At 32.2% G+C, this 59,041-nt stretch overlaps 3 protein-coding genes across 4 annotated transcripts in view; 2 read left to right on the forward strand and 1 right to left on the reverse strand.

The window, feature by feature from the left end:
- LOC111707593 (uncharacterized) overlaps window positions 1-9,526 on the reverse strand; it is a 10,483-nt gene extending 957 nt beyond the window's left edge. The window contains exons 1-8 of the mRNA XM_023480725.1: window positions 9,430-9,526; window positions 7,714-7,774; window positions 7,133-7,200; window positions 6,120-6,207; window positions 4,306-4,379; window positions 3,149-3,237; window positions 2,042-2,241; window positions 330-427 (exon numbers count right to left, since the gene is read on the reverse strand). Coding sequence (XP_023336493.1) covers window positions 330-427; window positions 2,042-2,241; window positions 3,149-3,237; window positions 4,306-4,379; window positions 6,120-6,207; window positions 7,133-7,200; window positions 7,714-7,770 — 674 coding nt within the window. The 5' untranslated portion in view covers window positions 7,771-7,774; window positions 9,430-9,526. The remainder of the gene's footprint in view (window positions 1-329; window positions 428-2,041; window positions 2,242-3,148; window positions 3,238-4,305; window positions 4,380-6,119; window positions 6,208-7,132; window positions 7,201-7,713; window positions 7,775-9,429) is intronic.
- Window positions 9,527-19,001: 9,475 nt separating this feature from the next.
- LOC111707587 (uncharacterized) lies at window positions 19,002-36,048 on the forward strand. 2 transcript variants are annotated; one of them, XM_023480713.1, is made up of 15 exons: window positions 19,002-19,069; window positions 21,956-22,071; window positions 23,249-23,385; window positions 24,918-24,962; window positions 25,647-25,751; window positions 26,635-26,713; window positions 27,535-28,079; window positions 28,530-28,607; window positions 28,950-29,049; window positions 29,648-29,760; window positions 30,872-31,154; window positions 32,154-32,267; window positions 33,754-33,800; window positions 34,644-34,725; window positions 35,198-36,048. In XM_023480713.1, exons 1-15 carry the CDS (start codon window positions 19,024-19,026, stop codon window positions 35,357-35,359), a joined length of 2,052 nt encoding a protein of 683 aa, XP_023336481.1. In that variant the 5' UTR covers window positions 19,002-19,023; the 3' UTR covers window positions 35,360-36,048. The 2 variants fall into 2 exon arrangements, with proteins under 2 accessions (XP_023336481.1, XP_023336482.1); XM_023480714.1 differs by lacking the exons at window positions 19,002-19,069; window positions 21,956-22,071; window positions 24,918-24,962 and adding an exon at window positions 23,789-23,852 and having other exon boundaries at window positions 23,292-23,655.
- Window positions 36,049-37,603: 1,555 nt separating this feature from the next.
- LOC111707588 (axoneme-associated protein mst101(2)) lies at window positions 37,604-50,276 on the forward strand. Its single transcript, XM_023480716.1, has 15 exons — window positions 37,604-38,338; window positions 39,719-40,005; window positions 40,127-40,180; window positions 40,503-40,554; window positions 40,737-40,803; window positions 42,877-42,923; window positions 44,140-44,195; window positions 46,251-46,368; window positions 46,860-46,945; window positions 47,317-47,404; window positions 47,820-48,339; window positions 48,422-48,707; window positions 48,870-49,418; window positions 49,645-49,744; window positions 50,011-50,276. Exons 1-15 carry the CDS (start codon window positions 38,324-38,326, stop codon window positions 50,251-50,253), a joined length of 2,568 nt encoding a protein of 855 aa, XP_023336484.1. The 5' UTR covers window positions 37,604-38,323; the 3' UTR covers window positions 50,254-50,276.
- Window positions 50,277-59,041: the final 8,765 nt, after the last annotated feature.

Consider the following 59,041-nt stretch of genomic DNA (forward strand, 5'->3'; position numbering starts at 1 on the left):
ATTATTAATCTTTATTTGTTAAACCTGATGCTGTCACCTAATATTTCAAAATTTTACAATTTTATCTCACAAAATTTATAGTTGAAAAAAAGAATTCTACGACATCATGGATATAAACTAAAAAAGGATATGAAGATTAGAGGCAAATAGTAAGTCGAGAAAATAAAAAAGAGTTTGATTTCACACACATATTAATTATTTTGAATTGACAAGAATCCCTGTTTTGAAGTTTTGTTTTTATTTGTTTAATTTAAGCGGTCAGCCGGTCATATTCGGTCATATTCTAGCTGCGGTCAGCCGGTCATATTCTAGCTGCGGTCCCATTTTACCTGAAAAGTGTATCAAGCTCAGGTCCGAAAGGAAACTGCTCGCTTTCATGAGGATACACGTAGAAATCACTGTTTAGGGTCATCTCAACCTCAACAATCTAAAATATTCAAGGTTTGATGAAGAAAGGTATAACGGTATATAGGGTTACCCATAATGGATGAGATTGTAAAGACGACCGGATACTATTAAAGTGTGAAGATCTCAAGGTTAAACTATGTATTTTGCTTTAGATTATAGTAATCTACTAGATGAAGTGCCCGGCGTTGCCCGTAAAAAAATCGATTTTTTAAAGCCTTTGTCACTCCCAGGCTACCCATGAGTGTCCACAAAAAATTTCAACCCATTCGGTCCTGCTGTTTGGCTGGCCATAGGGAACGTACATATACACAAATTTCTTGTTTAATTATATGGCGTATTTAATAATTTGGCAAAGAAACAAACAATTGTTTAAAGTTGAAGAGAATCGTGATTATACAGAAAGAGACAGTATAGGTTTCGTACAATCGTCTCTGAAGTCTTATCCTGCGTAAGTAACCCTGTATGTTAAGGTTGTATCACTGAAAACTCCTGTTCAATGTACCGCGCGTCAGAGCAAAAGGCAATTGATCTTGTTTGAGAACTATAGTTACAATTAAATATTGTCGTTATTATTTTGACATTCAAGATTACCCACAACGGATGAGACTTCAGAGACGATTCAGAATTTATACTTTGAGCTTATTTATGATTCCATGCAACTGTAAACATTTTTATTTGCCTAATATGTCGCGAAAAGATTAAATTCAAGGCAGAATTTTTTACCAAGACCTCTAGTTTACCGTGCCTTGTAGTTATACAACAGGGTTACTCCAAATAGATTCTAGTACAATAGATGGCAACGTAGAATTTGTACACTCTCAGTACAGTTGTATTCTGTCGTCACAAGTGTCAATTCAGTTTTTGTGTCCGACAAAATTATCAATAATAGTGATAATTTTAGAATAAAGCGCTTTTCTTACAGTAAAATAAGTGAAATTTTATGTGTTCTTTAGTTTCTGTTTTTACAATTTTTTATTTAATCTTGGAAAACATTTCAACTAATGTGATAAAATTTCGTTTTCCTTGTTATATTTGACACTTGTGACGTCGAGTATAATTGGTTAATTTCTCTGTTGCCATTGTACTTGATAATCTATTTGGGGTTACTCAAAGAAAATTAGACTGTAAGGACACTCTTCTATTACATGATTACAAGGTTGCAGAATGAAGTCGTCTTCCTTGGCTAATTTAATGATTTAATGAACGAATTTAGTTTACAGTTACAGGAATCCACGAATCTAGGAAAACAGACAGTACAAATTCCGTACAGTCGCTATATGACGTCTCATGTCTTGTGGGTAACCTGTATCTCATGAGATGCTGTAATGCAAAGAAAGTTATTTCAGAAGTGTCTCTGGGCGGTAAGGTAAACACTAGACGGATGTTACCGCCTGACATTGGATCCATTTTTCACATAAAAAAATCAATGAAATATTCTGGTCGTTGGAAACTATTATGTTTATTATCAATATTATCAAATTTAATGCTTTTAACCTCCTCGGATACTAAAAGAACACTGATGCATGTATTCTTGTTTACAAATTCCGCCCAAAGAGAACTGGTTTCAACATGTACGCAGAGTATACACGACCGCAATTAACTTTCCCTGCACTACACCCTTGACAATATGTACCTTACTAGGATCTTGACTAAGATTTCCATCTTGATCAAAACATTGAACACCATTGCCTGTATAGCCGGGGTTGCAAACGCATTTATGAATTCGAAAACTTGCGAATTTCTTAGAAAATTTGCATGTTGCGTTGGGGTCACAGGCGTTGGTAATGTGTCTACAATCTCCTATTACAGCATCACAGTATTTCTTGTTGCGACCTTAAAGGATATTTAAATTAAAGATTACAATGATCGATTCACAACGGTACCCTTAGAAGCTTTGCCTGATCAAATATCAAGTTAGAAATTCAAGTTTTTATTTTGGAAAATAGATTATTTTTAATTGTGGTTTCTTAACTTAAGTGACTTTCGCATTTATAATGCGGAAAACATAAAGGAATTATTAGAATTAAACACTTCTAAGCCTAGTAAAATAGCCATTTATTCCACTTTATTGATCAGATAAAGGTTTAAGGGTACAGTTGTGAGCCGAGCATTGTCATGGATTATTACTTTAAATTACGTAATTAAAAACATGTAAATTCATAAATAACCATTTAAGAATATTTTCAAAATCTATTTACAAGTTTAGTACTGTACTGCAACTTTTAACTTGTGAATTTTTATCATACAGTGATAACCAGAAAACTCCGGAATAGGAAGTTGACTTTTAGACGGTGTAAACAGACCCATTTCAATTAATAAAAGATTTAACTACTTACTAGTTAAGCTATTTGCTTTGTTCAAACATTAAATGCATTTGAGCATTGGTTTAATGTCGTCTTCCTATTCTACAGTTTTCTAGATTTTTGAAAAAGAAATAAAGACCATTCTTTAAAAAGTTAATATTTACAAATTATGTTAATTACATATCAAAATCTGAGTTCGTTTCACTTATTTTTATTTGACAACTCATTTTTGTCTTTTAACAAGTTTTTTTGTTTGTTTATTATTCTTAGGATTTTTACCATTTTTTTAATATTAATTTTGTTAGTTATGATATCGTTAAAAGGGTCAATACAGACCAAAAATATTTTCAAAAAATGTGGAACTAACATATCTGTTTATTTTTCTCTGTGAGGTTTGGACGGTTAGGACCATCATCATCACCAAGTTTTAGACTTACCATTGTAGCAGTGGTTTCTAGGCGGAGAACTCCTTTTACCAGTTCCACACTGGTATCCCCCAGTAGCACACCAAGCACACTCATCAGTTCTACAATTTGATTTCAGATTCAGAATGTTTTTTTAAATTAAAAAAATTTCTGGGAACAATTATAGAAGGTAGCTTTATTTTTTCTAAATTGAAATATACTTATAATTAAAAATGATTAAGTTATCCCAGCTTTTCTTTCGACAAACTGATTATTTTTATTGACCAGCGCCATATTAAAGCTACAATAAAGCTAGAAAAATGATGCTAGTTTAAAAATTGAAGTTAACTTGAAATTAAAACTATGCCATTGTAGTCCAAACACACATACAATGCAGTTTAGCCTAAGAATCGTTTAAAAGTTTGAACATTAATTCTGAATACGCCATTTTATATTTTCACTTCATTTATCTTGCATATTATGAAAAAAACTCCAATAAAAAACAACGACTTTTGTTTCAAAAACTACCTTTAAGAAAATCATAGAGAATAGAATATATAGAGAGGAATTAAAAGACTCTCTCGGTATGAATTTTTTCAGTCCCTTTCAGCCTGAAAGGGAGTTCAAAGTGTACAAATCATGTAAATGTTCACAAATTATATGCAGTAGAGTACATTAATACAGTATGTTCCCTAGACTATCCATTTCAATTTCGAATTTTTTAAACTGTTAAATAAACTTCATAATTAATTAGGTGAATAAAAACATCATTTGATTTATAGTTATAACGGAAAATCATCGTTTGTAAAGTGGAAGGCATAGAGTCTATGTAAAATGATCATTGGTCAATTATGAAACCAGCCTATTTCATAATTTAGTTTTCTTTTAACAATTTTAGATTTTCTATAAAATGATATTCCAGGGCCCAACAGGTTATATAGTATAAATATGTGAAGTACACCTGCGGAATGGAAACAGTACAACAAAATGGCCGTTTTACACTTTTTTCCATTAAATTCCTCTCTATATATTCTATTCTCTATGAAGAAAATGTATGAAAAACAATGAGTGGAGTCAAATGTTTTGAAAATCTAACATTAAATAAACGCGTATTAATAAAATTAATTTAGGAATGTTTGAAAAAAAACTTACAAAATAAAAAAAATAATTATAAGTAAGCTGAAGAATACCTGTCCTGTTTCCAGTAGCAGGGATGCCCCCTGGTGGATAGAGTCCATCTTGATGCGGGTATACCAGGACAACCCTTAGTTAGGTTATTATAGAGATAAAATCGACATAGAGATCAAATTGTAATTATAGAGATATTATCGACATAGAGATCAACTTGTAATTATAGAGATATTATCGACATAGAGATCAAATTGTAATTATAGAGATTATTATCGACATAGAGATCAAATTGTAATTATAGAGATATTATCGACATATAGAGATCAAATTGTAATTATAGAGATATTATCGACAAAGAGATCAACTTGTAATTATAGAGATTATTATCGACATATAGAGATCAAATTGTAATTATAGAGATTATTATCGATATAGAGATCAAATTGTAATTATAGAGATATTATCGTCATAGAGATCAACTTGTAATTATAGATATTATTATCGGCATAGAGATCAAATTGTAAATATAGAGATTATTATCGACATAGAGATCAAATTGTAAATATAGAGATTATTATCGGCATAGAGATCAAATTGTAATTATAGAGATTATTGTCGGCATAGAGATCAAATTGTAAATATAGAGATTATTATCGACATAGAGATAATTATAGAGATTATTATTGGCATAGAGATCAAATTGTAATTATAGAGATATTATCGACATAGAGATCAAATTGTAATTATAGATATTATTATGGGCATAGAGATTACTGTAATCAATTCAGCATAGATATAATTTTGGTCCCTATTAAATTTTAATTTTTCACTATTAAAACAATAAACTTCATGGAGATCCTTGTCAACATAGAGTTCATGTTTTATAGAGATCATTTAATTTATGAAGATCATTGGATTTATAAAGATATCATAAATATCATTGTATTTATATGAATAATTTTATTTATAGAAATCATTGTATTCTTATAAATCATTGTATTCATATGAATCATTGTATTCATATGAATCATTGTATTCATAGAGATTATTGTATACATAGAGATTATTGTATACATAAAGATTATTGTATTCATAGAGATCATTGTATTTATATGAATAATTTTATTTATAGAAATCATTGTATTCATATGAATCATTGTATTCATATGAATCATTGTATACATAGAGATTATTGTATACATAGAGATTATTGTATACATAAAGATTATTGTATTCATAGAGATCATTGTATTTATATGAATAATTTTATTTATAGAAATCATTGTATTCTTATAAATCATTTTATTCATATGAATCATTTTATTCATTTGAATCATTGTATTAATATGAATCATTGTATTCATATGAATCATTCTATTCATATGAATCATTGTATTCATATGAATCATTGTATATTCAAATACATAGAGATTATTGTATACATAGAGATTATTGTATTCATAGAGATCATTGTATTTATTTGAATAATTTTATTTATGGAAATCATTGTATTCTTATAAATCATTGTATTCATATGAATCATTGTATTCATATGATTCATTGTATTCATATGAATCATTGTATTCATATGAATCATTGTATTGATATGATTCATTGTATTCATATGAATCATTGTATTCATATGAATCATTGTATTCATATGATTCATTGTATACATAGAGATTATTGTATTCATAGAGACCATTTTATTCATTGAGATTATTGTATTCATAGAGATCATTGACAATCTTTAAAATCATTGTATTTATAGAAATAATTTTTACAATGTAATTATTGAAAGATTCAAATTATATTAAAATACAATTGTCAAAAATCATTTAAACGAAAAAATAATTGATTTTAAAAAACTTACTCTGTTTGATGGTTTATAACAATATTTATGCATAGGGAACCCGCATTGCACAGCAGGTTCAGATGTTGTACAGCAGGCACAATCATCCCTAAACATTTTTTGTTTTGCAATCATCACTTAACATTTTTTTAAATTTTTCAATCTTCATTAAACATTTTTTAAATACAGAATCATCTCTAAACATTTTTTATAATGTCGAATGTAATACGACACACATTTAAGCTATTTAAATGAGCTCTTTCTGTTAAAGGAATGAGTGTTTGCCACAAACCAAAAGTTTCTAAATTCTATATCGTTTGCAACCTGATGGTTTTAAACTGTTGATTTTTCAAACTTAGACTTTATGATCTAACAGGATTCATAGTTTGAAATATATATGGTTTCCGACATTGAATTACAAAGATATAGGGATTTCAAAAGCAGAGTTTGTGGCAAAGACTCAATTCCTTTTGTGTTAATACTGTATCTGTAATTAATAAATAGTACCTTATTCAACGTCAAACAAAAGGTTATTGAGAGCTATTGAGAAAAAGCAAAAAGGTTTGTATTTTGTATCATATACCGGATAAATTTACTCTCAAAAAGGTTTTGATTTTGTATCATATACCGGATAAATTTACTCTCAAAAAGGTTTTGATTTTGTATCATATAACCGGATAAATTTACTCTCAAAAAGGTTTTGATTTTGTATCATATAACCGGATAAATTTACTCTCAAAAAGGTTTTGATTTTGTATCATATACCGGATAAATTTACTCTTAAAACGTGTGCGAGAGAAGCTATGAGGAAACAAAGTTGTACCAGTAATGTCACATGAAATTGACCATCTGTCTAGTATTCAATACATAAATATCAATTGTAACGTATTTAAATGTGTATTTACCAACGAAGGATAAACCTTTAATAATCTAACATGAAATCTGAAGGTTTAAAGTCTGGTAAAGGTCCTTTCAATTCTTTTTTTTGGGTAACTGTTTGTGCAATTTTTTTATTTCCACCCTGTATGACTTACCTGGTAAGGTCCCACCAACAGGGACACCCTGTATCGGTCTCTGTATACTTGGTAAAAATGCCTAGGTCCTAAACAAGTTATTTTGATCACGGAGGGTTCGAATATAGATAGAATATAGAATTGAATTGCAGAAGGTGGTCAATTACAATTTGAATTAAATTGAAATATGTAGATCGCAGTTTACAAAGCTATTAAAGTCCATAAGTGTTAATTCAATTACAATTCCCTCGTGACCGGTTTTTAAAACTTAATCTTTAAAACTAAATCTTTAAAACTAGAATAATTGTATAAAAGATGAATATTCGAATGAGAAAACCAAGAATATGTGTCATATATAGAGTCTATTACGCAGAATTTTTGTATATTTTATTTTGACCTCTCATTCAAAATCGGTTTGAAATACCGCAAAACATGTTATATTCTTAAACATCCGAATTATATGTTTAGCCCACCTAAAACGTATTTAATAGCTATTATAAAAATTTACATTTAATGGATAAATATTAAAGGACTTGTTTACCGTGGAGAGAGCAGGGGGAGATTTATGCAAATTTTTAACAATTTAATAAAATTAAACTTACAAGTTTACCAGCTTGACCAAGGACAGCTAGTGTCAGTAGTAACACAGGACCTCTCATTCTCCTGTTGTATATTAATACTATCAAGGCTGGGGGGTCTAAATCTATGCATAGCCTGCAGGGGGGTGGTGCCCCCCCCCAGAAAAAGGCCTTAGAGAATAGGTATAGAGTTGAAACGCATGTTCAAAGCCCAATTTTTCAAGGCCAGACCCTTTTTCAAAAAATCAGACCGATAACTATAATAGTTTGGGTGCTAGGGTGGGTTAAATAAATGCCAAAAAAAAACGGTCAAAAAATGTAAAAAATATTTTTGTTTTAAACAAATATTAAAGTGTGACACATGTTTCTACATCCATTTTTCAATGGCTTTTCAAAAATAAAGTGTTTAGATCTGTAGCTTTAGTGACAAAATAAGTTGTGGTTTATTTTAGATTTTATTTTACATTGACTGTTTTTTTTACCGCCCTTCACAATGCATTAAAAAATCCTCTAAATTTCTATTTATTAAAAGTCAACAAATTTCACTATGATACTGTCAAAAATAATAGTACTAGGACAACAAAAAACTAGAGTGGGGGGCGCACCCCCCCCCCCCCCCCTTCAGCCTTCTTAGGGTTAAAGAGACTGTTCACAAAGTTTGCTATGACCCTCCATATAAAGTATGCCATCAATGATTCACAATGAATGTGCATCTAACAGTTCGATCCTTAAACCATTTAGCAGTCACAATTTGACCTACGTAACATGATATTTTCAAGATTTGAAAATTTTTGAATTATATCATAGACCAAAACGCGATTGAACTTTTATATTAAGAGAAAAAACGCGTCTCGCCCTGGTTAGTTCAGTATATCAACATTTTTCTTATATTTTATGAAAATTTAATCTATTATAGGTCAATACAACTGTGAAATAAATGTGAAAACAGCTATAAGAGGCTCAAGGTGTGATTTTAAGTTATTTTATAAAACAAATTCAATTTTGAAAAAAAATATTTTTAGTTCATGTTACCCCAAGGGTACACAATACACATGAGTTTCTTCAAAAAATGTTAGCACATTAGTCCAGCCGTTCGGCCAGCTTTAGCTAACATATATACAATTTAATATAAATATAGATATATAAATATATATGAGGGAAGAGCTTTATTATATGTATAGGAGATGAAACACAGCAATTGTGCAATGTGTACAAAGAACCATTTATCTTAATAATTTGATATACAAGCTGGTGGTCAAATTTTTATAAATATATAACATCAAATAGACATTAGATTGCTTAAAAGTCGTCTTCATATCCCCATGCATCTTCAAAGTGGATGTATGTTTTTTTATATTAAAAAATGCAGTTATGTTATCTTTGTAATTATTTCTTAAATTTTCTTATTCTTCTTTTAAATCAGTGATGGCAAACTTAACATGAATTACTTTAGCCCCGTATCTACTGGATTCTAATCTTTTTATAAATAATTGTTTAATTTTCATGATTGATTGTTTATTTTATGTATATGAATGTTTATTTTTTGTGTTTTTTTCAGAAGTAATTGTTTATTTATTTTAAGAACATTTTGTTATTAAAAAATTCATTCATACTTGTTTGTTTTACAACAAAACATTCTGATAATTGTTTATTTTTCAATAAGAATTTGTTTAGTTTTCATAAATAGTTAAAAATTTTGTCAATTAATATAAAAAATGTTATTTTTCCTGGTTCTGTTACCTGTGTCTGATTACTCTCCTGGAGAGAGGGTTCTGTTACCTCTGACTGGAGTAACCGAACCCGTCCTATATATATCCGTCCACAGATGTACCCATCCTTTCATCCTCCTTTCATATATTCATCCTATTCATCTATTCATCCTATTTAACTATTTTAATGATTGAATTCCAGCACGAAATTTAAATATTTCTTTTTTATCCTATATCCTGTTCTTTCACTCCTCAAACATATGTCAAATGTGTTTTTAATATTTTAACATTTAAAGGGAGTGTTCGCGAAAAATGAAATGGGGTATAGGCTTAATGCGTTAAAAAACACTTTTGATTGCTACTAATCTTACTTCTATCTGTTGCGTCTATAAGAAGAAACTTGTTAAAGACGTCTCATACCGAATAACTTAGCGCCCATACAAATTCAGAAAATTGAAACATACGACTTTGACCGTAAAAAATCCATTTAATTTTAAACAAATCATTTAGACAGTACAACCTATAGTCATCGATTATCTTTCGCCACATTTGTATATAGTTTATATTTTATAATATTTTATTTTTTTAGAAAACGTTTTAACTGATTTCGAAAAATGTGAGTGGTCCGCGGCATTCTTAGATAGTTGCGCAAACCGCAAGAGAAATAATCAAATTCAAAACAAATTAATTAAGAAATACTATAAAATATAAACTATATGCAAATGTGGCGAAAGAAAATCGATGACTTATGTTGTAATATCTGAATGATTTGTTTGAAATTAAATTGATTATTTTATGTTGCAATTTTCTCAATTTGTATGGCCGCTAAGTTATTCGGTATAGGTTTATGAAAAATCAAAATTTCAAATATTTGTCTCCATCAAAATTCAATCGTCATTAATTTTTTAAAAATTTTGAAAATCCGCGAAATTTTTTGTGAAAATCCGCGAATTATTTTTGTTTTGTTTTACGATGTACACAAAGAGAACATGTTCACAATTAATTTAGAAGATGGGCGCGAAGCGCCCTCTAAGGCTATAAGTTATAAAAGATAAACGTTACAAAAGATATATTAGCTATGACACACAAAAATAGGTCATAAGAAATAGTTAATATTAAATTAAAACATTTTTTGGTCGTTTTAAGGTTGAAAAATGGGACCTTCTCTCTTTAAAGAAATATGAAAGCATAACTTCAAGTGATCCTCCATGCAAAGATGGCAATGTTTGATTCACAACAGCACCCTTTAAAGCTTTGTCTGATTAAGTAATAATGATATATTCATGTTTTTGTTTATTTTAACTGTTTATTTTCATTTTTGGGTTCGCTTCAAATGTTTAATGAGGTTCAAAGGTCTTCTCTTTTTAACTTTGAAAATAACCTGATGAATCGCATTTATTTCCTACTGCGCTATTTAATAGGTTTTGTTTAGTGCTGATCATCATTGTATAATCATTTTCTAGTATTAATATATTCACACAAGTACAAAAATATACATACATATATTACTGGTGTTGTTTAAATTTGTTTAGATATTTCGAATATATATAGTTTTATTAAAGAAAAAAAATATGCAAAATTATACAAAAATAGGCAATTATATATATATTTATAAATACTAGCCTTAGAGGGCGCTTCGCGCCCATCTTCTAAATTAATTGTGAACATGTTCTCTTTGTGTACATCGTAAAACAAAACAAAAATAATTTGCGGATTTTCACAAAAAATTTCGTGGATTTTCGAAATTTTAAAAAATTTAATGAAGATCGAATTTTGATGGAGACAAATATTTAAAATTTTGATCATTCATAAACCTTCCCTGTGGTCACGTGATGTCCCACAAAAAATTTGGGCCCGATCGGTTCAGCCGTTTTGACGTTTATTGGACACAAACAAACAGACAAGACAAATTTATATATAGATAGGGATTAGAAAATTTTTGTAGTTTGTGGGAAAAAACTTAATTCCTTTGTATTTCAGGGATTTAAAAGGGTTAAAGGGATTGTAATCAAAAATTCAAGTGTCCCTTGATAGGGGTAACCTTGATAAGTTTATCTGTTCAAGTATAAATTATTTATCTTATTCTTGTTTTATTAAAATCAATTGTATATCTACAAAAGTGGCTTGCGCATTTCTTGCTTCAGAAGTAACGAATGAATTATCAGAATTAAACACTTGTCTTCCATATTATTAATCAGAAGAAGGTCTCAAGGGTACCGTTGTGAATCGAGCATGCCCTAATTTATTTTTTAATGGAGGGTCAGCTAAAATAACAATTTTTTAAAGTTTTACATAGAACACGATAGCGATTCTTTTCCGATATAATACTAATATTTTGTTCGTTCCTTTGTCAATATAAATAAAATGTTAAATCATATTTAGCTGTTGACATCTTTTTTTCCCCCCTCAACAATACATGTCAATCTTTTTGCGTTCACATTTTGTTCAATAACACTGTAGGTTACAAAAAAGTTCTAGTAATTTTAAGTCTTTGCAATTTAAATATAAATCAATCAATACATTACATTTATACCGACGAAATTGAGTTTATTATTATTTTTATCATCTCTATATCTGTTCAACCTAATGATATAGATCATTATTAGTAGTTTGACATAATAACGGTTGCCAAGGAATAGGAAATAGAAAATCAGAGTTTGAGGCAAGTACACAAGTATGAAAAAACAATCTGGAACGAAATTGAGTCTTTGACACAAACTCAAATTTTCTAATTCCTATTTCTTTGCAACCTTATGAAGTAAACCTTTTATATTTCAAACTTAGAATATTTGATCCAACAGAATTAATAGTTTAAAATATTTAAGATTAGAGCACATTCGGTTCGGAAGATAAAGAGATTAGAAAATCAGAACTTGTAACAAAAACTCAATTCCTTTCAATTACTCTGCTTTATCAGATTTACTTTATTGATAAATAATAAAATAAATAGAAATTTATGTTTTACTTTATTGTAGATAAATAATACAATAAATAGAAATTTGTGTTTTACTTTAAAGTAGATAAATAATACAGTAAATAGAAATTTGTGTTTTACTTTATTGTAGATAAATAAAACAATAAATAGAAATTTGTGTTTTACTTTATTGTAGATAAATAATACAGTAAATAGAAATTTGTGTTTTACTTTATTGTAGATAGATAATAGAATAAATAGAAATTTGTGTTTTATTTCATTGTAGATAAATAATACAATAAATAGAAATTTGTGTTTTACTTTATTGTAGATAAATAATACAATAAATAGAAATTTGTGTTTTGTAGATAAATAATACAATAAATAGAAATGTGTGTTTTACTTTATTGTAGATAAATAATACAATAAATAGAAATTTGTGCTTTACTTTATTGTAGATAAATAATACAGTAAATAGAAATTTGTGTTTTACTGTTCAGATTTCCCTATAACAGTAAGCATGATCCATCCATCCTCTATTATAAACTGGTAGACTTCTCTGATAGAGACATCTAGTGTTGAAATTATGAACTACTAAATATCCTTCTGTGACTAGAACCATATCTGGTAATATTCCAATATATTTACTGCTCTCCATGGTATAGGCTGCAGTATGTTCTAATAAAGATGAGCTGCTATTAACAGCTGCCTTCTGTCCATAAGCTACAGCAGCTTCTGTTAGAACCCAAGCTGCTCCATCCTGAAGCTTCTCTTTACAAATTGGGGAAGGAGCAGCGTATATAAACAAGGATTTAGAACAAACCTGGCTGATTACTCCTGTATATATATCCTCTTGGTATATTCTAGAGGATATAGAGGATGAATTATCTGCAACATGAACCAAGAAAACAAGATCAGGAAACTCATTCATCAGGGTTGAATGAATAAGATACATTAGTTCAGGGTTAGTCAGGTTTCCATTCTCACAAAGTTCATCTCTTCCCACCAGCTCCCAGGGGTACATGGAGCAGGAACTCAGGGTTAGGGATAAAACAAGGATTAGAATTGTTGGCATATTCTCCATTGTAGTTATTATCTGTTAGGTTAGATGGTTCTAGGATATAAGATTGGCCTTGTATAGGTGTTGGCTTGGTTTACTTTGAAAAGAGTTGGTTTTCTGAAGTGATGAGATAAAAACTTGTTGGTGACCAGCTTTATAAATAGATTGGTTTTTGTTTATCAAGGATGTAGGTGAACCTGGATAGAGAAGACAATTAGAGGCTTTGAATACAGTAATGAAGAAACTGTGAATATTGAATATATTTCTGACTTTATATACTCCGATATCATTCTCTGCACGCCTGATAATGTATGGCTATAGTATCAGGTGGATAAACAATGCTTTAATCATGTTACTATATATTATTGAATAAAGTACGTTTATCCTCTTGTACTTTAATCTATAATTAGTAATAGTAGTATACTTATTATTCAGCTGGGTTATATCATGAGATAGGGACGTGCACTTCGGTTTTACATTAAAAATGGAATTCTATTCAAAAGGATATTAACTGTGGGGCTTATTGAATCTCGCCGAAAAAAATTTATTTAGGTGATGGTTTTAAATTACTTTTGCTAAATTCTGATTACTAAAATTACATTTAAAAATAGAAAATGTGCAACATAATTTTTCCTTCAACTTAAATCAGAAAATAAGTTGAAAACAAGAATTTTTAAGATTAAATAATTTTCTACAATAATACATTTTAGATTGTAGTTAAAGACAATTTGCCATTAAAATCTCATTATTATGTCAGAGTACCTCATCGGAGACCTTTTTTTATAGGAAACCCTCTACATTTCACTGGAGAGATTCCATTTATATCGGAAACCGGCTCTACATTTCATTAGAGACCCACTTTTTATTGGAAACCCTCTACATTTCAATAGAGACCCACTTTTTATCGAAAACCCTCTACATTTCATTGGAGACCCACTTTTTATTGGAAACCCTCTACATTTCATTAGAGACCCACTTTTTATTGGAAACCCTCTACATTTCATTAGAGACCCACTTTTTATTGGAAACCCTCTACATTTCATTAGAGACCCACTTTTTATCGAAAACCCTCTACATTTCATTGGAGACCCTTTTTTAATGGGAAACTAGCATTTTTTTAAGTTCCCGTACCATGGATAAAAGTGGAACAATATATTTTGCACTGTTTTCTTAAATACACTTAAATACACTTCTTTTAAAATCATCAAATTCAATTAGCTTATTCGTTTTTGTGAATAATAATTCATCAGGATGCAAACCAAAAATATTTCTTCAAAATATACCAAAAAATCCGTCAATAATCCTTTAAAAATAAACAATTTACACACAAATAACTGAGATATTGACAGAAAAAAAGTTTTTTTTTTGGCCCTAAATCCAACAATTTCCAAAATATTAAAATAATCAACTAACGAACTATAATAACAATACGATGACTGCTTTAAAAATCTTAATGTTGACAAAGTCGATTAAAAAGTAGAATTACTATTTCTAGTAAAATGTAATTTCAAGAAAAGGCGGCCAGGGTAAAATTTATTCCTCAGTTCATCTTCTGATTCGGCAGAAATATAAATTAAAATTCAGACCTTACTTCAGTTTAAATGCACTTTTTATTCACAATTACTCGAATTTATTAGTTTCATTTAAACGATTTTAAGATTAAGAATAAATAGACTTATTCGGAATTCTTAAACTCAGCAATCTTTCCAATTATCTTTTCAGTAATATTTCCAGTATCTTTCCAGCAATCTTTCCAGTAATCTTTCCAGTAATCTTTCCAGCAATCTTTCCAGTAATCTTTCCAGTAATCTTTCCAGTAATCTTTCCAGTAATCTTTCCAGTAATCTTTCCAGCAATCTTTCCGGTAATCTTTCCAGTAATCTTTCCGGTAATCTTTCCAGTAATCTTTCAGTAATCTTTCCAGTAATCTTTCCGGTAATCTTTCCAGTAATCTTTCCAGTCAGCTTTCCAGTAATCTTTCCAGTAATCTTTCCAGTAATCTTTCCAGCAATCTTTCCAGTAATCTTTACAGTAATATTTCCGGTAATCTTTCCAATAATCTTTCCAGTAATCTTTCCAGTAATCTTTAGGAGTAATGAAACTTCATGGAAGAGGGCAAATTTCAAAACACTAGAAAAATGTATGGTTTAGTTAAACCTTTAAACCGTTCAGGTCCTGCACTTTTCAACTATCTTTCATTTCCCCCGTACTTCACTTCCACTTTTTTCCCCCGTACACTGCTTCCTCCCTTTTCTCCCGTACTCTGCTTCCCCCTTTCCCCCGTATTCCATTTCCACTGTATTCCCCCTGAATTATTTATACTTCCAGTTCATTAACTCCGTATTCCACTTCCACTTTATATCCCTCGTATTCCACTTCCGCTTTATTTCCCTCATATTTCACTTCCACTTTATGTACCCCCGTGTTCCACTTCCACGGTATTTCCAACGTATTTCACTTCAACTTTATTCACCCCGTATTCCACTTTCACTTTACTTCCCCCGTTTTCACCTTTCACTTGATTTCCCCTTTTTTCACTTCCACTTTATTTACCCCGTTTTCCAATTCCACTTTATTTCCCCTGAAGTAGTTGTTTAACGTAATCCTAGCTTCCTTCTTAATTTGAAAACGACAATAGGGGTCCAGCTTTAGAGTTCAGTTTTTTGGTGGGACATAGCTTAGTTCCAGAACAAAGGTAGGTTTTCCCCAGCCAACTATTTAATTCAAACAAATATAAAAAGAAAAGAAAAATCTGCGAAATTTTTATTGTTATTTGTTAAGAAACTAGCAATGTAATGTATATCTGAAAACTGATGAGTTCTATATAACCCTAAAATCTTACGAGTACTATATACCCCTGAAAACTGTTGAGTCCTATATACCCCTGAAAACTGATGAGTCCTATATATCCCTGAAAACTGATGAGTCCTATGTAATAAATATCCCTGAAATCAAATGAGTCCTATGTATCCCTGAAAACTTATGAGTACTATATATCCCCCTGAATTCCCCCTCTAGTTGCATATATTCCTGCAGTATTGCGTGAGCTAGTGAATACAGCTGCTGCGCCGGTCAGAGTTAATCCTATCCCTCCCCCCCCCCTTCCCCCACACTGAACAACTAGTAACCCTGATCGAAATATTAATTTTCAAATATACTAACCCTAGTGTCCCCCCTCATTTCGAGATAAATGGAAACCAAACAAATTCTATTAATGAATTCAAAGAAGATATCTCTTTTAAGCTTTTAAAGGCATTGGCCAATGCCTCTTTGTCACAAACTCTGATTTGTAATAAGTCAGAGCTTTAGTGCTGTGTGGGTGATGTCCATACCCTGCAGAGATCACTTTATTTGAGAGATCAAGAATATCAACATCGCATATCGAGATTAAAAGTTCTGATCTCTATACTTCTAAAATAAAAAGTTCTGATCTCTATACTTCTAGAATAAAAAGTTCCGACCTCTATACTTCTAAAATAAAAAGTTCTGATCTCTATACTTCTAAAATAAAAAGTTCCGACCTCTATACTTCTAAAATAAAATGTTCCAACCTCTATACATCTAAAATAAGAAGTTCCGACCTCTATACTTCTAAAATAAAAAGTTCCGACCTCTCTACTTCTAAAATAAAAAGTTCTGACCTCTATACTTCTAAAATAAGAAGTTCCGACCTCTATACTGCTAAAATAAGAAGTTCCGACCTCTATACTTCTAAAATAAAAAGTTCCGACCTCTATACTTCTAAAATAAAAAGTTCCAGCCTCTATACTTCTAAAATAAAAAGTTCCAACCTCTATGTTTCTAAAATAAAAAGTTCCGATCTCTATATTTCTAAAATAAAAAGTTCCAGCCTCTATATTTCTAAAATAAAAAGTTCCGATCTCTATACTTCTAAATGAAAAGTTCCGATCTGTATATTTCTAAAATAAAAAGTTCCAGCCTCTATATTTCTAAAATAAAAAGTTCCGATCTCTATATTTCTAAAATAAAAAGTTCCAATCTCTATACTTCTTAAATAAAAATTTAATTTTCCTTCCTAGCACTTTGACACCCAATGTCGTGGACCTTTATTATTTCAAACTATCAATTTAAATAATCTTAGTTTAAAAATATCAAAGGTTTAAATATATGGTTGCAAAGATATTGGGTTCGTGGTAAAAACTCAGTCCCTCTGCAGATATTGGTTTAGATATATTACCTACCATTTCCCCACCATGAACTTTTTACATAAACTTTTCAACCATCTTGAAATGTCTAGAATTTTGTAAAATTCAGGAATGTCCCCCCCCCTCTCACTTAGGTGTCTAAAGCATTAGTTGAAAATTATTAAATTTTTTTTTTTAATTTGACTTGTCTTGGACAAGTAATTTTTTATCAAACTTCAAGTATTTTAGTTTTTTGAATTTAAAAATCTTTTCAAAATATGATTCAAAGAAAGAAAGATTACGTCAAACTAAAGTAAATTACAGTTAACGTTGAAATCTTAAATGTTTTCAATCTGAACTGGGAACTTTAGAATGGGATATCTTTAATCCTGACTCCTTAATCCGAATATTCAATAAGGACACTTTTAATTTCTTGTTTAATACACTCTTTTTATGGATATAGTACAGAAAATCAAAAACCGGTTTTTCAAATAAGGAAGTCCCTCCCGTTTCTGTATATTTATCCTCAATGGCGCGCAAAATTTCAAATTTCCCGGCTTCGGATACGCAGTTCTGATTGGTTGAATTTTATACACTTTTCAGGATACAAGTTCAAGATTAATTTAGTCTCGAGATTAAGAAAAGGAGAGGATCAAGCATTAATCTCGATATCCACCATTCTAAAGTTTCCAGCTCAGAACTCCTCTTACTGAATTGAGAGAAACAAAAATGTTTAGAATTTCTATTATGTAACCAAATAAATTTCTGATAATAATTTCTAATAAATTTTCTAATTCTTTTATCTTAGCAACGTAATGGTTGTAGACCTATAATTTTTCAAACTATGAATTATTAAGATAGATATTAGCTGTAGTTTGAAATAACAAAGAACTACATTATTAGCTAACAATGATTAGAAAATTGAAGATTGTTTTCAACACTTTTGTTGTTCACATCCTTGTACATAGAATTAAAACTAGAGGAGCTACGAGATCACAAAGTCGTTCCAATAACGTCACATAAATTTGACCTTCTTCTGCTCCAGTCTAGTTGCATTAAAGGGACTATAAGCGGAAATCTAAGTGACCTTCCACTCAAAGATGGCGATCCCAAATTATTTCTGTGCATTTCTCCATTGTTTTCTCGAAGCACAAAATGCGCATATCACATAAGAAAATCAAATCTAATTCATACTTGATCACTCAAAGTTTTAAAGAATACTGTTGAACTCTGGCATTGCCATCTTTGCATGAAGAGCAAGTTAAAATTACGCTTACAGTCCCTTTAACATAAACCTTGAATCTGAAATGTGGAGGATTATTACGTATCAAATGATAAGTTCAGGGTTAATAGTTGAGAAAGGAATTTAGCAATTCATCTCAGGAAACAAAGTAAAGAAATTTTAAGCATAATATCTTAACAATAATTTATAGTTTTAGACTTTTTAGTTTTCCAAATATCTGTTGTTTTTATCTTTTTCAGATAAACATAGGTTCAAAACATAGAATGGTTAAACTTCCAAACGATGAACGACTTGTTCTTCTTGCACTGGGTAAGGATGTTTATAATCATCATCAGGTTCATCATCAGATATAGGGGTTAACAAATCAGAGTTTTTTCAGTTTCTTTGTAATGCAGGCAGCTTAATAAAAACCAAGAAAGAAATTGAGCCTTTGCCACAAACTCTGATTTTCAAATCCCGATATCTTTGCAACCTAATGTCGTAGGTACCTTAGGTATTTCAAACTATAAATTCTGTTAGATTAAATAACTAATGTTTGAAATATCAAAGGTTTACAACATCAGGTTGCAGAGATATAAGAATTAGAAAATTTGAGTTTGTGGCACATACTCAATTCCTTTTCCAACAATTCTGTCAAAATTCAATGTTTTCAACGAAAACCAAAAAAGAATATTAATGAAAAATTAACACATTTAAAGATTTGAAATATTCCATTTCCTTCTTTGTCCTATCCTAATATAATAAATATATTAAATTAATGTACTATAGTTCGTCGAATAGAAGTGAATCTTATATATCATCTTAGTATTCTCACAACACGCTTTTTGTTTTCCTCTATTTCTTTGGAAACTGTTATGAAGCTTTGCCAAGGTTAAATCAACTGTTTCAATCTTTTACTTAACATCTATCTTTCTATCTTTCTATTTTTCTATTTTCTATCTTTCTACGTTTCTATCTTTCTATGTTTAAATCTTTCTATCTTTCTATCTTTCTATCTTTCTATCTTTCTATCTTTCTATCTTTCTATCTTTCTATCTTTCTATCTTTCTATCTTTCTATCTTTCTATCATTCTATCATTCTATCTTTCTATCTTTCTATCTTTCTACATTTCTATCTTTCTATCGTTCTATCTTTCTATCTTTCTATCTTTCTATCTTTCTATTTTTCTTTCTTTCTATCTTTCTATCTTTCTATCTTTTTATCATTCTATCTTTCTATCTTTCTATCTTTCTATCTTTCTATCTTTATATCGTTCTATCTTTCTACATTTCTATCTTTCTATCTTTCTATCTTTCTATCTTTCTATCTTTCTACATTTCTATCTTTCTGTGTTTCTATCTTTCTATCTTTCTATCTTTCTATCTTTCTATCTTTCTACATCTATATCTTTCTATCTTTCTATCTTTCTATCTTTCTACATTTCTATCTTTCTATCTTTCTATCTTTTTATCTTTCTATCTTTCTATCTTTCTATCTTTCTATCTCTCTATCTTTCTTTCTTTCTATCTATCTATCTTTTTTTCTTTCTATCTTTCTATCTTTCTATCTTTCTATCTTTCTATATTTCTACATTTCTATCTTTCTATCTTTCTATCTTTCTATCTTTCTATCTTTCTATCTTTCTATCTTTCTATTTTTCTATCTTTCTATCTTTCTGTTTAATTCTATCAATCTATCTATTTTTTCTCTCTTTCTATCTTTCTCACCCTCAACTAAGCCTACGGGCTCAGTTTCATTTTTTATTGTTCAACTACAATTATAACTTGTAACTACAATTAACAAATCTAAATGAGGGACATGAGTAGTATATAAGGTTAAGTTAATGCTCTATTGGAAATGTATTGTATTGTCATTGATTCTTCACCAAGCTCTATCTTCAAGTATTAGTGTTCATATCTCTCCCGGCAGCATTGTAAGAAAACTAAAGTTGGGAATTTTCATGAAAAAATTTAACGCATTTACAGAAAAAATAGTTAGATGTTTAACTTTAGAGAAGAAAATTATGGCAAAAATAACTATGTCAAGTGTAACTTATTGAAAGTGTTAATGGAAAGTGTTACTTATGGCAAAAACTTATGGCAAGTGTAATTATGTCAAGTGTAATTATGGCAAGTGTAATTACGTCAAGTGTAATTATGGTAAAAGTACTATGGCAAATGTGACTGAGCCGGCTTACTGTGCGTTCTGCAGTATATTGCAGTACATTTACCGAAGATATAGTAGCGGTTAGTGGAGAGTGTTCTTACAATCTTTCTTTCTATCTTTTTTTCTATCTATCTCTGATCTCTAATAGTTCTCCTTAAATCTATTTAATTAAAATGTGTTGTTATCATAATTGAAATTAGGTGGAAAAAATAATCAAAACAGCCAAGAGCTATTTTCCACCTAATTGCTTTATACTTGTACTGTTAATATAATCATCAATTTGTAATTGTGAACTCGCTCTGTACACAGATACATGTATTTTAGCAATAAACTTTATCTTTTCTTATCTTAGTTTTGTATACTCTTAAGTAGAAAAAGGCAACTTGGTTTATGTATTCCATTTTTTCTTCATAAAATATTTGAATAATTTCAGCTTCTTGCTAAAATGTACAGGTGGGAAAAAAGATCTGAATCTTTTCGTAAAATCATGATTTAGATTTAATATTAATATAAATAGTCTTTGCCATAAATTTTGATTTTCTAATATGTATATCTTTGCAACCCAATGTTGTAGACCCCTGAGACATTTCAAACTATGAATTTTGTAAAGTCAAATATTCCAAGTTTGAAATATCAAAGACTTACACCATCAGATTGTATATATATATATTAAAATGAGAAAAGGAATTGAGTCTTTGCCACAAATCCCAATTTTCTAATACCTACATCTCTAAAACCAGATGGCGTAAACCATTGATATTTCAAACTTTAATTATTTGATTCATCAGAATTCATAGCTTGAAATATCATAGGGTTTACAACATTGGCTTGTTGAGATAAAGGGATTAAAAAATAAAAGTTTGTGGCAATGACTTAATTCCTTTGGGTTTGTGGCAACTCAATTTTGTTTGTGAGGACTTTAAATTTTTATCGTTACAACCTTTAAACTACCGAAAGAAGTTAAATACTCTTTAAACATTTTCCAAGCTAATAGAATAATAAAAAATAAAAAAACAGAATAAAATAAAGAAATATTTCCGTCTATTCAGGAGAATCAGGAAGCGGAAAATCAAATCTCCTGAACCTACTTTTAAACATACCTGGAGAAAAGCAGGTTTTCTTCCCAGAAGGAGAAGGACCTGAACCTTGTACAGTAAAATCACAGGTATGTACACCTAAACCCTGTATAGTAATTACAGGTATATATAGGTACCTTAACCCTGTACAGTACAATCACAGGTACATATACACCTGAACCCTATACAGTACAATCACAGTTATAAGTACATCTGAACCATAGGCACAGTACAATTACAGTACAAGCACAGGTTCATATACATATGAACCCTGTACGGTACAATCATAGATACTGGTACACCTGAACACTGTACAGTTCAATCACAGTTATATACACCTGAACCCTGTACAGTAACATCACAGGTACAAGTACACCTGCACCCTGTACAGTAAAATCACGGGTATAAGTACACCTGATCCATAGGTACAGTACGTTCAGAAGTACACATACACCTGAACCATCGGTACAGTACAATTACAGGTATATATACACCTGAACCCTGTACAGTACAATCACAGGTACATGCACACCTGAACCCTGTACAGTACAATCACAGGTACACGAATAAATACTCCTTGATATTGTTAAAGAGTCTAGTGGATACTAGGGATAGATAGATAATACCCCTTGATATTGTTAAGGAGTCTAGTGGATACTAGGGATAGATAAATAATACTCCTTGATATTGTTAAGGAGTCTAGTGGATACTATGGATAGATAGATAATACTCCTTGATATTTATAAGGAGTCTAGTAGATTCAAGGGATAGATAGATAATACTCCTGAATATTGTTAAGGAGTCTAGTGGATACTAGGGATAGATAGATATTACTCCTTGATATTTATAAGGAGTCTAGTGGATACTAGGGATAGATAGATAATACTCCTTGATATTGTTAAGGAGTCTAGTGGATACTAGGGATAGATAGATAATACTCCTTGATGTTGTTAAGGAGTCTAGTTGATACTAGGGATAGATAAATAATACTCCTTGATATTGTTAAGGAGTCTAGTGGATACTAGGGATAGATAGATAATACTCCTTGATGTTGTTAAGGAGTCTAGTGGAGTTTAGGAATAGATAGATAATACTCCTTGATATTTTTAAGGAGTGTAATTTATACTAGGGATAGATAGATATGCTCCTGGATATTGTTAAGGAGTCTAGTGGATACTAGGGATAGATAGATAATACTCCTTGATATTGTTAAGGAGTCTAGTGGAGTTTAGGGATAGATAGATAATACTCCTGGATATTCTTTAGGAGTCCAGTGGTTGCTGGAGAGGGGATCCAGGTCGTGAGATAATACTCCTGGATACTCCAGGTCTCTGCTCTCAAGGAACCAAGGAGTCAGATCTCAGGATTCTCCAGGATATTCTCAACCTTGTTAAACAAATCAGGAACATACAACAATAGTCTTAGCAAATAAGACATACAGTTTTAGACATGTGTGTGAAACAATGAAAAATTTGTTCTTTTTAAATTCATACCAACCTAGTAAATATGACACAATGGCAAGCAAACCTGTTTTATTTGACACCTAGATAGTATACTGTCATCTATATATTGGTTCAGGAACCCAGCTTTGCCTAGAAATCTGATCTAAACCATGATAAAGGTCAACTCACTAAAGTTATTTTAAAACCCGGCCCGGGCCGAAAAAAATTGAGGTAAATCATTTAAAACTTCACCTTTTATATATTTTATATCATAAACATAAATATATATAAATATAAATATATATATATATTAGAAAACAAGTATTAAAAATATGATTTGGATATATATAAATATTATTTTTAGTGTAAAGTTTCATAAAATTGACAAAGCCTGCAGACCCCATTCTTGGTACAACTCCTAAATCTATGTACGTAGCCCATGTTCCACGAGTATGTAGGCATGTGTATTGATTTGTACCCTTTGTCAGAATTTATGCAACAAAATAAATAAACAAATAAAAAAACCCAAAGAATATCAGAGAGAAACAACAGTTCGGTCTAAACTAGAGAAACGTCAATCTATGCCTTTCTCCTTGTGTTAGAAATTTCAGTAGAAAAACAACTAAAATATTACGAGAAATGAAATTTTACACTTAAACATTTTTTTCAAATTTCGAAAAAATGAAAAGAAAAATTTTGATGTGAGTTTATTTCTAAATTTAGTAAAGCAGTTTTATGACGTCATGGCTCACTGACGTGAGAAAGGGCAGTGGGTGTCAAACACGTAAATCTGAGCTAAAACGAGATATGATATAATAACTGCAGTTTATGAGCTGAAACTAAATGATCGCCTAACTCACATTCTTAAATCTAAGTCAAGCAAGAAATTCCCCCCACCCCCTTGCATGAATACTCCCCCCCCACACTTCTAGATCACTAAAACAACAGAATTGCACACATATTTTCTCCTTTAAATATTTTATTACACACTCATTGTCTTGTCGAGTCAATTTAAAACAACGCAAACATCTTTTTATTTATAAAGTACTGAATTAATCTCTGTTGGTATGTTTTTTCGATAATAACTCAATTGACCGATTTACCTCAACTTTTCATTGAGGAACGCGGAAGAACCACGTGGGAATGTTCTGAGTTTGGTTTAAAAGCTTTTATTTGAATGATGGTCGAATCATATTGTGATTGTTTTACAGTTAAAGCTGGGTTTCCAACCTTGAAAAATATCAGCTTGAATCAAGTTTCTCCCAAATAGTCTTATTGCCGGAACGATATAAAAAACTTGATTTTGGATAAAACACTATATCATTTAAGAATTCTCTTAGTCTTGGTTCAAACCCTATAATAAAGGGAGTGTTTGACGAATGATCCATGTCATTGTTTAATTCTGTTGTAAACAAACTAACAATTTTTTCCGATTGGATTTTTCCTTGCATTTTGATAACGAACTTCTTTACTAATTGTTGTTTCATGTTTAGTTATATAACATGTTTTCTTGTTGTAGTTCGTAGTGGACAATCTAGGTATAGTTTTTATACAATCAGTATTTTTCAATCATAAGTCTCCATCAAATTGAAGTTTCATATATATATGTTGCGCACAGCTGGCCAAACGGCTTGACCGATTGGACACTCATGAGTGGCCGGGGGCTTGTTATTGGCTAACAAGTCGAAAAAAAAATTTAATTTTTCTAAAAATATATTGTTTTTAAAATGTTTTCCATGGGCAACTAAAAGCTTCATCCAATCCAATTAAAAATGAATTGAAGTTTTAATGATATTATATATTTCATTTATTCATTATTATTTATTATTTTTTTATCAAAGAATTGATGATAGTGATATTATCATTCTTCTTGTATTTTTACTGGGCAACTCGTGTATTTCTAGAAATTTCTACTTTTTTTCTTCATTTCTTCATTTCTTATTAAACTTGAAAGAGTTATCATCTTTTATAAAATACTAGATCTTCAGAGCGCTTCTATTTCAAATTGTGAACATGATTTTTATCATCTATAAACCTTTACTTCCTGAGGTCCCACAAAATTGTGGGCCCGTTTTGACGTTTATTGGATACAAACACCCAGACAGACAGCAAAGTAAATATATAGAAGGGTGTTGTGAATCTTTGATTATCAAACTCTTATTAAATGTTAGTTCTCTGCATCCTAATCACTGATCCCTGCAATCATATGTTTCCAATTTCAGATTTCTGTCTCAGCATGAGGAGATGTTTAGCAGTATTGAGTCTGTGTATGGAGCAAGGTTCTGGGAGAATGTTCTCCTAGTTGTATCTTCAGAATCTAACTCAAGGAATCAGAAATTATACAGATAGGATAATACAAGTAGTATCATGCATAGAGTATACAGATAGGACAATACTAGTAGGATCCGAGAATCTTTAGATAGGACAATAAAAGTGGTAGAGATTATACAGAGAGGATGATACTCTTAGTATCAGAGATTATACAGAGAGGATAATACGTGTAGGATTAGAGGTTATACAAATAGGACAATACATATAGGATAAGAGATTATACTGATAGGATAATACAAATATTATACGAGATTGCACAGATAAGATCGACAATACAAGGTAGATTAGTGATTAAACAGATAGGACAATACAGTAGATTAGAGATTATACAGATAGGACAATACAATGAAAAGTAGAGATTATACAGGTAGGAGAATACAAGGAAGATTAGAGATTATACAGACAGGGCAATACAAGGAAGATTAGAGATTATACAGATAGAACAATAAAGGAATATTAGAGATTATAAAGATAGGACAATACAAGGAAGATTAGAGATTATACAGACAGGAAAATTCAAGGAAGATTAGAGATTATACAGATAGGACAATACAAGGTAGATTAGAGACTATACAGATAGGACAATACAAGGTAGATTAGAGATTACACAGATAGGACAATACAAGGAAGATTAGAGATCATACAGACAGGACAATACAAGGAAGATTAGAGATTATACAGATAGGACAATACAAGAAAGATTAGAGATTATACAGATAGGACAATACAAGGTAGATTAGAGATTATACAGATAGGACAATACAAGGAAGATTAGAGATTATAAAGATAATTTTAAATAATCCTACCTTATAGAGTGACATGCTCGATTCCCAGCAATACTATTTCTCTATTATCCTATTCGTGTAAAATCTAATATAGAGAGAAACGGAACTTTGAACGGTGGATCAGTAAACTGGAAGAAAAGTTTCCCTGGGCGTGTAAACGTAAAGTTAAACAGGTGTGTGCTATACCCTCTACTGTAGATGTAATAACAAAGTTTTATTTAGCCAACATCTCATAGAAAAACATGTAAATTGTTTATAATTCAAGTTTTAAAATTTTAAAGGAAATGCATTTAATAAAAGTTCTCCTAAAATCAAAATTACAGTTTTTACTGATAAATATAATTTAATAGTTTCTAAGATATTTGAAACAAAAGAATAATAAAATCCGTATTTCTACAAACGATTGAAATTTTTTTTAATTATTTACAACTCCTTTACAGTGAAGTTGAGGGAATTTTACTTTTTCAAGGTTTCCAAGACCAATTTTGCCTAAAAAACATCCAGAGCGCAGCGAAGAATGTTTTGTAGGTAAAATTGGTCAAGGGAACCTGTGGTTAGATATAATTTTATCGTCTTTAGAGATGCTAATGCGCACATTTTTTTTCTCAAAAACTTCGCAGAGCGGGTTGTTATTTTACTTTATTGTCCAAAGGGACGTAGAGTAACTTTACGTCCCTCTGTTGGGGGAATCATAGGTCGATAATGTTGGTCAAAAGGTGGTAAAAACATATGACTATGTGCATAACATTATTAAAATTAAAATATTTTTTGGTTGATTATTTTTATTTCTGTCTGATGTATTTCATTGTATCCACTACAGGTCTCAAAATATGGGGTTTTATCAGATCAGAAGTCAGAATTTTTATGTTAGGAATCTCGAGATCAAGCATCGATCTCCATCTTATACAGATCTATATACGGGTTAATCCTATTTCTCTTCCATATCCCGTGGAGATAGAGACAACAACAATTTCTTTTATTAGTTTAATTTTAGGTTTATATAGACACTGCTGAACATGAGTTTGATACTCTGGAGCAGGTTTGGAACAGTATCTGTCATCTACCCAGATATTTGATTCATCAGTTCAAGGTTGGAGAGGAGGAAGAGGAGGATGTTGGGGATAAAGATCCTGGTAGTCAGGACGGAGAAGCCAGGGCGTATACTCCTGATATATCAAATAGTTCAGATCTGTTATCGAGTCACATAGATCTTGCGTCAAGTAGAACAGATCTTGCGTCAAGTAGAACTGATCTTGCGTCAAGTAGAACTGATCTTGCGTCAAGTGGAACATATCTTGCGTCCAGTAGATCTGATCTTTCATCTAGTAGAACAGATCTAAGTTACACAAGACCTGAAAGTAGAATAAGTAGATCTGATTTACTCCTTGATCTCCCCTATATGCCGCCTCTACCTCCTAGATCTCCAACATTTACACGGCGACGGTCCTACCAACCTCCTAGATCCGTCCCATCTACCTCTAGGTTGCCTAGATCATATATGCCCTCCTCTTTCCCAACAGATGAGTTCTCATACTCTAGGTAGGGTTTCCACAGATATTCCGGTTTACATTTAACGTACAAAAATTATCCGTAATTTTTTTCCATTTCCATTATGGAAAATGTTCTAGAATTCTGGATCAATTCCGAAACGATTTTTTTCCCGTAAACCACAAATTTCCTGAACACTGTTCGGAAATCGTGAATGTTTCGGAACAACTTTGGGAAAAAACCCATTTTGAAGAAAGTTCGGAATAGTATCTAAAAGCTTAAGTAAAAGATAAAACAAGTACTATGCCATACTTATGTCTAGATAATAGATTTATAAATAGTTAAAGGGCTATGTAATGTAAATTAATGTGAAATGTAATAGAAACTTGTATTCATTTTTTTCGGCACTATCCCGGGATTTCATCTTGTGGAATAATTTTCCGGATCATTCCATTTCTAAAATGGATTTTTCCTCCGGAAAAATGGAAACCCCAACTCCAGGTATTCAAACCATTCAACTCCTAGGTTCGGACGGAGATCACTCAGGGAAATATCTCCAATATCCTCCTACTCCTGCAGGTACTTGACAACCAAAGTGGTACTTAATCACTTTGCTTGACAACAACATTATTATAAATAGAATTTTTGAAAATGAAAAAGAATCATAACAAAATTGAATTTTGATTTAGTCAATTGCAATTAAGAATTTCGAATAAATCTTTTCAGCAGCAATGGGAGCCAGTTGCAACTTGCACCACTTCTATAAGACTGAATTACGATATCCAGTTATCTTCTCAGATTTTTTTAAGAATGGAAATGCTTTATATTAAAAAAATATATAATTTAGAGACTAACTGTTGTCATCCCTATATTGTATATATGACATAAATCTATAATAATTAATGCTATGGAATATTCTAGATCATCTCGTGAGACGTCTCCGGCCGGGGGAGGATTCAAAACAGTTGGTATTCCAACCTATCTTAGAACATGTAATGCTTACAAGCATTCTTTTACTAAGGTGTGTATAAAGTGAGATTTCAAAGTTGGAGTAAAGCCAATCCAAACCCCATTCACTTGAACTCCAGCGGTACTTTTTAAGAGACAAATTGATGTTAAAAAAATATATAATCTCTTGCTCCCGTTTTTTCCATTTCCCCTTCCTTTAGGTCCTTGTTGTTGTTGATACAATTATGATATTTAAATTAGGGATAATTTTTTTTCTTTTATATGTCTATTCAAACCTACAGTGGAACCCATACAACTGTAAAATATGAAAACCACATTTTAGCAATAGTTTGTGTATCTGATGTTGTTTTACAAAATATCATCAATTTCATGAATAGATTGATTTTTTGCAACAAATTCTCTACATCTTTGCAGCCCAATGTCGTAAACATTAGATATTTTAAACTATGAATTCTGTTAGATAAAATTATATAAGCTTGAAATATCAAAGGTTTCCACCATCAGGTTACAAAATTATGGGGATTAGACAGTTTTTGTCTATGGTAAAGACTCAAGTCCTTTGATGGAGATCATATTTTAATTCAATTCTAATTCAGCTCATTAACTGTGATGTCTTTCTAATATATATATATATATATATATACATCTAGGCTATGCGTGAGAGTAGGTTGGCTCTAAGCTATGCATCTGAGGATAGGATACTATTGGATAAAGCAGAGGATATCCCTTATCCACAACTAGAAAACCTAGATTCTGTACTCAGGTATATTATCAAACTTTTAATTCATTCCAGACCTAATTATGTATTTATGCATACAGTGAGAACCAGAAAACTGCGTTATAGGAAGACGACATTAAAGTAATATTTAAGTCTATTTCCCAAAAATTAGTATTGCTGGTAACTTATTAAATGAGTTAACCCAAAAATTAGTATTGCTGGTAACTTATTAAATGAGTTAACCCAAAAATTAGTATTGCTGGTAACTTATTAAATGAGTTAAATGAGCCTGTAATTGCTCTGTCTCGTGTTCATTAGACTATAAAAAGTCATAACTCGAGTTCATGTTCACTTGACTTTATAAAGTCATAACTCAAGTTCATGTTCACTTGACTTTATAAAGTCATAACTCAAGTCGTTTAAAGTCATCTGCCTATTCCACAGTTTTCCGGTTCTCAGTCAAACTTAAAATTAAGAATGATAAAAATTATTTTTATTTTTAATAATTCAGTCAAAACCAGCTTTCTAATTAGAAAAACTATGATCGAAAATGTGCCCTCAAGCAAAACTTACATTTTTTTATCTCGGAATCAAGCATTGACCTCCATCTTTAGTAGACCTACCTACAGATTGATTTAATCTTTAATTGGGCAATACTACCTTATCCTAGAATTTAAGTTTCGTCGTCTAAACATTTTCAAGATTTTTCAGCCTTAACCGTTACAAAATATTAGTTATCTATTTATATAATTTGCTTGTCAGTCTCTTTGCCGGTTTGTTTGTCTGTTTGCATCCAATAAACGTCAAAATGGCTGAACCGATCGGGCCCAAAGGAATTGAGTCTTTGCCACAAACTCTAATTTTCTAATCCCTTTATCTTTGCAACACAATGTCATGAATTTTAGACATTTCAAACTATAAATTCTGTTAGATCAAAAAATCTAAGTTTGAAATATCAAAGGTCTATCAGGTAGCAAAGATATAGGAGCTAGAAAATTTGAGTTTGTGGAAAAGGCTCAAATCCTTTATTGTGGGATCTCACTTGACCCCAGGGAAGGTTAATGGATACAACTTGAACAAAAACTTTATTGTAAATAAGATTCAATGTTTTAAATTCAACTTTCTAATAAATGTATGATAATAGATCTATTGTTAGACTCTCCTGTGATGCTGACCTGCTTTATATAACGCATCAAATCTATGATTTCCCGCCAAATCTAGAAACTACCAAAGATCTTCTACCTGAGCAATACATGACCGCCCAATCCCTGCTGGAGACTGAGTACCTGGTGGGCGTAGCTGGAGCACTTGTGGAGAGCAGGGTGGAGGAGGAGGTGGAGGAGTTGGCGGAGCAGAAGGTTGAAACCTACAAGGCTAGACGTTCTTCAATAAAAGATTTATCCTCTGAGTTGATGACTCCAGATATACTTGTTACAAAGGTATCTTTCTCTTTACGTTTATTAAACACTAATTGTTTGACCAGTTTTAACCAGAAACCCAATCATGCCATATTAGAGGCAAATCGGTTTTGAATTTCCTGAGTTATGATCGGATATACAACAAACAAAGATTATTACTTTATATCAGTTGAAACTCAACAATCTTCCTACATTTTATTCATAAACAAATTGTTTCATGCTTTTATGCAATCATCAGTATGAATGACTTGAGGATTTTTGACAGATGTTTCGGGGAATTTTACGAGACGTTAAATTTATTTTCCAATTAATGTTACACATAGGTACATACAATTTAACAAACATGATGTTAAAAAAAACCATACTTTATCACACTACATTTACTAGAAGCATCTTGTTTTTATGTCGACATTTTGACATAATTTCGTGCCTTTTATTCAATGATAATGTTCAATGATTATTACTTTATATAGAGATGATTAAAGTATTAGATTTAATCATAAAAACGGCAAAAATTTTCAATAAAAAAAATCCAGCAAACTGTATAAATTTTTTTTTTTAAATTTTGATGTCAATATTTCTGTGGAAAATACAAAAAGTTTAGTTACATTTTTTTATAACAAAATGTTCTATAACTCCAAATAAAAGCTAATCTTTATATGATGAAAAATAATTGTATTAGAAGTTTGGAATTTTTTCCATTTAAGCATTTATAAAACATCTACGAACTTCCTGAAGACATTCATTAAAACAATAAGAAATAAAAGGCTATTTTATTGTATATTAGGAATGCATACAATTTTGTATGTTTGTGTATCTAGAATCCATACAACTATGTAGGTTTGTGTATCTAGAATCCATACAACTATGTAGGTTTGTGTATCTAGAATCCATACAACTTATGTATGTTTGTGTATCTAGAATCCATACAAATATGTATGTTTTTGTATCTAGAATCCATACAACTATGTATGTTTGTGTATCTAGAATCCATAAAACTTTGTATCTTTGTGTATCTAGAATCCATACAACTATGTGAGGAAGGCGGTGTTGCCTAGAATAAAGTTGCACTGGGATCAAGGGTTTAGGCAGGGAACTACTGGATGGGAGAAGGTTCCTGTAATAAAAATAAAGGTTAGTTTCTTCACGTATCAGATAATGATTTGCAATTTCCATTTTAACCATCATATCAACCCTGTAAAATATCTTAACAGTCCCTTTAGTTACAAAAAGATGAAAACTTGCCTCAAACTGCGATGTTCTAATCCCTACATCTTTGCAACTTGAAAGTTTAAGTCTTTGATATTTCACACCTTGACTAATTGATCTAGAAGATTTATTTTTTTGAAATATTAAAAGTTTATGACATCTGGCCTAGAGTCGGACATCGTTTCATTAACGAACTAAATATTCGTTCAACGATCGTTAATTTGAATAGCAAGCGAAAAAAGTAAATATAACAATTTCACAGTGAACGAATGAAGCAAAAAATAACGATCGATGAAAGAACGAACTGAAAAAAGTATAACGTGCCCCATCCTGTTAAGATATCAAAGTAGCACGTGCCCCATCCTGTTAAGATATAAAAGTAGAACGTACCCCATCCTGTTAAGATATAAAAGTAGAACGTACCCCATCCTGTTAAGATATAAAAGTAGAACGTGCCCCATCCTGTTAAGATATAAAAGTAGAAAGTACCCCATCATGTTCAGATATAAAAGTAGAACGTACCCCATCATGTTCAGATATAAAAGTAGAACGTACCCCATCCTATTAAGATATAAAAGTAGAACGTACCCCATCCTGTTAAGATATAAAAGTAGAACGTACCCCATCATGTTCAGAAATAAAAGTAGAACGTACCCCATCCTATTAAGATATAAAAGTAGAACGTACCCCATCCTGTTAAGATATAAAAGTAGAACGTACCCCATCCTGTTAAGATATAAAAGTAGAACGTACCCCATCCTGTTAAGATATAAAAGTAGAACGTGCCCCATCCTGTTAAGATATAAAAGTAGAAAGTACCCCATCATGTTCAGATATAAAAGTAGAACGTACCCCATCATGTTCAGATTTAAAAGTATAACGTGTCCCATCCTGATCAGATATAAAAGTAGAACGTGCCCCATCCTGTTAAAAAAGTAGAACGTGCCCCATCCTGTTCAGATATAAAAGTAGAACGTGCCCCATCCTGTTAAAAAGTAGAACGTGCCCCATCCTGTTAAGATATAAAAGTAGAACGTTCCCCATCCTGTTAAGAAAAAAAATAGAACGTGCCCCATCCTGTTAAGATAAAAAATTATAACGTGCCCCATCCTGTTCAGATAAAAAAGTAGAACGTGCGCCATCCTGTTAAGATATAAAAGTAGAACATGCCCCATCCTGTTAAAAAAGTAGAACGTGCCCCATCCTGTTCAGATATAAAAGTAGAACGTACCCCATCATGTTCAGATATAAAAGTAGAACGTCCCGCATCCTGTTAAGATATAAAAGTAGAACGTACCCCATCCTGTTAAGATATAAAAGGATTAGAAAAATTAAGTTTGTGGGAGTGATGCGTCAATTTTCAATGATTTCAAAACAATTTTTAAATTATTTTGAATATCTCAATTTCTAGATTAAATATAACGAGGAAGACCTGGACATATTACCCAAGTATATCAGGTAAAAAAAACGAAGAAATCTTTAACATTGTTGATCAGATAATAGGTTCACAGGGACAGTTGGGAATCAGGCATTCCCCTCGTTAAATGGGGAGTTACTTTAGATTACGCTCACAGTTCCTATTGAGTATTAACCAACTAACAAGACAGGACTGACTTAAAAACCTTGGCCGAATCTTCCTTTAACACTGTTTTGTAGCCCTGGAAAAAGAAATTCTACAAACAAAAATTTCTCTTAATTAAAACTCGGGCCCCCGGTACTTTAAAAAAAACGCGCGTAGTTTACAGTGTACTATTGACAAGAGCTTGAGTCTAAATTCAGCTTTTTGGAGTAATTGGAAACATCCTAATTTTTTCATCAGACTGTAAATATTTTAATCTTTACAAAAGGAAAACTATGGAACGAATGTTGTCTTTGTCATTTCTTTCAATTAAGACATTTCCTATGTATCTTGTAATTTACGATTGTTGCAACTAATATTTCTCATAAGATATTTAACGTGCTTTCTCAGATAAGGTTCATTTTAAAAAAATTTTAATCCTGGGTAAAATTGTGTAATGTCAAAAAAAACAGAAATTTACACTGTTTTCTGGTTTTCACTATACTTATCATATCTCTCTTGTATCTGGTTTTCACTATAGTTATCATATCTCTCTTGTTTCTGGTTTTCACTATAGTTATCATATCTCTCTTGTTTCTGGTCTTCACTATAGTTATCATATCTCTCTTGTTTCTAGTTTTCACTATAGTTATCATATCTCTCTTGTTTCTAGTTTCACTAAAGTTATCATATCTCTCTTGTTTCTAGTTTCACTAAAGTTATCATATCTCTCTTGTTTCTAGTATTGAGGGCGGAAGATGGTGTGAAACTAAAAGAATAAGATTGGAAGGATTTAAAGCGAAATGTAAACTCCGAGCCACACAGGTAAATGATCCAAACCATAGACTTATCCAAGCCACACAGATAGATGATCCTCACCACAGACTTACTATAGCACCAACATTTTGCAACCGCGGTATTAGATCCTTATTAATTAAAATTGCATCTTTAGTAAATTGAATTCCATAAAACTAGGGAGGAGTGTGGGAAAATTATGTAAAATACAAATGAGACAACATTTAATATTGATACAGAGAGTCCAAATAAATAGAGAAAATTATATTTGAGTCTTTACCGTAAAACTAACCATTCAATTTAGTACAATAATTAATGTAAATATGAAATTGAAATTTTTTATTAATCATATCAAAATCAAAGAAAAAATAAAAATTCTCTTCATTACTGAGCTGTCCTTCAGTTTTGAGAGTGCTTAGTCTTCAAACCAATAAAAAATAACTTTTAATGACTAAATATTGTTTCTTTGAATATATTTAAATATTTCTATTTGTTTGTTAAGGGTCCTGAGTTCCAGGTCCGGATGGTTCCCTTAGATTCAGATCTTAAACCTGAGTCCTGGGTTCCAGAGTTCCTTGTATCCATACCCCCCAGTATACAGGGAGAAGGAGAGGAGCCAGAGAAATGGATCAGAACACCTGTTCATCCCTGTATACCAGAATAGTTCATCCCTGTATACCAGAACAGTTCATTCCTGTTTACCAGAATAATGCATCCCTGTATACCAGAATAGTTCATCCCTGTATACCTGAACAGTTCATTCCTGTATACCAGAATAATGCATACCTGTATACCAGAATAATGCATCCCTGTATACCAGAATAGTCCATCTCTGTATACCAGTATAGTTCATCTCTGTATACCAGAATAGTTCATCCCTGTTTACCAGAACAGTTTATCCCTATAAACCAGAATAGTTCATCCCTGTATACCAGAACAGATCATCCCGTATTCCAGAATAGCTTATCCCTATTTACCAGAATACTAAATCCCTGTTAACCAGAATATTACATCCCTGTTTACCAGTATACTAAATCCCTGTATACAAGAATACATCGTATATTTGTGTACATCAGTAAAGGTTATTTCTGATTACCAGAATACTCAAGGAGAATTGAATTCAATTCTCCTTGTTCATAACTATTCATACCAGAATAGAAAACTCAAATGTTACCTAATTGAATTCAATTCTCCTTGTTCATAACTATTCATACCAGAATAGAAAACTCAAATGTTACCTAAGAATCGATATAAATATGTACGGTACGTACGTTTACCGTACAGTGTACACTAGCATACAGAGCCCAAAACTTAAAACAGGGTATCGTTATGAAAACCAGTTTTGAAACCCGGGTTTCAAGAATGGGGTTAGGCAGTTTTGTGGATATCAATATTTTTGTTATGAAATATTTTTTTTTTATTAAGTTTCTTCACATTTTCCATTTTTGTCAAATCTACAAAATGTTAAGACCCCAAAAAGGAAACTCGGGAGTTTCGTTCAACGATACTCTTTTAAATTTCGGGCTCAGTGTACTAAAGTACACATCTACACCAATGCATCCCAGTTAATTTATGTCATTAAAATAGTACTTGTTATATTTCATATGTAGAAAAACGAAAATCAACTATGGAAATTTTAGCGAAATAAAAGTTTTTCGTGCAACTTCATCATAAAGCAAAACTGACATAATTTCTTATGTTGTATAATTATCTAGTTTTAAAACATTAACATCGAATTTGAAGAATTTAACCCCCGTCGCTGAACCGCCTAAAACCGGTTACAATCGAGCGCCGGCTCAAATCATTGAATACAATGTCAAGCGGAACCAGCGATGTTTGAGCCGCGTCTCAAACTTGAGACGCGGTTAAAATTCTCTAAATTCGGCCTCAGAGAAAGTAAAATTTCATACAATTTGTTTAATGGGGTTAATTTATCTTTACATTTTAAAATGCTTTTGTCATTTATTAACAGTGGTGACAAAAGACAAATAATGCTACTCGAGCTTAATGCATATATTTGTAAACCTCGTTTTCTTGAACACCCATTATTTCATTTTTTTCAAGCTACTTACTGCTGAATGCAAATCGCTGTATTGTTTGTAGTCAATTAGGATTTGATTTATGGAGAACGATAAATCAAAATGTCTATTTTAAGACATTATTAACTAGGATTATTGATAATATTATTGCGCGTAATTACAAAATCATTCACTGATGAGACCGGTCAGAATGTCAAGTGTCGCTAAGCCTTTGTCCTTAAATTGACTTTACATACTTGCACTTTTGATGCCCTAAGGAAGTGAGTTTTTGTCACAAACTCAAATTTTCTAATCCTTTTATCTTCGCAACCTGTTGGTGTAAAACTTTGATATTTCAAACTTAGACTATCTTATCTTACATAATTTATAGTTTGAAATATCAAAGGTCTACGATACTTGGTTGCAAAGATATAGGAATTAAAAAATTGAGTTTGTGACAGGAACTCAATTCCTTTGAACGTTGCATCAAACATTGGAATATTTATAGCACTCAAAATTTAGATCTTTATGTTTTGAATCATAACTCTAGCTTTTGACAAGAACACAATTGTTATGAATTTCAAATAAAGGTTTACCCACAACAGATGAGACTGTAAAGACGACCCAAAACTCTATAAAAATGACAATTTGAAGATTGATTTTTGATTTCTGCATTCAATTGATATTTTGAAAAAATCGTCTGGAGTCTCATACTTTGTGGGTAACCCTGTATGTAACTGGATAAATTTGCTTTCTCAAAAATGTTTATAAAATTTAAACTTGATGAACTATGATATCACAAAATCGCACCAGTAATATTGCGTAAATTTGACCTTTTCATTCTGCTGAGTTTGCAGTGAAGGGTTGCCAGATGCAGTATTTAAGGAGTATTTGGTGAAATTTTGAAAGATTTGCATTTTTAGTTTACGCTTTACAGTGATATATCTTTAGCATTCGGCATTCTACATATTCTGAACAATAAAGAAAATAATCACTGTTTAAGACCTAAACCGTTTATAGAAAAAAAGCATATACATAAGCAAATTACATTTTGACGGTATTTTATCAAACAAAGAGCAGAAAAAATCATTGAAGATGGAACTATCAGGTAAATTGTTCTATAAAGGGGAATTCCGGGATATTGCCGTAAAAAATGAAAACAAAAATGTTCCATTCCGTAAACCGTTATATTTCCAGTTTTCCTTCCGTAAATAGAACAAAAATTCTAGGTTCCTTACATGCCTTTCAAAAGAAAATATTTCCAGTTTTTAATCCGTACACCGGAAAAATAATTCTTAAACCGAAAAAAACTAGGGTTCAATTCCTTAATTTCCGGTTTTCATTCCGTAAACTGGAAACCGAAAAATAAATGAGACACATGAGTACGAATATTGTTTTAACGGAACCTTTTCCATAATTGAAATGGAAAAAATTCCGGGTCGTTTCCGCATACGTAAACTAGAATTCCGCTGAAAAATGACCCTAGTCGTAAAGTAACGCATAAAGTTTGTGGTTTCTGAAATGTGAATTAGAGTTGCTGGTTGTTCCACCAACAGTTGTACCTCGCCTAGTCAAGAATGAAGGATAAATAGTGAATACAAGGAAACATTATGATCTCCGTCTGGGTGAGAAATAAAAAACAATCATAATAAAGGGAGAGCACACAAAACTAGTTTTATCTATAGCAGTGAGGTCGATATGGGATTAGTTTTTAGTATTTTCATTAAAAACATAAATAAATGAAGAAATACGATAGGCGATTATATCAATACAATGAAAATCACTTTTTTAATCTTAGTTTGAAATGGTAATAAACTTTTTCAAATTACAAGTTTACAAGTAATCAAAGAGAAACCTTTTAATTGACAGCTTCTCTTTACTTCTGTTTTTGTATATTCATCATATTTAACAATTTAAATCAAAATTGAAATCGAAAGTCGTCTTGACGCCGACGCCGACTGTTTTTTTTAAATATTCAAGGATTATTTTACAGTTGTTCAACAATAATAACGAGGGGTGTAGAAGTTTTTTAAAGAAAATAAAAATCTTTGGCAAAGTGATTGGCAATAACACGTTTAAGGTTTTGAAACTTTTAAATGGGTTTCACAAAATACAAGAAGTTTGGCAATGTTCAAAATTATTTACTATCAGCATTTGCTTTACTTTGCACTCTGCCAAATTTCGACCCTAAGCGAAGATAAATATAAAACTAATCAGGCAAATTAACAAAACTAAAACAATCCAAAAAACTTGTTTTAAAGTGACTATTTTTTGGTTTGTTTTTTCCTTTTATTTCCTCTTAGAGTAAAATTTTGCATAGTTCAATAATATCCAACATTTGTATGAATACAATTTTGAAATGTTGGAACCTTCACACTGGTGCACTGTACACTGTACAGTAGACACTCCCTTCTTAGTGACATCCATTATAATTACAATGTAAAAAGTAATTGGAAAAATCATGACTTTTGACACCAAAACAAAGTCATAAAATAAAAAATGTGTACTGCAAAACTTTTAGTAGGAACAAAAGTTTTTCATCCCAAAGTTTTTATCTCCATCGAAGTTGTCGTACTGTCATTGCATGGCAATCTGCTAAATCATGTTTGCATTGCTCAGACAGATAAAATTGATCTAAAAAGGAGAAATAGTCTCATAAATATAAAAATAAAGGGAATGTACACGTAATTTCAAGTGACCCTCCAGTTTAGAAGGGGCTACTCCCATGCCCAATTCTCAAAGTTGCCCTTTACAATTTACGTGTTTTCATGAACGTTGAAGATATCATTTTTGAGCACTATAGTTTTTTGTTGATCTAAATAGTCTATACGGTAAAAGTGACTTGCGGCGTTGTGTAAAAAGACGAAAAAGGTAATATTTGTAACAACTCAACACTTTGCTGATATCTTCCACATTAGATTAAAGATTTTAATTGTACCATTGTGAATCAGGCAATAAATTCTTTAAATTACGACTACATTCTCTTTACGAAAAATACTCTATAGGCATTATTTCTGGGGCTTGGAGTGGCGTCTCCTGCAAGAATTAGCAATCATGGTGGCCATATTGAAAAGCATAATAACGGCAATGTTGAAAACCATCATGGCGGCCATATTGAAAACCATCATGGCAGCCATATCAAAAACCATCATGATAGCCATCAAGATATCCAACATGGCGGCTATCCTCCAAGCTGGCCTTTAAGGAAATGGGACGAGTATGAGTATGGAAGTCCCCAGAAGTGTAAAACTGTTAAATCTGGTTATAAAATATCTGCAGACTGTACTCACAGGATTTTCTATCAAATTAAATCAACAAATTGAATTTATAGTTGCATTTAAAATGGTTGGCTAGAGTTAGGAAACAGAATAATTGAGCAATCACAATAATCAAATATTTGATGGATTATTCAGCAAGGAGTGTGAACCAGTTTGTAGCTTAGTGGAAGAACCATACTGCACAGTTAGGTAAGTTAAACAATAATTTATTTTTTATAATTGACTTTTCTCTCAAAGGAAATGTCTTTGTAATTTCAAATGAACCTCCTTTATAAAAGATACATGACCAATTTACAACAATACTGTTTATAACCTTTATCTGATTAATAATGAGGAAGATATCGTCGTTTGTCTAGCTCGTAAACAGTTAAATTCTGACAATATATCATCAGCAAAAATGATAGATCAGACAGTATACTTCAGGGTACCGTTGTGAATCGGCTATTCCTCTTGAAACTACGTCTACAGTCCATTTAAATGTAGAATACCTTTTGTATGTATTGTACTGCAGGGAGAAGCTGGAATGTACAACTGAATACGAAACTAAATGCAAAACAGTCCAGGAAAATTATTCATTAAAACAAAAATTCTTTCGAAAAATCCAAACAAATTTCATTTCATTTTTTTCTAGGACAATGTCAAAAAGCCTAATTATAGGAAATAAAAAAAAATCTAGAAAGTTTTTCTGCAGAACAATTTTGCAATATTCTATTATTGAATAATCTCCATTTGAAACTGAGTAAAGGAGAAACACTGTGATGCTGTATCTGATGTGGACTGTGATATCGTCTTCGATAAAAAGTGTACAGACGGTAATGTACTTTAATCTTTACATTTTACTATATTTGTTTGAATCTAAAAGAAACGTCCAGCTGACTGACCTAGAGGTGGTTTAAGGATAATCAGGGTCAAAAAAGTATCTAGTCTGCTTCGAGATTTGAGCTGTATGTAGAAGTTGTACAATTGTGTATTAAACTGTGTGTTTATTATATAATGATGTTTTATGATGTATACACTCCCCTGGGCCTTATATCAAATCTACAGTTTTTATTTCCCATCAAAAAAAAACTAACAAAAAATGTCCTCGTTACTTTTATTTCAATGCTCACGGACGGCAATTCGTTTCTGTTTAAATGTGCCAATTATCAGAAATATAATTTTTTTGTCTATGTAAATAAGATGAAATAATTGCACAGTGATATCCATGAGACGACTTAACAGATTTGTATATATTTATAATTTTCAAGTTCATGGTTTGCTGCATCTATGCAAGTAAGGAACTATATGCATGCAGTTTAATTTCTTTGTAATTTTAATCTCCCTGGGAAAATATGAACCAATCAGATTACGGAAATTACGGAAATTACAGACCGACAGAGATTACAGATAAAGAGCTGAAAACTTTAGAATGGGATATCTTTAATCTCTATCGGTTAATTAATCTGAGCTGAGCTGGGAACTTTTGAATGGTGGATATCGGGTTTAATGCTTGATCCACTCTTGTTCTTAATCTCGAGATTAAATAATGCTTGTTCTCCTCTTGTTATTAATCTCCAGATGAATTAACCGATCGGGATTAAGGATATCCCATTCTAAAGTTTTCAGCTCTGAAAACTTTAGAACTGGATATCCTTATCCTGAGCTGAAAACTTTAGAATGGTGGATATCGGGATTAATGCTTGATCCTCTCTTTTTCATAATCTCAAGATTAACATAATCTTGCAAGATTATCGTGTATGAAAAACGATAAAATTCAAATTAATATTTAATCATCTGAGAAACTGTAGCAGCCAATCAGAGAAAAGCGGGCAACCAATGAGAGAACAGAAATATTCTCATTGGAGAAAACAATTTACGGTTATCCAAGGAGAGAGAAAAAGAGTGGATTAGGACTAAAATGAAAAGTTTCCACAGTGGATATTCGGATCAAGAAGTCAGGATTAAAGTTTATCCATTCTAAAGTTCCCAGCTCCGATCGGTTAATTAATCTGGAGATTAATAACATGAGGAGAACATGCCATATTTAATCTGAGCTGAAAACTTTAGAATAGTGGATATCGGGATTAATGCTTGATCCACTCTTTTTCTTAATCTCGAGATTAAATATTGCTTGTTCTCCTCTCATTTTTAATCTCCAGATTAATTATCGGATCAGGATTAAGGATATCCAATTCTAAAGTTTTCAGCTCTGGAGATTAAGAAAAAGAGTGGATCAAGCATTAATCCTAATATCCACCATTCAAAAGTTCCCAGCTCTGAAGATTAATAACAAGAGGAGAACAAGCATTATTTAATCTGGAGATTAAGAAAAAGAGGAGAACAAGCATTATTTAATCTGGAGATTAAGAAAAAGAGGAGAACAAGCCTTATTTAATCTGGAGATTAAGAAAAAGAGGAGAACAAGCATTATTTAATCTGGAGATTAAGAAAAAGAGGAGAACAAGCATTATTTAATCTGGAGATTAAGAAAAAGAGGAGAACAAGCCTTATTTAATCTGGAGATTAAGAAAAAGAGGAGAACAAGCATTATATAATCTGGAGATTAAGAAAAAGAGGAGAATTTGCATTATTTAATCTGGAGATTAAGAAAAAGAGGATAACAAGCATTATTTAATCTGGAGATTATGAAAAAGAGCGCATTTAGCATTAATCCCGAAATCCACCATTCAAAAGTTCCCAGCTTAGGATGTATATATCTATTCCAGATTAGGGAAAACTATTTATAAATTCAAATTTTCCGATTTAAATTAAGTCAGAATTGAGGCTCCATTTAAGCTGGAACTGAACATTTAAGTCGTAAGTTTTGTTCTCCAGTTTTAGACTCTGATTAGTCCAGGATGAAAGGATAACAAAAGATATTTTTTTCCTTTTGATTTATGTTGCAGAGGTAAAGGAGGAATGCGGGATAGAACTAGAAAGAGAGTGCAAACAGGTGAAGGAAAAATAATGCTTTGATAAAAATGATAATTATTTGTAGTTAAAGAGCTAGTGTGCAGTTTCTGGATTTACTGCATCAAAATCAAATCATAAAACTTACCCCTCTTAATTTCGGCGCCATGGCAAACCCTGAATGTACGATTCCCCGTCACTCAGTCACCTAGACACAGCGCTCGGCCGCTTTGAAGAAATATAATAATGCTTTATTTTTAAATTTTTCCTGAGTTTGAATTGAAGTTGGTCTTTTTAGGAATCTGAATCTTCTTATTATTGTCTATCTTTGTTAGCTAATTAACATGTATGCGTGTTCGTACATTAATTAATTAATTAACTAGCAAGTATCCCTTGTGAATTAATGAAACTAATTTGAATAATAATTCACAAAATGATATATGTATGCAAACCTCGTACACGAAACATATGTTCACTTCCCTTATGCAGAGTGACGTCAGTCAATTTATTAAAAACAAAAATATGATGTCCTAGAGTTTAAATGAAATGAGTGTTCTCATAAAATGAAAGGGGTATAGACTTACGGCGAAAAATAATCGCTTTTGATCGATATTAATCTTACTTCTATCTGTTGCGTCTGTAAGGAGAAAATTTTTAAAAACGACTTATAATAAAGAACGTAGCGTCCATACAAATTCAGAAAGTTGCAACATTCAACTCGGATCGTAAAATAATCAATTTAATTCCAAACAGATCATTTCGATATTACAAACAGTAGTCATTGATTATTTTTCGACACATTCGAATTCATTATATTTAATAATATTTTTTTTTTCGAACATTCCTGGAAAATATGAAAATTTCGTCTTCATTATCAAAAATCCTCGAAACAGAAATAAATGTTTTCAAAAGTAACTCTCATGAAAAATAAAAAAAATATTATGAAATATTGACTATAACAAATGCGTCAAAAAATAATCGATGACTATTGTTTGTATTATCTTAATGATTTGATTAGAATTAAATTGTTTTTTTTTACGATCCAAGTTGAATGTCGTAACTTTCTGAATTTGTTTGGATGCTACCTTTTCGGTATGAGTAGTTTTAACCATTTTCTCCTAATAGACGCAACAGATAGAAGTAAGACTAGTAGCGATCAAAAGCGATTATTTTTCGACGTAAACCTATACTCCATTTTAATAGTAACATTTGCTATTAAAACATTTTCTAACATTTTTTGTAATACATGTACTGTGTAGGTGCCTGACAGAGAATGCCGCCAAACATTAAAGAAAGAATGCACAGAAACTACTAGGTAAAGGGAAAAACAGACAAACGTGACAATTTAAAGACGACATATGCATTATAGTGGATACATGATAGTGAATGTTTGATTAGGGTTCTTAATCGTTTTTAAAAACAATTGATACAACGATCGTTTTTCGTTTCGAATTTTTTTTCTATAAACAATCGTTTTGTCTATAGAAAAAACTATCGTTTTGAAAACGAACCACTCCTTTTGAAGTGAAAAAAAACTTGAAAGAATTTCGCTAATGAAACTGAGTTTTCTGACAATAAATTTCATTTTTTTTAGGAAGATAATAGTATGAATGTTGTCTTAAATGGGTTTTTATCGAGACAAATAATGTTTTCTGACTCGGATTTTCCGACCAAAAAATGTATTTTCTCTTTAACATGTCGTTAACGATCGTATATAACAGGGTCGTCGTTAATGGTCGTTTTAATCGAAAACGTGGAAACGATCAAAATGTCTCTGCGATACACAATTGACAATTTACTTTACTAAAATTCATCAATTTTTAAAGTTTTTTATGTTGATTGAACATCTTTTTTAAAGCAATTAAGAAGAACAAAACTATTATAAAATCTTTATTTTTATTATATTTTTATAAGTTACAAAATTTAACCGAAATACCAGGGCGGAATTTAACCACAATACTATAGTGCGGAATTTAACCGCAATACTAGGGCGGAATTCGACTGCAATACTAGGGCGGAATTTGACCGCAATACCAGTGCGAAGTATAACCGCAATACCAGGGCATAATTTAACCGCAATACCAGGGCATAATTTAACCGCAATACCAGGACGGAATTTAATTGCAATACCAGGGCGTAATTTAACCACAATACCAGGGAATAATTTAACTGCAATACCAGGGCTTAGTTTAACCGCAATACTAGGGCGGAATTTGACCGCAATACCAGGACGGAATTTAACTGCAATACCAGGGTGTAATTTAACCGCAATACCAGGACGGAATTTAACTGCAATACCAGGGCGTAATTTAACTGCAATACCAGGGAGGAATTTAACCACAATGCTAGGGCGGAATTGCAAAAAACATAATTTTCGAAATTCCACATACAAACCTACAAACAATAATACTACAGAAACGAGAGTGCAGTATTTATTCAATCTGTCTTCTTCCATAAACTACTCTGTCAATCTGTTAGCTAGTTGATTTTTAAAATAATTTTGTCTATAAGCTTAAAACAAATATCAAAGGCCGATCAAATTAATCCTTTAGTTCGCAATAATTCAAGAGTTTCAGGTCGTCATTAAACTCTCATCCTTTGCGAGGGTAACCCTGAAAGGTCGTCATTAAACTCTCATCCTTTGCGAGGGTAACCCTGAAAGGTCGTCATTAAACTATCATCCTTTGCGAGGGTAACCCTGAAAGGTCGTCATTAAACTCTCATCCTTTGCGAGGGTAACCCTGAAAGGTCGTCATTAAACTCTCACCCTTTGTGGGGGTAACCTTGATAGGTCTAAGTGTCTGTTTTTTTAGATTTTGTCTATTATTTTCGTGTCTATGAAAACGGGAATTACGCACCATATGTAAATGAGTTAATGCGCGCATTATTTCTACGCAAACTATAAAAATGTTTAATAAGTGCGCGGTTACTCTACACCGACCATGAACAAATATTGAAGGTGCATGCTTGAGGGTTTTAGGAGGGGGGAGGAGTAATTACTTATTCAACAAAAATTATCCCCCCTTCCCCCCATTTTAACAATCTGTTCAGTGAATGTAGTTTTAAACCAGTGGTTAGAAAGAGTTATTAGCAACGAGGTTATAGTAGATAGAGTGATGATGTACGCTAATGATGTACTCCACTTTCAAAGTTTAATCTGTATATTACAGCACTCAGGGATGATTTCTGAAAATATTTATTTTCATTTAAGCAGAAATAAGTTTTCAATTTAAAAAAAAATTTTCTTATCCGATATATTTGCAACCTAATTGTGAAATCCATTGATACTTTAAACTTTAAACGTTAGCGGAAATATATATATATATATAGTTTTGACATATCAAATGTCTACGGCATTTTGATATTGTAGGGATGAATGTGAAACTACGATGGAGGATGTATGTGATACAATAACAGAGCAAAAATGTGATTCTGTTGTGGAACAAAAATGTACAACAATCACAGATAGAACATGCAATACAGTGCAGGTGAATATTTTTACAAAATTAATATATTCGAGCGCAAAAATGTTTGCTAAGAAAATATAGACAAGGAAATAATAATAATTAGAATTGACTGAATTTGCAGAATTTAGATTTATAAAAATATTTTATTAAAATCAAACAAAAATATATTATAACTTGATAATAATTATTTAAAGTCTTGCGTTTCATTGTTATACATTTACGTCCATATTGCTTAGCGTTTTAGGACTTTTGAAAGGTCCCAAAAAGTTCCGGAAAGCTTTTAAAATTTCAAAATTGTTTAAACATTTGATTTTATTCCACTTTATTAAGTTTTGACCCTTTAGAGAAAATATATACTAAAACAAGCCCCAAAAAGAACCAAAATCAAACTAAAAGCGATCGTTTAAAAAGTTGTGGTTTTTTTTCTTTATTACATTGCTTATCAAAAGCAAACATGTCTTTGAAATCTTTGCAGTTAGGGAAAACAACTAACTACATTGTTAAATGTTAAGGATCAAATGTGTACAACTGTAAATGAAGAGAAGTGCAGTACAGTGGTGGATCAAGAGTGTAGAATAGTAGATGATAAACAATGCAGGTACAATGGTCGGCGTTTACATCAATACAACAAAGACGACGTTTCTTTTTAAGCTTTTATTTCTAACAAGATTTTTTTTATTTTTAAAGAAAACAGAAGCTGCTAATTGACAGCTCCTCTTTGTTTCCTTGTTTATTTGTATTAATATTGTTTGACAGCTTGGTAGAAATCATTTTCATTGTATTGATATATACGGCGACGACGTTTGTAGTTTTCTACAACAATCAATCAATAATATTCTTTCCTAATCCTACCAATTTGAAACTCAATCCTGGGATTGGAACTTTTAAATAGACAGAAGATTAGTTAGAAGACACAACTTGACTCCTAAATGTAGCTTAACTTTATCTTATTTAAAAGTTCTATTGTAGAACTGAAGAAGAGACCCTGTGTCAAACCATTGATGATCAGCTGTGTACAACAATAACAGAACAACGATGCACAACTTTGGATGAGCAGGTGTGAAATAGAATCTTAGATAAGGTTAACGGGGGGACTGTAAGCGTAATTTCAAGTTACGTTCCATTTTCATAGAGGCATGTCCAATTGACAACGATAAGGTAGTATTAAGCGATCACATTGACCGCCCTACTGTTCATTAATCTATCTATTTCCCTAAAAAGTCTGGTTCTAGCTGAGCAGACCAGAACCCTAACCACTTTTTCACTCTATTCAAACTCTCCAAATGAAGTCAAGCAATTAGTTTTGGCAGTTAATTTTCGGCTATGAAAATAAGACTAGCTTCGAAATCTGTTATCATGCAAAGGTTTACAGGGTATCGTTTTAAATCAGACATGCCACTCTATAAATGGAAGGTCATTTAAAGTTACGCTTACAGTCACTTTAACTAATAATAATTTTGAAAATTGTGTAGGTTTGTACTACTGTGAATGATCAACAATGTTTGACAACCAACAACCAGCAGTGTACAACAATATCAGATGAAGAATGTACAACTTTGAATGTACAACAGTGCAGCAATCAGCAGAATGAGTGCACTACTGTACAAGAAGAAGTGTGTGAAAGTACATCAACCCAGACATGTAATGATGTTCAGGAACTACAGTGTGATTCTAATCTTAATCAACCATTTGGAGGACAAATACCATCCTTAATCAATCAAGGGTTCAATAACCTTGGGAATCAATTTGGAGGTTCTGTTTCTTCTCTCGGGAATCAATTTGGAGGTTCTGTATCTTCTCTCGGGAATCAATTTGGAGGTTCTAGTACCACCCAGGGGAATCAATTTGGAAGTACCACCCAGGGGAATCAATTTGGAGGTTCCGGTACCTCCCTTGGAAATCCGTTTGGAGGATCAACTACGTCATTAGGAACAGGGTTTTCAGAGAGTTCCTTCGGGGTTTTGGGATTTGAAAGAACTGGTTCAGTTTCAGGTAAGAAAACTTATTTGAAACAGAATAGATTTTTTCTCTATTAGTTTGCTCTGAAAAAGTATATTTTATTCATATTTTCTAGGAAGTATTCGAGGCAAAAGACAAACAGAAGAGGATATAACAGATATATTAGATGGAGTTGAAGAAAACCTTCCTGAAGTTTCAGATGAATTAGCTCGTGTGGAGAGACAAGTCTTTAATAATGTGGGGCAATCCAACAATGTTGGAATCAACAGAATCCCAGCTAACAGCAACTGTAGACCAGTTTCTAGACGCGTGTGTAGGAGTGAACCTGTTAGTACCTGTAGAAATGTTCCGCGGCAAAGATGCCAACTAAACAGGGGTAACTGCACTAGTACTCCACAAAGGTGTGTTGGAACAAAATTTAAATAAGCAATTAATATTTTTTACTACTCTGGGGCCAAACTGCTGATTCAAATCCTGAATTAACGATTCAAAACCTCATTAATCTTTAACTATAAATCGATGATTCAAGATTTGAACCGGCGGTATAGGTAGTTATTATCTAGGTCATGCCAGACAGTGCCAAGACAGGAATGCACGACCCTGCCTAATACACAATGTGCTACACGTCCACGACAAGAATGTAGGCTAGTTCCTCGTCAGCAGTGCAATCTTGTTCCAAGAGAATCTTGCCAGAACCTTCCTCGTCAAAGCTGCGAAAAAGTTCCCAGAGAACGGTGTGATTTTTACCAACAGGAACAGTGCCAGAATATCCCACGAGAAGAATGTGTTCCTGTTCCAAAACAAGAATGTCAGATGGTTGATAGAGAGGAATGTAAAGATGTTCCTCGTGAAGAGTGTGTAGATGTACCCCGGCGAGAATGCAAAGACGTTGAGAGACAAGAATGTCGAAAATCTCCGCGTAAGGTTTGCCGACCTGTTCCTGATACAGTCTGCGAGGATGTTCCTCGTGAAGAGTGTAAGACAGTATTAAAAGAGGAGTGTAATAATGTCCCCAGGAAGGAATGCAAGCAGGTTGTAAACCAAAATTGCGTTGAAGAACCAAAAGAGGTTTGCACACAGACACCAAGAAAGTCATGTGATTATATTCCCAGGTAAATATCCATAAATAAAAGTCTGTTTACATTCCGTTTTGTTCGTTTTTTCAGTTCATTCATGTAACCATGACATAAAATGCTGATCGATTGTTTAAATCTTTATTTCTCTTGTTTGATCGTTCATCGTTTGTAAATTCTTCTGAATGACACCATTGTTCAAGAAAATTCTAAATATTTTGTTTGTTAACAAAATCATGCCCATCTAAGAACATTATTATTTTAGAAAAAAGTGTAAAAAGTTTCCAACCGAGAAGTGCTCAAGTACACCACGTGAAATCTGTACTAGAGTTCCAAAGAAGAAATGCACGGAACGTTGTACTCAGGTATATCTCTAGTTTATATCATGTCGAAGCAGCTGAACTGGCTAGAATTCTAAAAGGTATCCTATAAAAATTGCGCTTGTAAAATCAGGGATATCATAGGAACTTTTTTTTAAATTAGAAAACTAGTTGAAATTATTATTACAGTGGCACCCAGACGTGAAACTGTGTAATTGAAAGACATCATGTAATCAACTTATTGGCCTTTACCTATACACCCTGTTCAATTTCTGAGAATTCTCCCTATTCGATTATATTCTATTATTCAGGTTTATCAATGTACTGTATGTGACGAGCGGTACACTAGGAGTACAGAAAATCCTTCAAATCCACCAAACTTGGATTATACTGAGATTACAAGAAGACCCCATAAACCTGAGTATTTTCCCTGGAAAACCGAGTCAGGCAGACGAAATGATGTCTCAGACTCTGACATCAGTGAGAGCTTGGTGGATCCAAATATACAGATTAAACCTTTATCGTCATTGTTTCAAATATTCAAAGTTAGATAAAATAAAATAAAAATTTACTTGAGGTTTGGCTTTATCAAAATGAATGTCTTGAAAATTTAGAAGTCTTCCGAAGTAAGAAATTTTGAGTTGTAAATCTTAAATTATGGATCTAGCATTTATCCTAAAATCTAAAAGTGGCCACATATTGGATTTCGAGATCAAGTGTTCAAGATTAACGATACTTCACACCAAAGTTTTTACTTCAGTCCTGTGAACAAAAAAATCATGCAGTCTTCCTTTAGGGGGGGGGGGGGGTACCGGCCTAGAACCCAGCTTTGCCAGGAAACTTTATTCTTTTGAATTTCCAAATTAAAAATTTCCTAATAAAATTTTGAGGGTAATCGGTCAACAGATGTATGTGTAAATCTTTCATTGTACTAATATTATTAACCAGTTTGGCATTTATTACTTTTTCTGGGTTTTATTATCATGATAATAGTTAAGGCTTGAAATAACAAAGCTAAGAAGAATAAAAGCTAAGTTTTGTTTAATATTTACAGCAGATTTATGAAAGCATGATGCAATTTTGATACAATAACAAAATTCAAACAATCCTAACATTCTTATTTTAATCTATAAAATTAAGATTTACAGTTGTTTATTTAAATTATTAATGATTGTATGACCATTTAAAATCAAATGTATTGTACAAGCAAGTTTAAAATTTACAAAAAAGAATAATAATGTCTATCTTTGACTTTATTAAATTTGCATCAAATCGTATATCATCTAAATTAGTTTATAAATATGATAAAAGAAGTATCGTGCATTAATTTTTAAAACTTTCTGTAAAAATAGGCACTGATCTTTTCATTGCATCACGCATATACTTGATGATATGAAAGTACAAGAATTAAAAAATATATTAAGTACATCACTATGTTTACACACCTGACTTATACAATATACACATCTTTATATCATGTATCACACACACACGAGAATTTTAAATATATTAAGTACATCACTATGTTTATACACCTGACTTATACAATATACACATCTTTATATCATGATGTATCACACACACACGGAGTATTTAAAATATATTAAGTACATCTTTGTGTTTACACACCTGACTTACACAATATACACTTCTTTATATCATTGTTCAGCATATAAAAAGCCAGTGAAACTACATGAACACATTCAGTTTCAAACAACCGTTTCCTGGTTAAAATATTAATATTCTCTAATAACTTAAATCCTAAACAGCTAATTTACAGATTAGCTTTTACCGCAAAAGCCAAAGCGTTACCAAGATTTCACATATTCTGGATTTAGGGCTGTTAATCGTTTTTAAAAACGTTTGAAAAAATTTCAATTTTTTTCAGAAAGATAAGGTTTTGAATGTTGTCTTAACTGTTTTTTTGTCGAAACAAATGACCTGAATTATTTCTGACCTCGGATATTCTGCCCAAAAATACATTTTCTCTTTAAAAACAATTGTTAACAATCGTTAATGAAGGGTCGTAGTTATCGGTCGTTATTGAAAGCGACGGTCGTTAACAAAGGGTTATTTTCGAAAAGAATATTTTCGTTTTTCGTTTTTTCTTCGTCGATTTTAAAACGAAACGATCGTTTTTCAAAAAAAAGCGGAAACGATCCATCCCTACCTGAATAAACCAATTGAACATCTAGACAATCTAGTATCCTAGAACCCTCTAACCTAAAAGATAATAACTACAATGGATAATATGCCAACAATTCTAATCCTTGTTTTATCCCTAACCCTGAGTTCCTGCTCCATGTACCCCTGGGAGCTGGTGGGAAGAGATGAACTTTGTGAGAATGGAAACCTGACAAACCCTGAACTAATGTATCTTATTCATTCAACCCTGATGAATGAGTTTCCTGATCTAGTTTTCTTGGTTCATGTTGCAGATAATTCATCCTCTATATCCTCTAGAATATACCAAGAGGATATATATATACAGGAGTAATCAGCCAGGTTTGTTCTAAATCCTTGTTTATATACGCTGCTCATTCCCCAGTTTGTAAAGAGAAGCTTCAGGATGGAGCAGCTTGGTTTCTAACAGAAGCTGCTGTAGCTTATGGACAGAAGGCAGCTGTTAATAGCAGCACATCTGTATTAGAACATACTGCAGCCTATACCATGGAGAGCAGTAAATACATTGGAATATTACCAGATATGGTTCTAGTCACAGAAGGATATTTAGTAGTTCATAATTTCAACACTAGATGTCTCTATCAGAGAAGTCTACCAGTTTATAATAGAGGATGGATGGATCATGCTTACTGTTATAGGGAAATCTGACAGTAACCCGCACATTTGTATCTATTGTATTATTTATCTAAAATAAACTATTTTACCCAGATTAATCCTATAATTAGAAATTTGTTTTTTAAAAAGTGATATTAGTTTACGTAAAGGTTCTCATCCAACATTATTATAATCTTCAGCTGAATTTAAACAATTAGTTAGTATTCAATAATCTAAGGGCCTCAAATACAAGAGGGATATGCCCGACTCACAACCGTACCATTGACTTATTAATTGGAACAATAATGTGAAAGATAACGTCGTTTTTCTGGCTTGATAATATCTTCATTGTTTCTGAAGTAAGACATTTGTGCAGAAAAACCACAAATGAAAGTAAACATCTTTCCATAAAAAAAACAAGAATATGTAATTCATATTTTATTAGAAAAAAAACCGTTTAAGAGTATTTCTGTTAATCTCACATGCCACTTTATCAATGGAGAAATTACATGTACTCACCCTTTATATATGAGGTACCAGTACAAACGTCGGATGGTACAAAAAAAGACTTACAAACGTAGGACCAGTACAAACGTCGGACAAGTACAATCATCGGACCAGTACAAACGTCAGACTGGTACAAACGTCGGACCAGTACAAACGTTTCTCTTTTGTGCTATATGTACGTTTCAGTGGAAAATAAAAAATTAAAAGGAAACTACGTTTAAAAAGTAACACCTGACAATGACCAAGGACTAAGGATTTGTCTAAATTCACTGTTAATACAAGGAGAGAAAAGTTTTAGCCTTCTAAAGAGAATAAATACTTCATTACACAAGATCTATGACGGAGAGCAGACTTAACGATCTTGCACTGTTTGCCTTCCACCCTACAAGGCTGTTCGAGCTCTCAACTGAGAAAATCATTAAAATGTTTGTGCAAGCAAGTCCCAGAAAATTGAAGCTTATGTAGATTGAGTAAATTCTATCTAAAAATTTCAGAAGAAATTTCGTTAATTAGTGTAAATATAATTTTTAATGATGCTGTGATTTTTGATTTAGTTAGCTGTGATGGAGTTAAATGATAAATTTATAAAGTTAAAAAATTAAAGTTAGTTTTTCGAGCAAAGGAATAATTTGTAGGCTCTATTAGGTTAGTAACACCCAAAAATGTAGTCTTTTTGGTGTATTTTTATGATTTTAATTGACTTTTTGAACAAAAAAATTCCAGGGGGGGGCAAAAACAGCCAGGGGGGGACACAAAAAATTGCCCCCCCTGGCTAAAATCCTGTGTACGCGCCTAGTACTTTTTGACTTCTTTTCTTGTGTGCTCTATATCAGATCTATCAATTACCAGCTGTGTAAGATGACAACTACCCTATCTATGAAGTTTTGCATCGTATGCTACTCTTTCCAAAGCTATATATTTATTCTATCTCTCTAAGATGAATGGAGAAGACTTAACAATATTTTCAAAGTCATCTCACTTCAAATTTTAATACTTAAGAATGTTATCTCATCAAATCAGTTTTCAAAAACTTGGATTTAGTTTTTAAAAGAAATTTTCACAGTTGATCTTTTTACAGCATCTTAGTCGTTTAGAGCAGGCCTGAAGATTGCAAGTTGATAAGCAGGAACAGAAAATTTAACCTAGTGACCATTTTTGCTTTTTACTCAGAGAGAAGAACCTAACCGGACTTTCAACCCCTAGTTTTAAGGGTCAATGGTACCTTATCCTTGATCGAGGGAGTATGAAATTCACATCGGAATTTGGACTCCAACCCTCTGGAAGAAAAATTGAAGAAGAATTTGAGAAAAATTCTTAAAGTTTCCGATTTCACCTGGAAACAGTCCATATTTGACCACTGCACATGAAAAACATTTTTTAATAAAGAAAGAGTTTTTAGAAGTTTTAAAGAAATATCAGGGGTTTCAAGGGATATTAGAGTTTCAAGGGATCAGGAGTTCAAGGGATATTACGGGTTTCAAGGGCTTTCTTTGGTTTCAAGGGATATCTTTAATTTCAAGGGATATCAAGGGTTTCAAGAGATTTCTTTGGTTTCAAGGGATATCAGAGGTTTCAAGAGATTTCTTTGGTTTCAAGGGATATCAGGGGTTTCAAGCGATTTCTTTGGTTTCAAGGGATATCAGGGGTTTCAAGAGATTTCTTTGGTTTCAAGGGATATCTTTGGTTTCAATGGATATCAGGGGTTTCAAGAGATTTCTTTGGTTTCAAGGGATATCTTTGGTTTCAAGGGATATCAGGGGTTTCAATGAATATCAGGGATTTCAAGGAATATCAAGGTTTCAAGGGTATATCAGGGTTTCAAGGGATATCGGGGTTTTCAAGGGATATCTTTGGCTTCAAGGGATATCAGGGGTTTTGATGCCTATTTGGGGTTTCAAGGGATATTAGGAGTTTCAAAGAATATTTTTGGGTTCAAGATATATCAGGGGTTTTACGGGATATTATCGTTTCAAGAGATACCTTGGGGTTTCAAGCGATATTAGGGTTTCGATAAATACCAGGGTATTCAAGGGATATTAGGGTTTCAAGAGATATCAGGGGTGTCTAGAGATATAAGGGATTTCAAGCGATATTAGGGTTTCAATAGATGTCAGGGGTTTCAAGGGATATGAGTGTTTTCAAGGAATATCTTTGGTTTCAAGGGATACGAGGGGTTTTAAGGGATCTGATATCTGGAAGATATCATGGTTTCATTAGATATCATAGTTTTAAGAGACATCAGGGGTTTCAAGGGATATTAGGGTTTCAAGATATATCAGAGGTTTCAAGGGATATTTAGGGTTTAAAGAGATTTCAGGGGTTTAAGAGATATCAGGGGTTTCAAGAGATATCATGGTTTAAAGGATACTAAGGTTTCTTGGGATATCAGTTGTTTCATGGGATATTAGGGTTTCAAGAGATATCAGGTGTTTCAAGATATATCAGGGTTTTAAGATACATCAGGGGTTTCAAGAGATATCAGGGTTTCAAGATATATCAGGGTTTTTAAGAGATATTAGAGTTTCCAGCGATATTAGGTCTTCAAGAAATATTATGGGTTTCAAGAGATAACAGGGCTTTCAAGAGATATCAGGGTTTGAAGGATATTAAGGTTTCTATGGATATCAGTTGTTTCAGGGGATATAAGGGTTTCAAGAGATATCAGGGGTTTCAAGAGATATCAGGGATTTAAAGAGATAGCAAGGGTTTCCAGGGATATTAGGGTGTCAAGAGATATCAGGGTTTCCGGGGATATTAGGGTTTCAAGAGATATAAGGGGTTTTAAGGGATATCAGGGCTTCAAGAAGATATCAGGGTTTCATTTGATATCATAGTGTCAAGTGACAGGGGTTTTAAGGGATATTAGGGTTTTAAGGTATATCAGGGGTTTCATAGGATATTAAGGGTTTCAAGAGATATCAGGGGTTTCAAGAGATATCATGGTTTGAAGGATACTAAAGTTTCATGAGATATCAGTTGTTTCATGGGATATTAGGGTCTCAAGAGATATCAGGGGTTTTAAGAAGTATTAAGGTTTTAAGAGATATTAGGGGTTTCAAGAGATATCAGGGGTTTCCAGGGATATTAGGGTTTCAAGAGATATCAGGGATTTCAAGAGACATTAAGGTGTCAAGGAATCATATGATTTTAATTGCTATCAGTGTTTCGTGGGATTTATAATCAATACGTATGATTCACAAATTAATGTATTTCCGGATAATGATAAGTTTTAAATGATGACCTTTAACTTTTTTATTATATTGATTTGAAGGAATTAGATCTAGTATTATTATTATTATAGATTATACTTTTCGAAAAATGTATAGGCGCAGAATTTCTTCTGGGCGATTTTACGGCTAAGTCTATCAAACCTCGTAATCCTTTACTGAAAAGTATAGAAAAGTCCGGTAGATCTAAACATTAAGGGTTTAATAACATTAACTCTAACCTATAATTCTTCAGGCTTGGATAAAAAAAATTCTCGTTCTCTTGGCGTCAAACCTTATAGAAATCCAACGTATAGAAACCGCTAGGTATAGCAACAAGGGGTATTTTCCGGGAGAACATTTTTTATATTTTTTAGAAATTAAATAATCAGTGTAAAGTAGATATAGTTGTCATAAAATCCTTTTATTTAAATGGTAAAACGGAATTTTATGAAATCTTATTAGCATTACTGGAGAACTTTTTTTATACTTTTAAGATTTTTTTTTTTAAATAAAACCGTAGATAGCATTTTTATAAAATATCTTTTTTAATAGTAACACGCAATTTTATGTATAACCATATAATCATTAATTTATGTTGTCAGTACATAATAAAATCCATGGGGGACCTTAAACACAATAGAGAGCAGTACAAATGTACGTATTAAACTATTTTGCTCCTTTAATGTCTAGGGTATGTTAAAAAATAGAAATTATGATAATGACAATGATAAGCTTCAATGTTTTACAAAAACGTTTAATTTCTCAAAAATATAAAAAATGTTCTCCCGGAAAATACGCCATGTTGCTATACGTAGCTGTTTCTATACGTTGGATTTCTTTAAGGTTTGACGCCGTTCTCTTTGAAGTATTATCTAGAATGGCCATGTCCTTTGGTTGTTTGAGATTAAAAATTATTAAATAAAATTAACATATTTGTGCCTGAACTTAATATTTTCAACCGAATTTGCCGATGTCTCCTAAAAAGAACATATATTTAGTTTTTGAATTTTGCGAATAATCCATTTGACTTGGGAAATAATTTACAATAAAAAAATCCCAACATATTACAATAACTATGTTTTGTAGAAGTTTAAACTTTATTTGCAGAAATTTAGATTTTTTTAAAAAGCAAAATTTAAAATTGAAATAAAAAATTAGCTCGAAAGAAACATATTGGTCTTTTCCATGTGTGCACCGGTCATTGTCGGTTAGGTTTTCCCGTTTTCAGGGGCAAAACCCCCGCAAAACAAGGTATAGAAAACATATCAGGTTGACTTCAATGGAAGTTTTATTTTTTGTTGTCATCTCAGTAAAGTAGAGTGGAAAAACGCGGGAAATCTTTATTTGTATATTTTTGTCCATTTCTAGATCTGAATAAAGATAAAGAATGGGCCTGTTTTCCATAACCAGCCCCCCCCCCTCGCCCCCACCAATCCATCCATACCAAATCTTCTCTTTTAATTATCTTTATCTTTCAAGACCCCCCCACATAGATTCAGCCTCCTTATAAAATGTCTCATCAATTTTTGAGACTGGGCTGACTTTGAAGTGTCGCAACGCCCTAAGCTTAGATTTTACCGCTCTAACTCACTTATGCTTTTCTGTAGCCCTTCACATGTACATTTTAGCACTATAAAGCACTTCTTGTTAGATTTGGTTTTTTAGAAGTAAATGGCAAAATTGTCAACGATTTTTGTTTGAGAGCGTGAGACCATTAAATCGCAGTGCCCCCCCCTTAACTGAAAAAAGTTGCCTACACATTTTTATTCATTGAATGCAAATTATCCCTTATAAACTATTTCATACTTTCATATCTATTTCATATCTAAATAAGCTTTATCAAATATGAAAATTAACTTTTTAATAATACTTTAAACAGATTTTGAATGAGAGATAAAAACTAGTCCAGGTCCGTTCCTTGGCTCCAGTTTGTCTCGTATACCCCAATCCTTTCTTCTCCCTCCCCTCCCCTCTCCCCTTTCCAGCTCTTCCATTCCGTGTTCAACTATTCCTCACATATCCAGCTTCCCTCCCCACTTTCCAGCTCTTTATTCTCCCATATCCAGCTTCCCTCCTCACTTTCCAGCTCTTATTCTCCCATAACCAGCTTCCCTCCCCACTTTCCAGCTCTTATTCTTCCATATCCAGCTTCCCTCCCCACTTTCCAGCTCTGTATTCTCCCATATCCAGCTGCCCACCCCACTTTCCAGCTCTTATTCTTCCATATCCAGCTTCCCTTCCAACTTTCTAGCTCTTTATCCTCCCATATCCAGCTTCCCTCCCCACTTTCCAGCTCTTTATTCTCCCATATCCAGCTTCCATCCCCACTTTCTGCAGCTCTTTATTCTCCCATCCAGCTTCCCTCTCCACTTTCCAGCTCTTTATTCTCCCATATCCAGCTTCCCTCCCCACTTTCTGCAGCTCTTTATTCTCCCATCCAGCTTCCCTCTCCACTTTCCAGCTCTTTATTCTCCCATATCCAGCTTCCCTACCCACTTTCCAGCTCTTTATTATCCCATATCCAGCTTCCCTCCTCACTTTCCAGCTCTTATTCTCCCATATACAGCTTTCCTCCCCACTTTCCAGCAGCTCTTTATTCTTCCATATCCAGCTTCCCTCCTCACTTTCCAACTCTTATTCTCCCATATACAGCTTCCCTCCCCACTTTCCAGCTCTTTATTCTTCCATATCCAGCTTCCCTCTCCACTTTCCAGCTCTTTATTATCCCATATCCAGCTTCACTCCTAACTTTCCAGATCTTTATTCTTCCATATCCAGCTTCCCTCCCCACGTTCCAGCTCTTATTCTCCCATATCCAGCTTCCCTCCCCACTTTCCAACTCTTTCAT

This window comes from Eurytemora carolleeae, unplaced genomic scaffold (assembly GCF_000591075.1).
Source record: "Eurytemora carolleeae unplaced genomic scaffold, Eaff_2.0 scaffold812, whole genome shotgun sequence".
In the NCBI taxonomy this organism is placed as follows: domain Eukaryota; kingdom Metazoa; phylum Arthropoda; class Copepoda; order Calanoida; family Temoridae; genus Eurytemora; species Eurytemora carolleeae.

Bases quoted from the DNA above. Each gene is read 5' to 3' on its own strand.
- LOC111707587 (XM_023480713.1), top strand. From the start codon at position 19,024: ATGGTTAAACTTCCAAACGATGAACGACTTGTTCTTCTTGCACTGG. The intron at 26,714-27,534 runs GTGTGTGCTATA...GTTTAATTTTAG, and splicing joins GTAAACGTAAAGTTAAACAG to GTTTATATAGACACTGCTGA. The intron at 28,080-28,529 runs GTAGGGTTTCCA...CCCCAACTCCAG, and splicing joins GATGAGTTCTCATACTCTAG to GTATTCAAACCATTCAACTC.
- LOC111707588 (XM_023480716.1), top strand. The intron at 47,405-47,819 runs GTGTGAAATAGA...AAAATTGTGTAG, and splicing joins GCACAACTTTGGATGAGCAG to GTTTGTACTACTGTGAATGA. The intron at 49,419-49,644 runs GTAAATATCCAT...TTATTATTTTAG, and splicing joins TCATGTGATTATATTCCCAG to AAAAAAGTGTAAAAAGTTTC.